Source organism: Thamnophis elegans, chromosome 6, assembly GCF_009769535.1.
Source record: "Thamnophis elegans isolate rThaEle1 chromosome 6, rThaEle1.pri, whole genome shotgun sequence".
NCBI lineage: Eukaryota > Metazoa > Chordata > Lepidosauria > Squamata > Colubridae > Thamnophis > Thamnophis elegans.
The window spans coordinates 77,216,036-77,288,124 of NC_045546.1; the positions used below are offsets into that span (position 1 = coordinate 77,216,036).

At 43.6% G+C, this 72,089-nt stretch overlaps 1 protein-coding gene across 1 annotated transcript; it reads left to right on the forward strand.

The window, feature by feature from the left end:
* Positions 1-16,789: 16,789 nt before the first annotated feature.
* IRX4 (iroquois homeobox 4) lies at positions 16,790-27,158 on the forward strand. Its single transcript, XM_032220288.1, has 5 exons — positions 16,790-16,834; positions 18,545-18,796; positions 21,284-21,390; positions 24,924-25,249; positions 26,425-27,158. The coding sequence occupies exons 1-5, from the start codon at positions 16,790-16,792 to the stop codon at positions 27,156-27,158; spliced, it is 1,464 nt and encodes a 487-aa protein (XP_032076179.1).
* The last annotated feature ends 44,931 nt before the right edge of the window (positions 27,159-72,089 follow it).

A 72,089-nucleotide genomic window follows, 5' to 3' on the forward strand; every position in this document is an offset into this window, starting at 1 on the left:
AGTCTATGTAAAGCCATCAGGCAATCAAAAAACACACAAAAAAGCTTACAGTCCAGCATCAACTCATTGGGGGGATAGTTTGTCTGAAGATCTCACCATACTTTATTGTTCTGTCCCCCCTCCTTCGCTCTTTCAAAGACGACAGGCAGACAAACTTAAAAGGAAAGAACTTTATCAGTCCTTGGCTCAGACTGGCTGCGAGCCCAAAAATAAACATAAATAAAGTCTCTGGCAAGAAGATAACAGAATGCAAAACAAAACTCTTACAAAACAATTCACTTTTCCAAGTGTCTCCTTGAATCAGGGTTACAGAAAGCCAATCATTTCTCCAAGTGTCTCTCACAAACAAACCACGGCCGATGACTGATGAACATTGACTCCTGCAATCAGGGCATGGCACCATCCATCCTTTTATCACCAGAAGACGACACTAACGAGCCTCAGCTGCATTGTTAATTTTGCATCCCGACTCAACTCACAGCAAACTTCTGCTGAGTCACAACACTTTATTATATACAATACATCAGGGATGTCAAACTCATGTTGTCACGGCAGCATCATGTGACATATCAGGACTTTTTTTCCCCTTCACTAAACCGGTGGGGGGGTTGGGGAGCAGGGACAACATGTGATGCATCTGGGCCACGGGCCACAAATTTGACCCCCCTGAAATACATAGTATTTTCTGTTCACTGTATTTTATATAAATTTATTCTCCAATGGCCTGTCCTGCTCTGGCTTCAGAGTTCTCTTATAATATACTTTACAATGTTTAGTAGATTGAAAGTTTGAGTCCAGTTGCTCCCATACAGTTGCTGCCCTTTAGATACCATGACACTCTTCATTCTAGTTGACCTACCTATTTTTCCTAACTGTTTAACTGTTTAATAAATTTATAGGCCACCCAATCCCGAAGGACTCCGGGCGGCTTACAGAAATACATTTCAAAAATAAAAATTTAAAATAGAGAGAATAAAAACAGATTAAAAGATCACTTCATACACTCAATCTAGGCGGGGCTGGACCTCGTACATGAGGTCAACAGCCCCAGGCCTGCCGGAATAGCCAGGTTTTAGTAGCCTTTCGGAAGGCCGTGAGAGTGGGAAGGGTGCGGATCTCCGGGGGTAGATCGTTCCATAGGGTCGGAGCGGCTACAGAGAAGGCCCTCCCCCGGGGGGTCGCCAGATGACATTGTCTGGTCGATGGTACCCGGAGAAGGCCCACCCTGTGTGATCTTATTGGCCGTTGGGAGGTATGTGGCAGAAGACAGTCTCCTAAGCAGTAAATATACTTCTCCACACAATAGTAGACTGTACCCTTGTCTCAACTTCCTTTTCTAAGAATATATAATGTATTGGGATTAGAAAAAAAATAACTGGAAGTTAAATTTGCTTTATATGTGTCATCTCCCTGCATTGGATAATTTGGACAATATTGTTAATATTATAAGTAATCTTTAAAAAAAAATAAACTGGTTGGGCAGAAAGCTTGATAATGCCGAAGAAAGTTTCCATACCATATCGATCACCACAAAGATCACACAAGTTAAATATAATACATTAATAATTAATTAATAATTAATTATAATACAACATAAATTAATTAACATGACAATTCCATAGAGTCCTATATTTCTTGATAACAGAATATGGTAGAACTAAATGAAAATGATTAAATCAAAGTTTTTGCACTAACATTTTACATCCAAGAGAGAATGCATATTGTAACTCCACACCAGCAGAGAAACCAACTTCCTGCAGACTTGTAAATATTTCTCCATTCACCCATATTTTCTAAACCAGTGGTAGTCAACCTGGTCCCTACCGCCCACTAGTGGGCGTTCCAGCTTTCATGGTGGGCGGTGGGGGTTTGCTGTAACTCTGCTTTATAAATTTTATAAAGTAAAGTTATTTCCCTACTTTATAAATCACCATTATTGTGGAACTGGTGGGCGGTTAGAAAATTTTACTACTAACAGAAATACAAAAGTGGGCGGTAGGTATAAAAAGGTTGACTACCCCTGTTCTAAACTATAACTATGTCACACTATGTTTAAGTGTGTGAGATCAAATAAAATATGCGAACTGGGCTAGCAACTTGATTTTCCCACAGTCAGTGAAAACTGAATAAATAATGCAAAATAATAAGAAATGGACAATGCAGTCTTCAAAAAGAACTGTGCTAACTTATTTCACCTTGTGGAAGCAAAAGTTAATCATTGTACTACAACATGTTAATTTGCTGGCATCAAATATGAATAACTCTGAACCGAGATTAACATGTCAATGCTCTGTACCAAAAATCTGAATTTAGAACAATGGGGCCACAGCAAAACATGAATGACAGCACACATATGATGACATAATCCTGCAAATGCCATAATTGCTTACCCCCCCCCTCCAGACTGTCTGAAATATGAAATCTGCATTTCCCATCATGCACGTCATCACTTTCCAAAGCCCATGAATCTTGATGAGAGCTGTTCTAATGTTTTCATTCTTAGCATTCACTTTAGGCTTACTGGTGGAGTGTATTTTGGGGCACTGAAGAAGAGAGAAAATTATGATCCTTCATAATCTATTACATTATTGCATTGCTTTTAGATATGGAAGTAAAAACATAATTTGTGGACTATCAGAAGGTATAGTTTTCTAATTAAAATTAACTGAATCTGAAAGGAAGCATGTGAAATAAATAATGCTACAGCACTCAGCTGAGAAGAGGAACTACAAGACTTTGTTACAAATCAGGAGGGGAGATCATATAAACACATATTGGCAGACACCTCCCAAAGGCTCCAGGGGGGGAGTGGAGGGGTATTATAATAAGCTTCCAGCAATCAGGCTACACCTTGTAGGCTGAACCTTAGTCTGTTCAAGAAATTCTTCCTTCAACTACTTTTGAAGTACCCCTGAAACACAAAGAGCAGCTGTGTAACTCTGCAGTCTTCCATGTGAAGAAGAAGAGGAATTCTTTTATTAAACCAATAAACTGAAAGGAATGTATTGCAGAAAAGGGAATACAGAAAAAAAAATGTATTCTATAGTTTGATTTCATGTAAAACATACAACTTAAAATAGTAAGAATCAGTTCTCTTATTGTTCTTCTTCTGTATATACTGTATATATTCATAGATTTTCACGGATACATGTACGCAGGTCTTGGCGTATTCGGGTCTTTTCCCATGTAAGATTGAGAGTATCTTAGTGATGTTTTGATGAGGTCCCACTCATCATCTTCAGGCTGGTGCCTTTGGCTTTGTGCTTGTGCGAGCAAAGCGTGATCGGAGCTGCCGTCTTTCTATAAATATTGGTGGGGGTGGGGGTGCTGGCTTTGTTGCTGTAGGCGGATTGGTTGGCTGTGTTGTAACTTCTTGATTAGTTGATGGAGTTGATGTTTGCAGATTAGTGTAACATCCTGTGTGGCTGAGGTACTGGCTGTGTGCCTATTGTTCTTTTGTGATGTAACGACCTGGGTAATGGGCTGTGTGATGACATCTTGAGCTCTATTGTAGTGACAACTTAGGTTACAACGCAAAGGCTCAGGATGTTACAATGCACCCAACCCCCAGGAGGTTGCAGCACAGGACTCGGGATATCAGTTAATGTGTTTGAATAAATGCAAGTCAATACCAGATAAATCATTAATTTTTAAATATACGTTCTGCCATCATAGTTCAAATTAATAATGTTCCTTTCACTCTGAAAGCCCTAAAGGGCTTCCTAATATGTTTCAGTCCTTTGAACATCACATCATGGTGTGAAAAGAAAAAAAAATGTTCCACTTTATGGATCCTTGTACATTAGAATCATTAATGCTCTCTGGGCATCTCCAAAAATGAGCAACTAACAGTGCCCCAAGGAAGTAGTAGATTCAAAGCACTACAACAACTAAGACCAGATCTCTCATTCATTCAGTCCTCCTGACATATTTACTGTATAAAATAGCTTTCTAGTTTTGCAAAATACAAACAAATTTAAATTTAAACAAAATTATACAGGCTACTAATTTTATACTTGGGGTGGCTTTTTTAAAGATTCCAGTTTTGGTATTTCCAATGTGTGTTGTTTCCAAATGTCAGAATGAACTTCCTGGATTTTATTCAACCCAGCCTTTGAGATTGGCCTCAGATAATGCAAAGGTTCATCGCTGCTATTCAGGCTCAGTGAAAATTCAACTTTCAAGTGGACATTTGAAAGGGAAGGAAAACCTCATCCCACACCAAATCACAATACAGGAATAATACTGTCCTTTCTTCCTTAGTTGTTGCCCAGAGATTAGGACTGTGAAGCTCTTTGAACATTTGCTAACTAAATCCATGTTGTTGTTGTTGTTGTTGTTCTTGTTGTTGTTAGTATTAGTAGTGAGTATTGTGATCTATTCCATCCATAATTTTCATGTTTATTTTTTCATATACTACACCAATGAAAGCACAACGTGTAATTCTTACATAAATGTTCTAACCCACTTATTAACATAATGTGTAAAATAGGCATCTCAACATACAGTAGGTAATGCAAGCTATTTTTGTATTTTGCAGAAATAACTTCAGTAAGGTCAAGAATGTCGTGGCACGACATAACCGCGAACGTCAAAAGCGCGCCGACAACACCGCGGCGCTAAAACCGCGATGTCAAAACCGCGCCGACAACAGCGCGCCGACAACAGCGCGCCGACAGAAGCGCGATTTAACTTAAGGTAAGGTTTAGGGTTAGGTTTAGGGTTAGGTTTAGGGTTAGGTTTAGGGTTAGGTTTAGGGTAGGTTTAGGGTAGGTTTAGCGTTAGGTTTAGGGTTAGGTTTAGGGTTATTTTTAGGGTTATGTTACAGCGCGCTTCTGTCAGCGCGCTGTTGTCGGCGCGCTGTTGTCGCACGGTTTTGACGGTGCAGTTTTGTCACCGCGCTTTAGTCACACGCGCTTTAGTCTACCGCGGTTTTGTGGTGGAACCAAGAATGTACACCCAGGAAGGTATATACAACAGCAATTCGAACACCTGCATACCACTCGTCACATTCACCTCCCTTCTTTTTTAATCTTCCACGTTTGAAAATACCAATTGCAAGGAAACGTCTCAGCTTTTGAACTAAATGATGTTGAAGAACATAGGAGTTAGCTCCAAGGAAATATCTTTAAAACTAGTAGGTAACTTTTTAAAGGTCAATGCAGCATTATGCATATCTTAGTGAAAAAGATTAGCCCGCTTCAAGGATAAGGTACATGGATGCTCTAATTTCAATACCAGCTAGCATCCTAAAATGGCCTTCTTCAAAAAAAAAATATGGAGTTCACACAAGGTTCCTCTTCCAAGTAATTATGTGCAGGATTCTTAGGGAGGTCTTTAATTCACTCATGCTCATTTATGTGATTTGCAAGGTTTTCCACTGAATCCCTTCCAATTAAGGTTTTTCATGATCAAAATATAACAATACGAAGCCTTGTTTAAATTAGTGTGTTGTGTTGTGTTTTGTTTGTAAGAGCATATATCTTCCATGCACATACTCAGGTGGCGCAGTGGTTAAATGCAGCACTGCAGGCTACTTCAGCTGACTGCAGTTCTGCAGTTCGGCTGTTCAAATCTCAAGGTTGACTCAGCCTTCCATCCTTCCGAGGTGGGTAAAATGAGGACCCGGATTGTTGTTGGGGGCAATATGCTGACTCTGTAAACCGCTTAGAGAGGGCTGAAAGTCCTATGAAGCGGTATATAAGTCTAATTGCTATTGCTATGTGTGATTCAAAACTTCTATGGACTATGCAACATCAGGGTACAAGTACAGGGTACAGGTTAATGAAATTCACAATACATAGAAAACTATCACATAATGATCTTGTGTGTGGCATCCTCTTCTGGAATGTGGATGGATGGTTCTTTTTTATTCTTTTCAAATAATTCCTAAGGCAGAAAACTCAAAGATGCAGTTTTTCTTTGCATGCAGCCTGTTGCCTGTTCATTGCAGTCATAAACTGATCAATTTCTACCTAGACCTGAAGTGATCCAGTTCAGGGGGGGGGGGGGAATTTGATCCACTTGAATGTTTCAATTGGTCTATCAGAGGTTTCAAATTGAGGCAAGCTTTCAGTTTTTCTAAATATAGAAAATAGAGGGAGGGAAGAAGGGGAGGGGGAGAGGGGAGTGGGGGAGGGGAAAAGGGAGAGGGAGAGATTTAAAGAAGTTTGAATCCATTTAGCATGGACTGAGATGTTCCAGATCAAGATGTAAATGTTACATCTAAATTGAGTGAGATTCCCTCCTGCTTTTAAGACATGCTTTTAAGCTTGCCTCGAGTCTCTGGATGCCAGAAAGAAGTTTTTCTTGTTCTTGGTGGGCCTTCGGCTGGCTGCTTTTGAAACTGAAGGACTTTTAGTAAAAAGTTGGCTCTTTTGCTATTAAACTCCCTCCTGAGACTGGGAAATGTAGATTCTACATCCAGCTAGTAAGAGTCTGTTTTAACAATAATATTTTAGCAAAATTGTTCAGGAAGTGGGATGGATTGTTTATGGATTCCTAAAAGCTTATTCTGAATAAGAAGAGGTCAGTTCAGAACAAGGCCAACTATAGGTATTGAGGGCATCTCAGAAATAAGCCTTGATAAGATCACTTAGGATCTGCTCCCAATCGAACTCAAGAGAATCCTGTATGAAGAAACTGAAAAAACAGCAGAAATCCGTGCCGAAGGTAAACTCCACAGCCACTTGTACTTCTATGCAAACAGGCCTCGGCCCGTGCTGCAATTCCTTGGGCTTTGTCTAGGAACAACTTCCACTGAATTCTGGGGGTCTCCCTTCAAAGAAAAGCTTCTTGGAGGGTATTGATCGTGGACCACCCTTCTGCTTCATTTAGCCTCCTGAGAGGCAAGACTGGCCGTTAGCATCTCTCACCACCGGTGGTGGGATTCAAATAATTTAACAACCGGTTCTCTGCCCTAATGACCATCTGGGTAGGTGGGGCTCGGTGGTCATGTGTCTGTGTGGGCGTGGCCAACTCAAGGTCACTCAGGTTGATGGGCGCTTCGCCTTAGCTGTTACAATGTAATAAGGGTTAACTGGAGAGGCAGTTTCTGTAAGCAGGGCAATAAAGATGAGGCTAGAAACAACACCAGAATGTTTCCCTCCTGCCTTCCTTACAGGATTAGCCCTGTAAAGTGGGGAAAAAAACAAAAGGAGATTTCTTCCAACAACCGGTTCTCTGAACTGCTTAGAAAGTTACCAACCGGTTCTCCCGGATTAGGTGCGAACTGGCTGAATCCCACCACTGCTCACCACCCAGGCTCCCGTGACACCCATCGATCACGGGCTCAGCGAAAAATCCCTTTGGACCTTTGAATGCGCTGTAGCCCCTTAGGGATCGAGCCGCGAAGTGTCTCCGGAACCAAGGCAAGCTCCCTCGATTCGGGACAAGCTTGCTGGCGATCACCGCCGCCCATTCACCCCCAAGGGTTCCTGAGCCGAAGAACTACCGCCCCGCCAGTGCAATAGGCGCGTCTGTCCCTCTCCTAAGCCCCGTGTGTGTGTGTGTGTGTGCGTGTGCGTTGGTGCGTGGGGGTGTTTGCCCCGGCTTTCTTTAGCAAACAGCCGCCCACCAAAGTTAGGAGCCGCGGTGAGGGCGGCGGCAGGAGCAGCAGCAGCAGCAAAGCGAGGCGAGGCGGCGGCGGGGGCAGCAGCAGAGCCGCCAGCGAGGGAAAGTGTTAATCAGGAGGTGCGGAGGTGGGGAGAGAGGCGCGCGCCGTAGCGCAGCTATTCACTCGAACGTCACTCCGGTTACAGCGGGTTAGTGAAGTGACTGGGGCGCCTGGGGACTCGAGCCACTCACCAGCCCGGCTGACTCCAAGTCAGGTATTTCTATAGACCCGGAGCGATGTCTCCATTAGCGCGCGGCTGCTACCGCTGCCGCTCCCTCCTCCAAAGCGAACCGCGGCGGCTGAGGCGGAAAGAGGCGGCCCCCTTTGGCCATGGACAAGCCCTCGCCCGCCGAGCCTAGGCGCAGCCCGGCCTGATCGCAAGTCCGAGGGAAGGCACCACCCGACTTTCTCCGGCTCTGCCTTGTCGCCCCCCTTCCGCCTCCCCACCGACGCCACCACCGCCACAGCCTGTCTTTCTGCAGCCAAAGCCGCCTGGAATAAGAAGGGAACCGCGAGCTGGAGGTGAGAGCCACGGCCGGTGATCAATCATCCCAGCCTTGGCACCGCTGTTTACCGGGGGGGGAAACGGACGCGCGGGGCGGGAGCTGGGAGTGGGGGGAGCGAAAGAAGAGTGTATAACTTTCGTGGGTATCAGGGGAAAGTGGAAGGGGGGGGCGAGAGACAACGAACCGTGTTTGCTGATCTTTGTTATGAAAGTTTGTCGGTTTGAGAGAAGTCCTGGTTTGTCTTCAGCCTGTGGGATTGGGGGAAGTGTTGGTGTAAGGCTCGTGCGCCGGGCGGGGAGGGGGGGAGACTTTTCCAAGTGCCATCCTTTCCTTGCCACCGAGTGGGTTTAATACAGGTTTACTCCCCGTTGCGGGGAACGTAAGGGTTGCCAGCACATTCTTGTGTTGCGTTTTTTTCTAAAGGCAGAGTTACGCCCGGTTGAAATCTAACCCACGGATTCTAAATCTAACCCACTGGAGGGAAGGGGTCCTGTTTTGCTCGGCGGGGACGGTGCGGCGCTCTGCACATGCTCGGGAAGACCCTTCCAGTCTGATTTGGCAGCTCTGGGCTAAGTCTGCCTAGAGAGCGGGACGGAGAAGGAGATCCCAGCTGGCTTTTCGTCGTAAAGGAGATCACCGGGCTGGAGTGGGCTGACGTTATTCAGGGGTTTGCCCCCCGCCGAAGAGGAGCGCAGTCGAGCGGACGGTTTTGCCGCAATGTAAAGCCGCGAAAGAAAGGTAACCGGAGTCCAGGTTGTTAGCCACAACGGTAACGGAACCGCACCTGGTTTTGAGCTAACAGGAATCTTGTTTTGCTTGCAACTCCTCTGTGACATTACAGCCCATTACGCCGCCCTTATGTAAAACATGCAAAAGGCGGACGCCTCAAAACTTCCGCGTGGAGCTGAAGCCGGGGCGGCGGGGGGGGGAAGGGAGGGAGGGAGGGAGGGAGGGAGGGGAGAGAGGTCCAAGAGTCCTGGTGGCCGGGCAGATCTTTAAAAGCAATCGGTGCAATTGGGACGGTTCGCGTCCGAGACACCACCGGCTACTTCAGCATCCTAAGCGAAAGATGCCTCTTCGGGTTTGCGCGCGGGGGGGGGGGTTACATTTAGCCGGACAATACTTCAGAAGTTCCCTCCGGCCTGAAATAAAAACAGTGGGGGAAGGAAGGCAACTTCTCCAAGATTTTATCTTAGTCCTCTTACTCAGCTGGCTTCGTTTGGAGTTATCTACCGTACGTAAATTCAAGATCGCCGCTCTCCTTTGCCCCCCTACCCACCCACCGCCCCCTCCGGCCGCGTCATCTGGAGGCCCCCGAGATGAGAAATGGACAAGAATACCCTATTTCGTAATTTTAATGCCCGCGGTGGACTAATTGCGGAGCGCGATCCGGATTGAAGCCTTTTACATTGAGAACTCGAGGTGGTAAATTTCAGTTAGGGCGAACGGCGGCTGGAATACTCCGGTGCACCTGGCCTTATAAAACAGGCGTTTCTCTTACTATTCTGCGTCTGCCAGCCAGATCGACTCCCCCCCCACCCCCCCACCCCCACCCTCTGACATCTTGCAGAGCAACTGTCTAAACCGCTGGGCCTGTTCCCGTACTGCCTCCAGGTTTCAACTATTCGGGAGTGGGGCAAAAAAAAAAGACACTTAGGGACATCTGGTTTTATGGGGAAAGGGAGTAAATAGAAACATGCGCGCGCAGCGAGATCCTGCAGGCGTACCCACTTTCCCCTGCCTCTTCCTAAGGTAGAGTTGGTTGGATATTTGGAGAATTTTCGCCTTTCTTTAATATCACTTATTCCTTTTGGAATTTATTTATTTTTATATTGTTGTCGCACTGCAGATAGGCGACCTCTTGTGCTGGTGGGGGGGGGGGCTTCATTGGTCTCTCTAGAACTCTTGTGCCTTGCATTAGTTGAGATTTGGTATTTAAGCGAACGCTACCCGCGAAAACGTGCCGCCACACTTTCCCCAGGTAAGATATATTTTTTTTCCCGGAGCTTTGTCTTAACGGGGTGCCATCGCTTGTCGCTATTCCTGCCTCCTCTAAAGGTTGGAGTGAAGGCGAGATGGGCTACGACTCAGGGTAAAAAGCCTAATAGCTGTGGAGGTGATTTTTTTATTTATTTTTTTAATGGAAGCTGGCTGGAGAAAGTAAGGGAGCGCTTCAAAAGCATCAGACTACAGTGCCCATCGTCCCCAGCGGCAGTGTTGAGTATAATGATGAGACTAGAAGTCCTCACATCTGAAAGACTAGACTGGAGAAGGTGACAAATTGTGTGTGGGGGGGAGAGAGACGCTTTACAAGGACTGGTATTCTTAACCCCACAGTAGGACTCGTTCCTGAATTCTTAGCGTTCTTTTAACTTCCTCTGGATAAGACGCGGGTAATTTCCCAGCAGTAGACACCGAAATGTGTCCCTGCCCTCTAAAACTTCAAAAATCGGGCTCCAGCGACTTGACACCCAAGTCAATCTGGTTCAGAAGAAGGTCGCTGCGCTGTAGGCAGAAGCGGGATCGATTTTTAAATCAGCCTCAGAGCCAATTTGGCAGCCAGCGCTTAAGCCACGGGGGTAGAAGAAAGTCACATTCGGCCGCCACTTCGGAGTGAACGACCTCCTTCGGAAATCGGCGGCCAAGATTCCCCTCCGGGACTCTGGAGCAGCGCCTAAAAGAAAGAACTCTTTCGGGACTGGGGAGGGAGGGAGGGCGGCCTTCCTTTAAGCAAACAGAGATATCCAGGAGAGGAAGGCGGTGAGACGCGTCGAGTACCTAAATCGGGGGTTGAAAATCCTCGTTTAAGGTCTCATGGCACCTCCCAGGTCTCTTGTCCGCCCTTCCTCCCTCCTTCCCCTAATTGCAGCGTCAAAGGTTGGGCTACTTTGGCGACCGGAGAAGCTAGGGTGGCCCCTAGCGAACGCAGCGCCTGCGTTCCCACCTAAGACTGGGCTTGGTTTAAGAAGCCTTCCGCGATCGGGGTGAGGGTTGGGGGGTTTCCTCCTCGTCGCAACTGGGCTTCGTGGATTCAAAGCAGCGGTTGAAGTTGAGGCTGCTTTGAATCCACGAAGCCCAGTTGCGACGAGGAGGAAACCCCCCAACCCTCACCCCGAGCGCGGAAGGCTTCTTAAACCAAGCCCAGTCTTAGGTGGGAACGCAGGCGCTGCGTTCGCTAGGGGCCACCCTAGCTTCTCCGGTCGCCAAAGTTGGAAGGATCGCTTCAGGAGCCTCGCGAGGCCTCCCCTGCTGTTTCCCAGGGTAGCCAAATTGGTCCCTCGAACTCCAGTTTCCTTCAGTCGAGCTCATAGAAAAGAACCGGGACGGTTGCGCTTCGCTTTAAGGAAAGTTACCGTCCGTTTGGGGCGCACAGAGTTGGTTTTGGGGAAGTGGGGACCTTTGAGCACCCGGCGAAAGGGAATCCAAAAGAACCCCTTCCATTGGCATCTAGATTCCCTTACTTACTGAGAAGCAAGCCTCTGGCAACCCTTACCCCCCAAATCAAATAATATATACTTCTCGCTGGCTGGCTAGATAGGATGATCTCATGAAACCGACCGGGGTTGAGCTGTTGCGGGCCAAGAGCCCCGGAAAACCGCTTGAAATGATTCAGGAATCGCCAGTGCCTTAAAAAAAAGTGAAAAGTTTCCCTGGAGGAAACGCGGCTTGTCTCCTCTCCCAGAGGAATGCTTCTCTGTGTGCCAACGCCAGTGCCAACCCACTTAACCCTAGCTCTCTGCGGATCTGGTCGTGCTTCGGGTTCCCGCCCCTCCCGCGCCCTCCCTCTCTTCCCTCGAGTTTCTTGTCCGGCACAATCTGGAAAGTTGCCCCCCTGCGCCTTGCAAAGGACGCAGGCTCCTTCCTTCCTTTTTCGGACTGTAGTGTTTTGGAAAGGCCTCCACTTTTGCTACCGCGTAAGATATGAAAATGAAGTGCATCGAGGCCGGCTCATTTGTGGAAGGGAAAGTAAGACCGTCCAGGGACCGAAACCTTATTCTTTAAGGTCCTAAATTCCCCCCCCCTCACCTCCTTTACGCATTCTGGGGAAATCTGTTCAGCTACTCATTGGGTGTATTTATTCTCTCGTAAAAGCAGCCGGGGAAGAAACGGGGAGGGGGTACATAGAAGAAATGGATCCGACACAGCTTCGTTTCCCCTCCGTTTGAAACTCACCTTCAGTCGTTCTTTGCCTCCCCTTCCCCTCGAATGAAGTTGGACTTTGGAATAACGCGGAGAACATGGTGGCTACTTTGGAAGTCAGCCTTTTCAGCGACTTCCTCAATTACGGAGATTTGAAAAAAAAATGTACTGGCTAATGGACGAAATTAAGAGTGCCGGCTCTCCTCCAGGTAAAGGTCACTGCTGGCACGGGGATCCTGCAAGGATCTCTTTTCCAGAGGCGCGCTTGGGATCGGGCCCGTCTTGTTTTTGAAGGGGCCGTTATTGCGAAAACTCGACCTTCCTAGAGCCAAGCTTTTGCCTCGGTAAATTACAGCAATTACGCAGCAGATAGGATTATATGAGGTGTACTGCGGTCTCCAGATAGTCATCCATCACCCTCAATCGAGCTGTCAGAGCGGGCAGATTCGTCCCTGGGAGGCACCAAGTCTTCCAGCTGGGGAGAAGAAGGGAACATCGTCATTAATTAGAGTGTGACCCTGGGGCTATTCACATGTCTGAACCCAGGCAAGCTCTCTGAGCAAGTCTGCACTTCTGCCCTCCCCTCCCTCCACCCCAGCTGCCCTCCCCACTACAAATACACCAGGAGGCTTGCAAAACTCCCCAGGAGCTGATTAGTTGCCCACTGCAAGATCTCCAAGCCCAAGAAATAAATTTTGAAAGGATGATTTCTTTCTCCTGCCCTTCCTCTCCCAAAGCACACACACCATAACCTGGAGGAGAGGTGGGGTGCCTGGATCTTACCGTGGAGGCCTAAGCAAGAGGGAGAAGAGTGGGGAGGGGGGGTAAAGGAGAAGGAGTGTGTGCTTCCAAGATTCCTTTTATCCTTGCAAGAATTTCTCACTCTCACCTCTGAAACTAGAACTTGCTCTACCAATTTGCAGAATGGAGCGGTTGACCTTGAGTTTCAAGAAAAAGGACAGCCACATAGTATTTAGTTATTTTTCATTTCTGTCAAAAAGAAGGGAATGTGTTTGTGGGATAAATGCATCTCCTTTTTTTGCAGCAATCCCCTAGGTTTGGGATGAGGAAGGTGTGTGTTTGACACCAAAGTGTCTTAAACTGGGCCTCGCCTAAAAGGTTCAGACAAATTATCTTGGATTTAGAATCCCTGTGCCACTGTTAAATGACTTTAGGCTCAATAAAAAAATGGCATTTAACCCTGCTAAGGTTCCTTAATAGGCTTCCTGAACGGACCATTTTATATTCAGCCCTTAAGTTACATTCATCCAAGTGTAAGGAAGTGGTGATGATTTAAGGGCATCTTTGTATATCTGCTCACTTGGAAATAAATGGTCATTTAAATAAAGGATTACTTTAGGATTAATAATAAACAGGATGGGAATAAATGTTGGGGTAGGGAAAGGCAAGTAATGTCTTGCATATATCTCTCTCTCTACTCACCTCCAGTTGCTGAGATGCCATTCCCTCCCCCCCCCCCCGCCACACACACACACACACACTTTTATCTTGAACACTCTTCCAAAACTTCATGGGTTGACCCAAAATGACTCTCAAACTTTTTTTAAAAAATCTGGGATGTAAATCCAGGCAAGCATCAGTTCCTAAGCATCCATGCTCAGTAATACAAACAAAATCCCCAAATGTTCATTGTGTAGGACTCCAGTCTAAGAATCACCAAATGCTTTAAAAAATCTAGGGATGGTCTTTTGAACTCCTGCCTCCTGGGTTCTCCTATTGAAGTATTCAGCAATAGAAAAAAATTCCAACTCTATTAAAATTAATTAGGCATTTGGCTGTTGACATCAGTGAAGCTTTTCTGTAGCAATGGTGTTAATGATTTAACCTTACAGGGAAATCCAGAGGGCTTGGACAATTATTCTCATTAAATGTGAAAATACTGTACAAACAATTAAACACTTAAATGTTTTTAATATTCAGATTAAAAAGGCCTAGCAAGAGGCTTGAGAACAATTGCCAGTGTTGGATTTTGCTAAATATTTAGCATTCAAACCAATTAAACTTGGACACAGATTACATACATTAGGCATGTTTTGAGTTTATAGTAGGGTGATTTTTCTCTTTTAGCATTCTTTGTGTGGCTGTAACATCTGATCTAATGCTTCCACCTTTTCCTGCTTCTCACTCCCCAGTTCCACTTTGGGTATGTTACAAGTCTTAGCCAGATCAGACAGAAGCATTGCAGGTGCCTCTGTGCAGTATAAGTTTGAAAAATTGGGTTCAGTTTCCCATCACTATCATGGATTAAGCATCTGGTTGGTTCTAATATAAGCATTGCCAAATTGTTAATTTGGGGGGCTCACCAACCCGCCACCACCACCCTATGGTTCTGTGTTTGAAGAGTTTTCCATGCTTACTAATATAAAATTCTGAAAGCTTAAATCACAGGGCTTTGTTTGGAAGGGAGAATAATGCTACTTTTTGTTTATTAATATATTCTGGTTTTTTGGAATGGTCAGGTGGAATTCTAGAGCTGTGGTGAATGTCACCTAGATTTAGGTGGCGCAGAACTGGACTTTGCAAAACAGAATAGATGGTGAGCCTTCACTCTATCAGAGAGACAGAGGAAAACATCCTTATTTTTTTGATTGCTTCTCAACATCATTCCAAGCATCATTCCAAGCATCATGTCAAGGATGTGAAAGATTATAGAAAGATATGAAGAATCCCAAAACAAGAGTAATAAAGTGATTTCCATCAACCCAGCTGATAATTTATGCTTGTGATAAATAAATCAAAGAAGGACTTATCAATATAAGGAGCAGGCACAATAGCCTAGAAAACCAGTTCTAAAAGACCCACTTGCAGCTCTTGGATATGCGTGTCTTGCAATAAGAACTGAACACTTACTAGTGGCAGTAAGTATTTCATCAGAGCCTCACTTACACATGGACCAGCACTTACTTACACTGGACCAGTGCAAAGATACTGGTCAGAGCGAGTGGCACTAAAGAAATCACTGTATCAACTCCCAAGTCTCTTTCTCCATCTGGCATCTACCCACAAGCATCGCCTTTTGCTTACGGGGTCTGGATGATAACACTGTCCTACCTTGCGGGGGTCAATGTTTGTACACCAAATGCTTTTGACTACTGGGCAAAAATGCCACCAGTACTTCGAAGAATTGGCTAAAAGCTGCGGATCAGTATATCAGACTTGAGCAAAGGTAGTAGTTCCGTCCTTCCATAAACAGAACACAGAATTCCTTACCACCTGACGTCTTTTAGATCAGGGGTCCCCAACCTTGTCAACTTTAAGACTTGTGGGCTTCAACTCTCAGAATTCCTCAGCCAGCAAAGCAAAGCTTTGGGGGGCCAGCAAAACAAAGCTTTCTGGGAGTTGAAGTCCCCAAGTCTTAAAGTTGAAAAGCTTGGAGAGTCCTATTTTAGATAACCCCCTCCACCCGCCCACCCCCACCCCAAAAGTGCCTTTTTAAACAATTCCCTCTCTCCTAAAACAGCGAGAAGAGAGGAAAGGCTGCTCTGAACAGGGGCGGCGAGAGCTGTGGCTAATGGGCTCATAGGATCGGAGGCGAGGGCGCGCTGGGAGAGCAGTGGGGGTCTCCTCTCGGTGCGCTCGGCTGTCAGCGTCGGGGCTGCTTTCAACTGTTGATTTAAAGACGTTGCTGGCTCGCGTCCCTCGTCGGCCTCGTTTGTAAGCGGGACTGATGACTACAGGGCGGGGAGGGAGAAGCGGCAGGCAGCTGCTCATTAATTAATTTCTAATTAAAAGTGCTTACCACCCTTCAGTGATCCCACGCACGCGGGGAGGGGGGGGAGGGCTGGGGAGTCCGAGCGTAACGTAAATTCCTCTTGCTCCGAAGTCTTTTTTTGGGGAGGGGGGAGCTTCGCCCTAGTGCGGCTCCCTCGGGACGCCCACAGACTTCGGCCCCGTCGAATTTGGGCCTCGTTGCAGTGACCCACGGGCGAGACGGTCGCCCCTCCAAGAAAGCGAACTTTTGAGCTGTTCTGCGCTGCCTTGGAGTAAATCGCAGTTACCCCAAAGGGGGGAACCAAAACACAAACGAAACAGACGAACCGGGGGAAGGTCCTGCGCGGTCTTTCCTGGCGTCAGGTGTTACTGGGACTGGACCTGCGGATGGAGAGACGGGTCATTTTCGCCACCACCGCCGCTCCCCGCCTTCCGGAGCCTGTGGGTGGGCAAAATATGTAGTGCGGGTAAGTAAGGCAGGCATGGTGTTTATATCAGGGCGCCATTTGCCCGGCTTCTTAGGCAGTTCTTCTTTACAACTGTGATTTGCATTTGTGTGCCGGCGGGAGGGGAGGGGGGGAAATACATCCATGCCACTTTTTTTTTAATTTAAAAAAAATTGCAACGTCAGTAGAAAAATTCAGCGCATTTCTTTTGTACTTGGTACTCTTAAGGCCCCTGGAAGCCCGAGTTATTCACACATCTGGACCAGAAGTTACAGTAAGCCTGCCTCCCACTCTCCCAGACCCAACACTTCCGCTGCTGCTTCCAGAACCTCGAGAGCCCTCCAGTTGCCATGTCCTACCCGCAGTTTGGATACCCTTATTCATCTGCACCCCAGGTAAGACCAGCCTTACAGAGAGCATAGCCAAATATTGCGCAGGAATTCCCCTCCCCCCCTCCAAAATTCCCCACTAAAGGTAAACATGGAAAAGTTGATTTTTTTTTCCTTTCTACAAAGCAATATAATATATGAAAGTAAGTTTCACTGAAATTTAAAAAAAAACAACCACTTAAATCCAGGACTGCAGGATAAAAATGTGGAAGCTGAAAACAAAAATCATTTCCACCTTGATAATTATATTTTATGAATGGAATGCCTTTGAAGTCAGTGAGTCTTACTTCTGAGTAAGATCGCCCATCAATCCAAAATAAAGTTCAGTTGGAAACAATCTATGGGTGGTGGGTGGAGAGGACTGTGAACGTTAAGAGACAAGAGGTAAACTTTTTGGGAGGGAAACTGCACTGTAACAGCCCAATCCCATTTATCTACTCAGTGTTAAGTCCTGCTTAGTCCTCAGTGAAGTCGAATCCTAAGTAAATGTGTAAGAAGTTTGATTCTCACAGTATTCAGCGCCAACAGGAAAACAGACCAGTTGGGCTTCCAGCTGAATTCCATTCATTTCTCCTTGCAGATGGGCAGAAAGGAAGGCTCGGTCAATCCATATGATTGAGCACCTGGGAAAGAAAGGGTTGGGTGGATTAAGCAGACCCACAAAAAACCCACTGGGCAGGCAATTCTGCTTCAGATCCACCAAAATCAGTCTCCGGTGGAAAGGCTTTCTGCATCTTTAGATTAAGCAATCTATTGCTCCAGGCAAGCAGGTGGCTTCAATGGTCCTTGAATCCTGGAATGGCTGTTATAACAATTATTAAATGATTTTCACCAAGGGCCTGGAAGCGTATTTCCCAGAAGAACTCAGGAGCTTTTATTTAAGGTGAACATGATATGAAGAAGGCCCAAGAGTCAGCCCAGAGTCTCTAGGGAGTGGGCGGCATACAAATGCTAATAAACCTTGAAACCTTGAAGAGTAATATTCGGCCAGTATCCGTATAAACAGTTTTCTCCTTGATATATAAACTGATATATAAAATACTTATTCCAGCCAGATCAATTCTTTCACTGGTTTCTTCTAAGGGTTGTAGAGAGCAGCTATATACTCCATGCACACTTTTCTTCATAGCCAGATTAGATTTTGCCCCTAAGAACAATCATCTGATAATTAACCCACTGAGCTGAGTAGGACATATTGCTGTATCTGAGCAGCTATGCACAGTGATCTTTGAGAGTTCAAACTATTGCTGGGATTGGATTCTGTAGATCAGTGTTTCTCAACCTTGGCAACTTGAAGATGTCCAGACTTCAACTCCCAGAATTCCCCAGCCAGCATTCACTGGCTGGGGAATTCTGGGAGTTGAAGTCCGGACATCTTCAAGTAGCCAAGGTTGAGAAACACTGCTGTAGATGACCACTTTCCTATTTCTTTCATTTGAGTGGAAGAACATTCTTTTACCCTAGATGAGATGATGTTAACTCTAAAACCCCAGGATTGGACATGTATACATGCCTATCCTGAGGGCAGAAAAGGGAGAAGAACAAGTTTATTCCAGGTGTATTAACTTTGAGAAACTGCAAAATAATTTTATCTTGAAATCTTGAAATCAGTGGCAATGTTTGCTCCAGAACTAAGTTCTGTGATTCGGCATAACCAGCCTCATTGACTAACCAGGTCTCTCTCCTTTTCACTATCCCGTTCTTTCTTCCTTCTAGTTCCTGATGACCACCAACTCCTTATCCACTTGCTGTGAGACCAGTGGTAGGTCCTTGGCAGACTCAGGAGCAGCCCCCTCCACTCAGACCCCTGTCTACTGTCCAGTATATGAGAGCAGGCTTCTGGCCACAGCGAGGCATGAACTCAATTCAGCAGCTGCTCTGGGAGTCTACGGGAATCCCTACACAAACACTCAAGGCTATGGCAATTATGTCACTTATGGGACAGAGGCATCTGCTTTCTATTCCTTGGTAAGTCTCTGGCGCTGCTATGCCCTGAATTTTCTCAAGGCAAGTAACAACTCCTACCTGCTATTCTTAAGAGACTTAGTAAACCATTTCAGGAAACCTAGATTGGACATCAGTCTAGCTTACCTAGATCTCAAGATCAGCCTCTAGGGCTGGGATGGAAGCTCGATCTTAGAAAGTAAACCTCCAGCTCAAAAGTGAACTGAGTTAGCATTAAAAAAAGATAGAAATTTGGGGTAACAGAACAGTTTACCCCCTCTACAGCCAGTGGTTCAGATATTTTTCCTCGACCTGGGGAACACTTGGAGAAAACTGATGTCCATCACACTTGGAGGACACCTGATGGGGGAAGGTTAATGGGGTTGGGCAATCTTCCCCAATCCAATTACATGCAGGTATGGATGGAAACCCACAGTCAGCTACAGACATTCTTTTTTATTTATTTATTTGTTTATTTATTTATTTATTTATTTATTTATTTATTTATTTATTTATTTATTTATTTATTTATTTTGTTACATAGACAATACATACCTACAACAATGAAAAAAACAAAAACAAAAAACAAAACAGAAAGAAAAACCCATCATCACATATAGCATGTCATTTGGTTACCAGTGTTTTAACATTTATCATTCTTATACATTTATTATTTCATTTAATAGGCTATAATATACAGTTTGGGTTGCTTTGTTTACCATCCCTTCCTCCTGTTATAACACCGTCTTATTTTCCCTTTCTTTTCTCCCTTCCTCCCTTCTCTACTTTCTTCCTTCCTGCTCTCCCTTCCCTTCCTTCTTCCTGTACCTTTCTTCTACTCCTGCTCTTCCTCATCCCCTTCCTACCCTCTCTCCTCCTCTTTCTCTCCTTTCCATGCTCCTCTCCTTACCTCTTTCTTTTCACCCTCTCTCCCTTCTCTACTTTCTTCCTTTCTCCTTTCTTTCTCCTTCCTTCTTCCCTTACCTCTCCTTTGCTCCTACTCTTCATCTTTCCCTTCCTACCCTCTCTCCTTCCTTTTCTCTCCCTTCCATCTTCCTTTCCTTTCCCTTTCCTTTCTCCCTCCCTCCCTTCTCTACTTTCCTCCTTCCTCCTCTCCTTCCCCTTCCTTCTTCCCGTGCCTTTCTCCTACTCCTACTTTTCCTCTTCCCCTTTCTACCCTCTCTCCTCCTCTTTCTCTCCTTTCCATCCCACCTCTTTCTTCTTTCCCCCATCTTCCTTTCATTCTCTCCTCCTTTCTTTTTCTACTATTATTGGTGTGTCTATTTTAAATCTCAGTTTATGTTTCCTTGGGATGGTACTTCCGCCAACCCAAATATAATTTAGTATCATTTCTTATTCCCTTACCTTTGCTAATCTATCCTAACTATATTTCCCCCCCCCCCCCACAGACACACTTCATCAGCTACAGACATTCTAATATAATCAGTGGCTGGTAACCACAGATGAATGCATGTGAAAACATACGATCCTCCTTACACCCCACACTACACTGCATTGCACTGCACACATTTATACAGCAATTTCTATCCTGCAGTCCTGATGCATATTCATCACAATCTTCTATATCACATGCTGAACTCCTTCCACTGAGCTGGCAAAAGAATCTAGTCTGCTGAAAATTAATTTTAATTTTAGAACAAAGTTGGAGCCTGATACCTCCACTGCTGTTGGAAGTTTCATTTGCTTAACCTTCAGCTTCAACCTGGTTCAGAACTGCGATTTAGAATTTCAGGTTCCAAAGAAGAGTAAATCTGGGGATTCGTGGCTTGATAGAGAGCTAGAATTTCCTGGGAAAACTGGAAATTGTGTTAATCTCTTAATTCGTGGAAGGAAATTGCAAGTCAGTGTGAATAGTACTGTGCTCAGTGAAGGGCAAGCAGGGTGTGTGTGTGAGAGAGAGAGAGGGGGGAGGGAGAGAGGGAGAGGGAGAGGGAGGGAGGGAGGGGGAGGGAGGGGGAGAGAGAGAGAGAGAGAGAGAGAGAGAGAGAGAGAGAGAGAGAGAGAGAGAGAGAGAGAGAGAGAGAGAGAGAGAGAGATCCTTCTTCATACCCAAACAAATACACTTAGAACGATCCAACCTTCTAGATCTATTTCTAAAATGGTCTACTATGATGTTTTCAATTTCAAGATCATTTGCCTATGCTTAATGATTTACTGCATTGATAGCAATCTGTTTTGAACCCCTGAATGATATAATGCATACAATTAATTCTTAAGTACAAGGGTGTGGGTTTGATTTGGAAAAATACCCATTACATACCTGTTTTTTTTTTTAATAAACAGGCATGAGTTTGGGCTGGTAATCAGTATGGAATTTTCTAGCTAGGGGGGGGAAAAATACTCTTATTTTTTGCTGTCTTGTTCTCATCTATGTCTTCCTTGTGAGGAAGAAGATATTCCTCCCTGCTTTGCTTTGCTTTGCTTTGCTTTCCCATTCCTGGCAGGGAAAGGGGTGAGCTAATGGGGCCATCCTTGGTTTTCCTGTTCTAGAATAGCTTTGATTCGAAGGATGGGAGTGGATCTGCGCATGCGGGCATTACCCAGGCGGCTGCTTACTATCCCTACGATCACACACTCAGTCAGTATCAATATGACAGGTAAGAAACAAACAGCTATTAATTGCCAGGCAAGACAAGGGGGCGGGGGGGGGGGTGTTGATGGAGGACGCTGGCTGTTTGCTCCCCCATTGGGTTTAAAGACAACTCTTAACTGTATGTCTTTGTGGGAGTGGATATCACCGTTTATAAACGTGGAGCAGTTATGCTAAATCTCTGAATGCTTGAATGTTGACCTGGATGAGTAATATCCGGAGTAGCAGGAGCCCGAGGTGGCGAAGTGGTTAGGGTGCAGTACTGCAGGCCACTTCAGCTGACTGTTATCTGCAGTTCAGCGGTTCTAATCTCACCGGCTCAAGGTTGACTCAGCCTTCCATCCTTCCGAGGTGGGTGAAATGAGGACCCAGACTGTGGGGGGCGATATGCTGACTCTGTAAACCGCTTAGAGAGGGCTGAAAGCCCTATGAAGCGGTATATAAGTCTAACTGCTAACTGCTGCTGCTACTGGTGCATGCAAAATATATTAAGCTAAAATACAGGCTATTATTCTGAGATGAGGAAACATTTCGCTGACTTCTGCTTTCTCAGGTCTTCTTGTATTCTAGCCTACAGCTGAGAGGTCATTTGTGCAGATGGGATTACTCATCCCCTGATAGGTGTAGCCCCCCCCCCCCCATTAAGTGTTACGAATGGATTTCCCACCCTGTGAAAAGCCCAGGCTTTCAGCTATGGGAATGTTTGCCCTAGCGGTGATGGAGAGTAATGGCTGAAAACTGTATTAGTAGCAGTAGTAGTAGTAGCAGTTAGACTTATATACCGCTTCATAGGGCTTTCAGCTCTCTCTAAGCGGTTTACAGAGTCAGCATATTGCCCCCACAGTCTGGGTCCTCATTTCACCCACCTCGGAAGGATGGAAGGCTGAGTCAACCTTGAGCCGGTGAGATTTGAACCGCTGAACTGCTGCTAACAGTCAGCTGAAATGGCTGCAGTACTGCACTCTAACCACTGCGCCACCTCGGCTCATCATTTGATCACATCCCCCCCCCCTCCACTATGGACATTTAGAAAATCCATTATCATAATTGCATCTACAGATGTAGGGGTCATAATGGACCTGCCTTAAAAGGTTTGATAAGGGTTTGAAATGCTGTCAATCAAAAGGGGCAGTATCCCATTGCTCAGCATAGGATATACAAAAAAGTTATATATGCACTGATGTAGCCAAGTAATGTTTGTTGCCTATGTGAACGTATGTGCATATGACTTTAAAGTGACCCTATTTACTTAATTAAAAAAAAAAAATCTCAGTCCTGTGTATGACAGATGAAAAGACCTGGAGGATTCCATTCAGTTCACCCACACATCCACTTCCAATGGCTACAGGAATATCATCTTCAAAAAGTCCCACTGCATTTATTTACCACGATCATTGTTCACACACTTCCCAGGGAATTGAGGTTTACTTCTGAACATGCATGCATTGGTTTTTGCTACACGCAGTCCAAGAAGGAAGCCAGAGAAAGCAAATCCTTAATGGAAACTACTTGCAGAATTCCAGAGAGTTACTTGTGTATCTTCCCAGTCTTCATTTCCATATAGACATTTTTATTGTCTGTAGTCACAAACCCACAACTTTCTCCTAATCTCTTTATCCCTCTGGCCTTACAACTCTTGTTTTTAAATTAGCAATAGCAGTTAGACTTATATACCGCTTCATAGGGCTTTCAGCCCTCTCTAAGCGGTTTACAGAGTCAGCATATCGCCCCCAACAACAATCCGGGTCCTCATTTTACCCACCTCGGAAGGATGGAAGGCTGAGTCAACCCTGAGCCGGTGAGATTTGAACAGCCGAACTGCAGAACTGCAGTCAGCTGAAGTAGCCTGCAGTGCTGCATTTAACCACTGCACCACCTCGGCTCTAAATTCCTATTTATATTTTTTTTTTTGAGGTGAATACCTCACTGATCACACAAAGATCAATCTCTCACTGATCAAGAGCCAGATCTACCTTGGGTAATGAGTTGACCATGTTGAGTCTATATCCATGGAAGATTTAAGGATCTGCACAGGCGCTATGAAATAACAGCTTCTGCGGGGTATCTCTGAGTCCAGCACAAAATAATATTTTGAAGTTCACGCCTGAAAGTTTTAGAGCACCTGAGCTTTCCACAGATTAGACAGGGAACCTGTGAACATGGTAGTCATCCAATGACAATAGAAGTAGGCTTTGATTATGGAAGAAAGCCTTGGTTCCACCACCCCCATCCCCCCAGTGATTGAATCCCTGTCTAGTTGTTCCCCCCTTCAGAATTTTGCAGTCTTTAAAGTCTATGAACAAACAAATATTTTAAAGAGATTGTAAGGTGGTATTAGCTTTAAATCTAGGTATGTCCCTCATTTTGGTCAATCAGCATTGATTTAATTATAGTTTTCTCTTCGTGATTTATGATCCTTTCCTTCCCTCGACTGCTTCCCATGCATAAATCGCATTTTTACACCCGAGCATTTCACGCTTCACAACTGGCACCTGAATGTGTGAACTTGCTCTAAGAATCAATCCTTAATTCATCCCTATGTATACTTCCCTCTTTCTTTCAGAGGCAGATTTCCAAATATTTCCCATGAATCCAGATAAAGTTGACACCGCCACCCCGCTTTTAACATCATGTTAAACAAACCTTTTTTTTTATCTTTGATCTCGTTATTGCTTGTTTTCTAAAAGAACAAGTGCCAAGAATCCCCGCTTCCACTGTTTCAACCTTTTAAGCCCAGTGGGTACAGGTGACCTTTCCTTAGATGATGTATATTAAATATTCAGGCATAGTTCCAATGCCTGTGTGTGTATGTGTGTCTGTGTGTGTACATGAGAATGAGAGTATTTTGCCACTAATAAAAGGAAATATTTTTATTACCATTGCATGCAGAGGTTACTCAGAGGTCTTTACTAGAGAGAAGGAGCACCCCAAAAGGGATATTTTTTCTGACGCATTCCTTTTACATTAACTGTATACTAATTCCTCCCAAAGGCCAAATTTCTTTGGCAAACCATCTAGCAATAGCAATAGTAGATTTTTATATACCGCTTCATAGGGCTTTCAGCCCTCTCTAAGCGGTTTACAGAGTCAGCATATTGCCCCCAACAACAATCCGGGTCCTCATTTTACCCACCTCGGAAGGATGGAAGGCTGAGTCAACCCTGAGCCGGTGAGATTTGAACCGCTGAACTGCTGATCCCTGCAGTGCTGCATTTAACCACTGCGCCACCTTGGCTCTTTAGTCTGCTGTAGTCTGATCCATCCTTCCCTGAGGAATCTGTACTGAATACAGTGATACTTTCAAATCGCCCTGCCCTTCATCCCCCAGCAAACTCCAGAGTTCAGGCACATGCCTCTACAGAGTGCAATAGTTTATTGGATAAATCTTGAGTACTTACAGGTCTTATCCTCTGAGTGAACGATTCGTGAGCTAGAAAAATCTAGATTCCATGAGCAGCAGTGGGAACATTCTCCCCAGTCAGAATAAAAGGTAGCTCTATTAAGCACCCGTCCTCTCTTTCTCACACTTTGCAACCACAGATATAGCACCATGGATGGAGGGACGCGGAGGAAAAACGCCACTCGGGAAACAACCAGCACCCTGAAGGCCTGGCTGCAGGAACACCGCAAGAACCCTTACCCAACGAAAGGCGAGAAGATCATGCTGGCCATCATCACCAAAATGACCCTGACACAGGTTTCCACCTGGTTTGCCAACGCCCGGAGGAGGCTCAAGAAGGAGAACAAAATGACATGGCCCCCAAGGAACAAATGTGCTGATGAGAAAAGACCCTATGAGGAGGAGGAGGAGGAGGACGAGGAGGGAGAAGGTCAAGGGGAGAACCTAAAGAATGAGAAAGTCGAGGGTATCTCCTAACCATTCTTTAGAATACTGCAAGCTTATACTTTTTTCTTCCTATATTAGCTTTGCTGACCCAGGGATCCACTGGATTAGAATGGCATGTTGACCTGGCATGGTGGCAACCATAGTCCTGTACATTTGGAGGCATCAGTTTGGGGAATGCTTCCTGACATCTTCTGCTCACCATAGCAAATTGGAATATGCAGTATATACGCAATATCTGTTCCTGGGATTGTGCACATAACTATTGGGGAACACTTGGACAGGGTATCCTAGAAAAAATATCTGTGAAGGGACACTCTAGATTATATTTGATAATAGAAGGATAAATTTCCCTCTTAACAGGCAATAGCCTCGCAGTTGCATTGCACAAACCAACACCCTTAACAACTCAGTGGCTGTATTCACACATGCTTTAAACCTAATTTCCGAGTTAATCCATGTTTCCCACAGCCCCACAAACTAACCTGATGTGCTGAGGCACTATACCAACACCACCAAAACAAATTAACCATGATTAACACTAAACAAATCTAAACTAAATCTTTTGCAATCAAGGTGTAAATCCATCCACTACCTCATAAGCAAATGCACTTTTTTTAAGAGCAGCAAATAGTTCTTGAATCCAATAATTCTTTAGAAGGCGTGATTTATAGCCAGTTCTGTATAGCATCCTTTGGGAAACTGGTATTCTCAGCTGTGCAACGATGGGAATGTACTTATCTGGGAATGAAAGTTGTGTGCCAAGCTTAATCTGGCAGGGGGAGAGATAGGTATCAAATAATTGTTTCAACTGTTACTCCTCCAAGCCTGGGAGCTGACTTGGAGATGTAAAATTACACACGCAAGAGGAAAAGCGTGGTAGATATAAATAGTTTTGAAGTATTTGTTACTTCCAACTAGAGTGAATACCTCAAATGCATGCCTCCATTTTAAACGTTGCCTAAAGCTTTGCGACTTTAGCAAGTGACTACTAGCTTACGTTCCCTAGTAACCAGTTCAAAATAGTGACTGACCATTCGCCAGTTAGACTCGGAGGAAAACCCCAAAGCGTTGAGACCAGGGGTTCTTGGGAATGATTTGTGCCAGGCTCTCTTAAACAAGAGGCACTGCGTTCAGCAAATACTAGATAACACGTGAATGAGTTAAGCAGCGTTTCCCCTCTTCTATTCTTCCCAGAGCCCTCCGGGAAGGAAGACAAAGAGCTGGGCCTAAGCGACCTCGACGACTACGACCCACTGGAGTCGGAAAGCTCGGAGGGCGAGCTGAAGACTCAACCCTTCGGCCACGCGGAAAGCAACGCGTGCGCCAACGAGCCAAGGAAGGAACCCATCCTGGTGACGGGCGCGGCCTCGCTGGAAAGCCCCCTCGACAGGGCCAAGAGCTGCCTCAAGGAGCCCGGCTCGGGGCCGGAAGGCTGCGAGGCGACGGAGCTGCTGGACGCCAGGCAGAGGAGCTGCGAGGCCAAGCCGTGTTACCAGCCCCAGCCGCCGCCCCTCGAAGGCGGCGGGAAGCCGAGGATCTGGTCCCTAGCGCACACGGCCACCTCGCTCAACCAGGCGGAGTACCCCTCGTGCATGCTGAAGCGCCAGCAGGGGGCGGCGAGCGGCGTCGGGGCGGCGCAGGCGGCCAGCGTCCTGGAGAGACCCCCGAAGGATTCTCCCGTGGCCAACCTCAGGAACTGGGTGGACGGCGTGTTCCACGACCCTCTCTTCAGACACAGTACTCTCAACCAGGCCTTGAACAGCACCACAGTGTCTTGGGCTACCACCAAAGGCTCCCTCTTGGAGACGGGGGCCTTGGGGCGCTCGCTGGGGGCCAAGGGGCAGCTGGCCGGCCTGGCTGGGCCTCAGGACTCCGGCAAAGACTTCTTGGCTTTTCCCAAAGCGGGCAGCAAAATGTTCTGCTCTTAACGACCGAGCCCCCGTCCCGTCCCGTCCCGTCCGCCTCCCTGGATGTCAAGGTTGGCGGGGTGGGTGGGTGGGTGGGTAGGCAAGGCGAGGAAAGACTCGGACCTGGCGGACCCAGCTCAGGCGGGGGGTGGGCCTGGTTGACTTGGCGGGGAACTCGAAAGACTTGGGGGAGAGTTTTGAGATTTGGGCAGGAAAGGTTTTTTTTACAAGGAGCGGAGCAGAACGGGCATTTTCCAAGTGGCGGCTGGAGATTTCAAGGAGAGAAGAAAGAGGCTCCATTCTCTGCCTTGTGGGGGAGTTTTTGATCACTTTTTAGCAATCGAAGTCTTCGTCCCCAGATCTTCCACTCGCGCCGGTGGAAGTTCAACAAGGCGCGAGATTCGAATTCAGCTTCTTGGAGGAGGAAAGGCGGGAGGAGGGGGGGCGTTTGTCTCGTTCTTTCCTTTCCTTTTAATTTTGTGGCATGCCGATCTTAGTTACCAAAAAAGACTTTCTGGGTCTTTCCCCTCCCTCCCCTCCTCCTCTTTTCATTGTTAACATCTCATCCACAACCACAAAACAGTCTCACTTCTTTCACCGAGTTTCAACCCCGTTGCGCTCACGCACACGAGCACATAATTTTTGAACTCGACAAATAGGCTATGTCGAAAAGGTATGTTTACCCCAAATAAATTGTCTGTCTCTCAGAGTTATGATTCGTGATCTCTTTGCCTTGCTTGTGAAACAACCCCCACACACACACCCACACACCCCCGGTGGGGTTTTGGAAAGGGGGATAGAAGTGAGTTCGCCGGATCTTTTCGCCTGCTTCAGACGAATGTGTATTTCGCTCTATGGAAATGAATCTCACTTTCAAGTTAAACAGGTATCGGGTTTTTTGAAAGTCAGATGCGTATAAATATGAGTATTTTCATTAAGACTGGAGTCCCATCCTTCGTAGAGCCACTTTACATGGCCTCCAGCGATAAAGCTCAAAGGACAAGCCAAAGGGAATTTAGCACAACTTTTAAATCAACAGAGAATCTGTTGCAGCGCGAATTTTCTTATCAAATGACTTTTAAGATCTACCGAGGATTCGGCTTATTCTAGTTGACGATGAAGCAGCGATAGCAAAGCAGCGGATGGTGGTGACCGCTTAAAGAAAAAATGAATCATTTCTCACCTGTCTCCCAAGCAAAATTATTTGCATCTTTCCTCTAAAATCCCCTTTAAAAACTCAAAAGGCGATGCGTGAAAGGTTTAGGTTTATTAGATTTATAGGTCGCCCTTCTCCCAAGGACTCAGGGCGGCGTACAACATTAAAAGAAACACATAATACAAAAGTTTAAAAAAGGGGGAGCTAATACAACCCATTGCTTTGGGAGTAGACTGGTTATGCAGTTTAACGTAGAAAGCGAAGGCCGAGTGCTGGTTTTAGGCTATTTTAAAAAATTAAGAACGTTTATACTTTAAGCTCTTCTGTTGAAATATTTATAATTGCACCTACTGACAAAATGGGCTACACCTTTTTCTATTTCTCTACAACGGGAGTTATAAACGGGCAAGGAAAGATTTGGACAGGATCTGGAATTTGGAGGAAGGAAGGGGTTACCCATTAGGAGAATCATATTTTTCAAGGACCCCAATAACGGTTCGGCTTCTCAAGCCAATTAGGAGGACAATATCGTGACCAACTGAGGCATGCTTTCCTTCTCTATCCCGAGATCTTAGGCAAGTTTGGTTAAAAAGGAAGCTGGAAGAAAAACTTGTTTCTGAGAAAATTTCCACAGAATCTAGTTGCATAAAGACATTTTTAATTCGGTTCCACACACAGAATTGATTATATAGACGTTTAGAATTCAGCTGAATTCTAAGCTGCTCATTTATTCGGTTTAGGAAGGAGATACGGTGGGATTCTCCCCAAAAGGGGGGGAAAAGGCTAGCAGGGGGATTTGGGGAAATGGAATTGCTGGGAATGTAAGATTGCCAAGGAAGTCCTGATACTGTATTCCAGACGCTGCCGGCACCTCTCTTCCTTCCACCCCATCCCCCCCCACCACCACCATTCATCCCCGCTCCGTTAATGTGAGCAAAGCAATTGATTCACATGGAAGATTTGATGTTTTAAAGCACCGTTTTAACTTGAAGCTTCTCCCCTGGTATGGAGAGCGAATCGTTGGATCCTCTATGAATATTTCAGCACTTCAGGATGGATGCTTTACCGTTTTGACATTAAATAGAAGCGCAGCCAAGAGGAAGAAGGAGCGTTCCCCCCACGGCGCGGGACTTTCTCGAGAAACGTCGGGCAATTTGCCACTTAAGCCTGCAGAAGAACAGAGCCGTCAAGATCCCCTTTCTCACGGCCGCCTGAGGATGGACTACGGGGAGTAGTCTGCGGGTTTCTAGGGAGAGCAGGGATTGCCTGAAGTCCGCCCTCAGATTGAGACGTTTTCAAAGGCGCCCCACGTCATTCCCACCGCCAAAATCATTTAAAATTTGTAAATTTCACAGAAGTAATTTTGAAAGGAAGATGGACCTTAAAGTTGTCCTGTTAAATTCGCGGGAGAGTGGGGCGTTAAATCTCGGGGATGGTTCCTTTAAAGCGAGTGGATTTCCGGGAGAGTGGTCTTAAGTGGGACCAGGTCTCTGCCTGGAAAAGACCCTCTGCCTCCCCCGCTCCCCCCACCCCCAGCTCGCCTCCAAAAGGCAGTATCTGTTGGGTCTTGCTGTCATCCGAACCACATACGCGCAGGATTAAATTGCTAATACACAAACACGCTGTTATAAGAGCTCCGAGGGATGCTTGTGTGTGTAATGGCTGCATTTGTCGTTAAGTCAAATAGGCCGAGTAATTTAAAAAAACGCCAGCCACTAACAATGCCCATCGGATTTATTCTGAACTGAGTTTGTGTGCTTGTGCATAAAGTTTTGCGGCCACGCTTCTTCAGGGCTCCACCACTTCAACCTTCCAGCCTCCCACCCTTGGCCTGGCTCATATTTTCTCAAGAACGTTGTGTTGTGTGAACCGCAACGCGGAGCACTGAAAAGCAGGACTAAAAGGAGCGATCGCCTGCGCTTCGAAGGAAAGGGAGCCAAGAATGGATCCCGAACTCCAGCGACTCTCTTTTGTAAAACAGCAACTTTAGACCTTCCAGGGGCTCGGTTTCAGCGACCGGCGTCACACAGGAGCTGCGAGGCGCTCCGGAGCCGGGTGCCGAAGGAAACAGCCGCCGCGCAGCCTTTCCCTCCGCTCTCCTCACCAGCGGCTCTAATTGGACTCTGAACTTCCCCCCCCCTCCCTTCTCCTCCTCCCCCCTGTCATTATATTGACTTTCGCTCTCTTGGATGATATTATCGGAACCTCTCTGCTGATGGGGGCTGTCAAAAGGCGGAGACGGGAGGCTCCCGGCCTGGGGAAAAGAAGGAGGAGGGGGGGGTGGAGAAAGAAGAGAAGAGCGGGGGGGGGGGGGACCCGTTGCATCAGCCAAGATAATTTGAAGTGAAAATTTCATTTTGACAGGAGAAGAGGGAGGGGGAGAAACCCACCCTCTTCAATTTCTAAAAGGCTCTGCATCCAGAGATCTCGGTGGCAGGGAGCGAAAGGGGGGGGGGGAGTTGGGGGGGAGGGAAGGAGGGAGGGGGAAGGAATAGGGTGGAGGGAACGAAAGGAGGGTTAGACCTTGCAGAAAGCCACGTCTGAGAGCTGAAAAGGGCAAAAGAACTCGAATTAGTTGTAATAGATAAAAAGGGCAAAAATAAAGAGTCAAGGGGTACTTGACAGTGAGAGCCGGAAAGTGGCGTCTCCGGGGAGACGGGTGAGCAGCAGCCAGAGGCTGGACCAGGAAGAATGTTAATGCCGCCTGGACAAGCGGGTGGCTTGCCGAGAAAGGCGCTGGCGGGAGAGACAAAGCAAATCCTCTTGGCAGCTCGAAGAAGGGCGGGGGGCCCGGGGGAGGGAGAGGGAGGGAGGGAGGAGTGACTGGACTGGGGGAAAGTCCACTCTCCGGCGAGGGCAACTGGAAATAAACCTCCCAATACATAGGGAGGTGGAGGGGGAGAGTCGTGTCTTCAAGGAAAGCTCTCGCTCCGTCATCTTTCCGCGGAGCCTCGTGGCTCTGTAAATAAATACACCCTGGGAGAATGGCTTGCTTTTGTTGTTCAAAGATTTGTCTTTCGCGCTTCGCGCTTCCTCCCTATTAAATCTCCACATTTTCCTAAGCCAATCAAATATTTGGTTTGACACCACCGAGCCAAGGAAAGGAGTTTGCAAACGTCCAAAAGACACAAGCCAGCCCCCACCCCGGTAGCCAAAGAATTCCTCGGAAAACGCCAGGCCGTTGATGCGTCTCTCTCTCCCAAGCTTCTCCCTTCCCCTTCGGGGTTTTCCCGCGGGAAATTGAGGTCCAGGGAGAGAAAACCCAACATTCCTTCGCCGGCTTTGAGTTGGGTTGAAGTGGAAAGCCAAACGCACGAGAGAGACAGAGAGAAAAACTCTCTTAACATCCCTCTCTCTTCAGGCGACAAGAGAAAGCGCGAATTAAGACTCTTGCCTGGAAGCCAACGCAACTTAAAAAGTACCGAACTACGCCGGTTATAAGAAGGAGCCTCTTTTGGGCAAGCGGAGTTTAAGTCGCGCTTAAATTTGGGAGGGTCGTAGCCGCTATCGGAAATGCTGCAGTTCCTATAATTCTTTTTTAATAATAATAATAATAATAATAATAATAATAATAATAATAATAATAATAATAATAATAATAATAATAATACAAACCGACAAAATACTGGCGCATAATACACCAGACATCACACTGGTTGAGAAAAATAAGGTCACAATCATAGACATCGCAATACCAGGTGATAGCAGGGTCGCCGAGAAGGAACATGAAAAGATCACAAGATACCAGGACTTAAAAATCGAAATTCAACGACTATGGCACAAACCAGCAGTGGTAACTCCAGTGGTAATTGGCACACTGGGTGCTATTCCAAAAGCACTGGAATTACATTTAAAACAGTTAAAAATTGACAAAATCACCATCAGTCAAATGCAAAAAGCCGCACTGCTTGGATCTGCACGCATATTACGAAAATACGTTACGACGTCCTAGGCCCCTGGGTGGGGCCCGACTAGTAACCAATGCCAAATCCGGCGAAACAACTGGCCGCTGTGATACAATTGTACAATAATAATAATAATAATAATAATAATAATAATAATAATAATAATAATAATAATAATAATAATAATAATAATCTGGCGAAACTGGCCGCTGTGATACAATTGTATAATAATAATAATAATAATAATAAGAAGAAGAAGAAGAATAAGAATAATAAAAATAATAAAAATAAATAAATGTAATAAATATAATAAAATAATAAAAATAAAAATAAATAATAAAAATAATAAAAATAATAAAAATAATAAAAATAATAAAAATAATAAAAATAATAAAAATAATAATAAAAATAATAAAAATAATAAAAATAATAAAAATAATAAAAATAATAAAAATAATAAAAATAATAAAAATAATAAAAATAATAAAAATAATAAAAATAATAAAAATAATAAAAATAATAATAAAAAGCTCAGATCTAGGCTGAGAATCGCACCGCAGAGCAGCAAGAAGCGGGAAGCTTTCTGGAAATAAGAAAACAATATCAACAGCAGTGGGGAAGAAAGCTGCGAACTTGGGAACTGACTCCCCAGCAGCGACAGGTCGGAGTGGCGAAACAAGTCGTTCTCCTAGGCCTCAGTTCCCTTGGGGGGGGGGGGGAAATCCCCACCCCCGCCCCGAAACAGGCTTTTCTCCAAGTAGCGCGGCAAGAACTTCATCTGGCCGGATTGGGGGGCGCCCGGGTGCTCAGATCAAGAGGGCCGAGATCTACCGGTTCCCAAGAATTAAGCTGAACGGTCGAAGGGGAAATTAATCCCCAGGAACTGCTGGGTCGATACTTCCACATCTCACAGGTGCAGCCGTAGTTGGGTTTTTTTTCAAAAAAAAAAAAAAGAAAGTTCTCCCATCTACCTGGAGGCGACAGTGGCGGTGGAAATTGAGGGCGGCGTGTTAAAAGTCTCTCTCTCTCTCTCCCTCCCTCCCTCCCTCCCTCCTCCCCCTCCCTCCCCCCTCCCCCCCTCCCTCTCCCTCTCCCTCTCCCTCTGTATGTGAGTGCGCTCTTTCTGGATGTGTGTGTGTGAGCGTGTGTGAAAGAAATTATCGAGCATGTAAGGGGGCGCCTCTATAAGTCATTTGGCCGTGGCAAATTCCAAGCCACCGCGGAGGAGACGGGAAATTAACAGCGCCTTTTTTTACATAGGACCCGCGTAAAACTGTAATCAGCGGCGCGTTACTTTTCATTAAGAGATGTTGACAGCGCGGCGGCGGCGGCGGCTGCGGCAGCAGCTTCAATCTCGACAAGGGAACAGGAGCAAGGGACGGGTGGGGGGGGGGAATCTATAAAGAGAGGTGGGGGAGAGGCGGGGTGGGGGGGGCTCTCCCGGCCGGAGTCATAAGATAATTCCTTAAGCTCCATTAACAACTCTTAGCCGCAGGAAATGGGCTCTCTGAAAACATCTTCAAATCTAAAAGCTTTATCGACCTCGCCAACCTCACTGATGGGCCTATTTCTTTATTTTCTTTCCTTTTTAAAAAAAAAAGATAAAATAAACCCCTCTGAAGAAGCCGGCCAGGCAGGAGACTTTGACATAACACTTCACAGGAAGGTGGGAGAAGAGGCAAGACGGGAGAGCAAGACCTTAAATGATATTTAAAAGGCAGCCAATTAAGATTTCAAATGATCGTCCCCTGGGATTATGCATACAATTTATGTCACTTGCTTTTTTCCTTCTTCTCCTAAGCCAGCAGGCACAATGGCCAGCCAGTAACTTGCTCTTCCATGCATCTGTTCAGCAGGGTGATTCAGAAGCTAGCAAACATAAGACTTCGCCTGGGCTAAAGGAAAGGTTCTTGGGGATCAATTAAGTAGTTAGATTTGCTTCTTTCAAGGAAGGAGAGAAGAAAGAGAAGAAAGAGAAGATAGGAAGGAGGGAGGGAAGAAGGTAGGGAAGCAAGGAGGGAAAAAGGGAGGGAAGGAAGGAGAGAAGGAGAGTAGATAGGAAGGAGGGAAGGAGGGAAGAAAGGAGGGAACGTAAGAGAAGAGAAAGGAGAGAAGGAAGGAAGAAAGGAGGGAGGGAAGGTATGAGAGAAGGAGGGGGGATGGAGAGAGGAAAGGGAAGGGGAAGGAAAAGAGGAAAGGAAAAGAAAGGAGGGAGGGAAGGAAGGAAGGAGAGAAGGAGGGAAGGAAGGAAGGGAAGTGGGAAAGAAGAAACAAGAGAAGGAAAGAGGGAGGGAGGGAAGAAGATACCTAACCTTTGATGTCTATAATGATTTTGATATCACGGGAATGTCTTGAAACGTAGTCAAATGTAAAGCAAAACAGTGGATGTTGTATTGTCTTTTACCAGCTATTGGTTGTTGTATTTTTCTTTTACTAATAAAAATAATTTAAAAAAAAAAAATTTGCTTCTTTCAAGGGAGGGAGGGAGGGAGGGAGGGAGGGAGGGAGGGAGGGAGGGAGGGAGGGAGGGAGAAGTTTATAGAGGGCATCAAGGTGTTTTCTGGAAACAGGCTATTGAGATTTTCCCTCTCTATAACATCTTCCCCCCTCCATTCCTTTCTCAAAAGTCCTATAGTCTGACTCCCTTAATTAATTGACCCTCCCAATGCACCGTGTATAATAACCTCTCCTCTGCCTAGGCCACCAGGGAATAGGCAGAGCGTTAGAAAATCAGAGAGCTTACCCAGGGAAGCTGAATGTTTAATTCAAAATAATATCAGTTCCGAGGAAAGTCTATGGTCTAATATAAAGCGATTTGCTAAAGAAACGCAACAATACAGCATTTCAACGGGATACGCGTGGACTAGGACTGAGGCTGTTCAGTGGGGCAAAGGCCAGATACCAGAGATACGGCTGTTTCTGTGGCTTGGATGCTTTCAAGTTCAGTTTTTAGAACAAAACTTCCATAAGGCTGAACACATCAAATTTGGCTTGGTTGTTAACTTGTTGCTTGAAAGCGTGGCACGACATAACAGCGAACGTCAAAAGCGCGCCAACAAAACTGCGGCGCTAAAACCACGATGTCAAAAGCGCGCCGACAGAAGTGCAATTTAAGTTAAGGTAAGGTTTAGGGTTAGGTTTAGAGTTAGGTTTAGGGTTAGGTTTAGGGTTAGGTTTAGGGTTAGGTTTAGGGTTAGGTTTAGGGTTATGTTACAGAGCGCTTCTGTCGGTGCGCTGTTGTCAGCGCGCTTCAGCGCTCATTCGTCTCCGCGGTTTTGACGGCGTGGTTTTGTCACCGCGGTTTAGTCACACACACCCTTTTTTTTTTTGAGACTCTAAGGTTTTATTTCTTTTAAAAAACACAAATGTTTCATCATTCGTCAATCATTAAAACATTGAAGTACAATTTTTTTTGTATGCCCCTCCCTCCCTCCACCCCCCCAACCCCCGAGTCACACGCGCATTTGTCATACGCGCATTTGTGGTGGAACCGCTTGAAAGAATCATTTTGCTGCATCAAGGAAAAAGCTGGTTTCATTTTCATCCAATGTTCCCAAGGAGAAAAACAGTTTCTTTTCTCTCCATCTGCCAGGAGGACTCAGGCTCACAGATAGTGGAGAGATCAGTTCACCTTCCAAGAATTGATTCATTCATTTTCATTCATTTATTGAATTTCTATGCCGCCCAATCTCGGAGGACTCCGGGCGGCTCACAGAAATGAAAAAAGAATTAAAAAGAATTATTAACAAGTTAAAAAGGAACACAACAGACATCCAATCAGACGGGGCTGGACCACCATCAAGGGGTCAATTAATGGTCCTTCCCTGCCCCTCCACCCCCCAATTCTGTCATGGCCATTAAAAAAAAGTTGGTGATAATCACACTATTTTAGGATAAGAAGCTCCAAAACCTTGTGATGAACTACAGATAGACCTCAACTTTCAACAGTTTAGTTGTAAGTGACTGTTTGAAGTTACAACGGTGCTGAAAAAAAGGTTCCACCACAAAATCGCGGAGGACAAAATCGCGCTCGACGAAAGCGCACATTTGACGTCATCACAGCGCGACGAAAACATCGCGCTGTGATCGAAAAATGTAAAAATAAAGCTAAAACCTTACCCTAACCCCCCCAAACCTAACCCTAAACCTAACCCTAAACCTAACCAGTAACGTAATGCTAAACCTAACGCTAACCCTTAACCTAATGCTAAACGTAACCCTAACGCTCTAAACCTAACCCTAACCCTAACCCTAACCCTAACCCTTACCTTTATGTGAATTGGCTTGCTTTAATTTTAATTTTATTTAAATTTTTAATTTTTTTCGTCGTGCTGTGATGACGTCACATGCGCGCTTTCGTCGAGCGCGATTTTGTCCTCCACGCTTTTGACGGGTCACGCAACATTGCAGCATCCCTGTACTCACATGATCAACATTCAAATGCCTGGTAACCAGTTCATATTTACGATGGTTGTTAAATGTCCTGGGGGTCATGTGATCCCTTTTTGTGACCTTCTCACCAGCAAAATCCAGAGGGAAACCAGGTTCACTTAACGACCACGTTACTAATTTAACAGCTGCAAAATGGCAAAACTTTGCAAAGAGTCTTTGCTGGTGAACTTACAACCTTTCTTGCCACAGTTGTTAAGTTTTGCCATTTTGCAGCTGTTAAATTAGTAATGTGGTTGTTAAGTGAACTGTGGCAAGAAAGGTTGTAAGTTGTGGGGAAATCATTTAACAAATGCTTCACTAAGCTACAGAAATTTTGGGCTCCAATTGTGGTCATAAGTCCAGGACCACATGTGCTTCCTTTAGCTTGACTTGTTGCAAAGCAGATTCTGCTATCATTCCCTCCCTTCACAGCTGAGGTCTTTCAATAAAAGGCACCTTAGTTCTCATTGGTATCAATGAGAACAACACAACACTATGTTGGGTTTCATTTCTCATCTTTCACAGCAGAGGGGGGTTCCTACCAGTTCGCACCTATTCGGTAGAACCGGTTCATCAAATCTACCGAACCGGTTAGAAGAGGTTCCACCAGTGGACCCGGAAAGCAGGCCACACCTACAGAAGAGGTTCCAAAAAATTTTTGAAACCCACCACTGGTCCTTGGATATGATTATTCTACACTATCATGCTCATATTTATAAAACTCAGTGGCTCTGTTAAAGGTGAGGATGACTACTGCATTTGTGGTGCAATCAGAACATTGCGTGTGTTGAAGTTGTTTTAACGCAAACCAAAGATGCCTTTTAAAAAACAAGTTTACATCATATTCTTATGCATGCCAGTGCTGTGTGTGAGGTAATTTAAGGTGGTTCTGACAAGTGTCGTCGGCATCTTCATATCAGGTCACATTGGCAGCAAGTCACTCCCATCCAGTCACATGGGCGGCAAGCCACTCCCACAAAGGAGGCCACACCCACAGAGTAGGTTCGAACAATTTTTGAAACCCACCACTGTTTCACAGCCAATCCAACTGCTTTGCTAGAGAGGAAAGTTGTAGTCCAACACTACAGGCTCCAAGTAAATGCTAAACTATACAATTCCACTGTGTGTGTTTGTGTGCATAAGTGTGCACAGGCACAATAATAACTTAGTTTTGGGCTATCTCAGATAGCAAAGGTTTCAGTAAAACGATATCTGCACTGTACAATATTGTATCGTTTCAAACTCAAAGGAGCTATAAAGAATCAAGGAGATTCGGTTTTTTTATATACTGTGCACAGAGCAAGACAGGAGTAATACAGAAAAACAAGCAGATGGAATCGAAGGTTAGGCTAAAGTCATTTCTTCCTTTTATTCAGATTCCAGGACAGACATTGTCCACAACTTTGTAATTGTAATTGTCCACCAAATCATAATTTTTAATACAGCTTGAAGGGAGGAAATGTTATACCTCAAGCACAACCAACAGTTCAGTTAATGCAATTTACCATACATTTAATGCAACATAAATGTAAGTTAAATAAAAACAAATCCAATTTTATCATAATTACAAAATATTGCTTGTCCAGAGCATTCCCTTCAGGGGCCAGAGTTAATCCCGGGCAATATTTAAACTATCCTATTTAGGATTTTAAAAAAAATGGAGTTAGAACCACATCTGCTTGTGTGAATCCTGCTTTATAGTATATATTATTTAAAGCAGACTTTCAGTTGTTCTGGTGCCTCAAGCAATCTTTTATTCACAGAGAAAGTTGCACTGATTCTGCTGCATCATTTGGTAGCTCAAAAATTCCTCCATCCTAATTCCTGTTTGATTTAACACGGGTAGATCTGAACAATGCAACCCATCAGGACAGTTTTTAAATATGTTGCACATAGATTAACCTCCAAGTGAGAATCCTGGGTGTTGGAATCACCTCTCCCCCCCACCCTCTCCTCCATGATACCACTTTATTTAATTTCCTTAAACTGCAAAATAATTATTGATTTCACTTCAGGGGTCAAAAGGTCTCCAGCTGAAATCAATTGGTGTTTTGCCAATTAATTTCTCTGAAGCAAAACCATGGAGTGTGTCCTTTCTATTTGTTTTCTCTTTGAAACATTGATACAAGCCATGCAGACTTCAAAGATAAAACCATACTACTATTGTAAAACCCCTAGGTATATCAAATGTGATGCCAGATTTGAATAAATATAAATTGTGTGAAATAACATTTTCCATAAGTGTTTGGTGCAAAGTGTTTATCTAATAAGTCCGCTATTACACTATTCTATGTAGAAAATATGAGTTTCTTTCAGAATTATTTTTGGAGACTACATTAGCAAAACAGATTGTTAGGCAGAAAAATATAGATGAGCAATTGCAAGTTAATAAAATTGCTATTGCTAGGTAAACTTGCATCGCGTTAAAACAAATGAGAGTGAATATTTGATAAGAATTATTGATAATATTGCATCATCCCCTCCCACCCAAGATTTTATTTGATTTTTTCCCCCTCCTTGTTCTTGGCAAGCTTGTAACATGTGCCAGGTCTATGAGGCAATCCAAGTAACTGAATGTAATCAGAAATTTGAAATTGGATTTGAAAGTAAATTCCAAAATATTTCTATTAATTGGATCTATTATTTAGCTCTTTGTAGATATTTAACTCCATAGAAGACTTAATGAAAAGACTACTAAACTGAAAACAACATGTTAGAGGTGTACTGATCCAGGAGATCTATGGTTCATGTTTTCTGAAATTGTCCCTAAGTAAGATTATTTCAAAAACACGGGAAACTGAAATGTGACTATCTATTATCACTGTACCTAGAATATGTTTAACTGTGTTAAAATGTAAACATATAGAGTATTGTCTAATGATGTCTATGTCTAATTATGTGAGTGTCTAGTTCAGAGGAGGGTTCCTACCAGTTCGCACCAGTTCGGTAGAACTGGTTCATCAAATCTACCGAACCGGTTAGAAGAGGTTCCACCAGTGGACCCAGAAAGCAGGCCATACCTACAGAAGAGGTTCCCAAAAATTTTGAAACCCACCACTGACACACACACATACACAGAGAGAGAGAGAGAGAGAGAGAGAGAGAGAGAGAGACTCACACAGAGAGAGAAAGAGAAAGAAAGGAAGAAATAAAGAAAGAAAAAAAGAAAGAAAGAAAAAGTGAGAGAGAGATGAAAGAAAAAAAGGAAAAAGGGACAGAGAGACAAAAGGAAGGAAGGAGAGAGAGAGAGAGAGGGAGAGAGAAAGAAAACACATGGCTGGCAAGCCACTCCCACCAGGTCACATGGCCGGCAAGCCACTCCCACAAAGGAGGCCACACCCACAGAGTAGGTTCGAAAATTTCTTGAAACCCACCACTGGTCTAGTTTGATGAAAAGAAGGATTGGGGTGACATGATAACAGTGTTCCAATATCTGAGGGAATGCCACAAAAAGAGGGGGGTCAAGCTATTCTCCAGAGCACCCGAGGGCAGGACAAAAAGCAACGGGTGGAAACTAATTAATGAGAGAAGCAACCTAGAATTTAGGAGAAATTTCCTGACAGTCAGAACAATTAACCAGTGGGATGCCTTGCCTCCAGAAGTTATGAGTGCTTTCTCAGTGGAGGTTTTAAAGAAGAGATTAGACAGTCATTTGTCTGAAATGGCATAGTTTCCTGCCTGAACAGAAGTTTGGACTAGAAGATCTCCAAAGTTCCTTCCAACTCTGTTATTCTGATATGCAGGGGGAAAAAATCCTAGTCCTTTAATGGGATAGTTTAATCCCTGGTTCTCTAGGCACTATCCAATACCCCAATTAAAGAACTATCACCTGGGTACTTGAGAGACCGCCTGCTGCCAAGTACCTCCCAAAGACCCATTAGATCACACAGGGTTGGCCTCCTCCGGGTTCCGTCTACCAGCCAATGCCATCTGGCTACGACCCAGGGGAGGGCCTTCTCTGTGGCAGCTCCGGCCCTTTGGAACGAACTCCCCACAGAGATTCAGACCCTCACCTCTCTCCAGGCCTTCCGAAAAGCCATTAAAACCTGGCTGTGTCGGCAGGCCTGGGGTTGATGAGCTCCCTTCCCCTCTTGACTTGTGTGGCTGTTGGCTATTTTAAATGCTTGTCTTGTACTTTTGTGTTCCCTTTCCCCTTTGAGTTGTTCGCCGCCCTGAATCCCTCTGGGAAAAGGGCGGCATATAAATAAAACAAATCTCAATCTCAAATTTAATGGATACTTAACTCTAAATGTAGATAACGAAGAGCATAGTGAATTTATTGATCCATGGGTGTTTCTGATAATCAACAAATAGTGACAGCATTCACACAGTGCTAATCTCAACTTTGAAACATGATTATTTGAAAAATGCATACCGTAATGATTAGGATACCACTTTACAATATATTAAAACAATAGAAAAGAATATATGTAGCTCAGGGTTTAACTGGGGTCCTTGTTCAGAGAGTATTCTCTGAGCTTAGATATTTGCTTGCAGACATTTCATTACCCAACTACTGGTAAGTACTATCATCAGTGCTGGTGAGTGTGAGGATTGCTCCCTGTTTATATACAGAGCTTGCCCTGACAGTATTGGTGGGGGTGTAATTTTCTGCTTGATAGTTCTTTAATTAGGGTATTATGATTGATTGTTTGTCTGGTGTTAATCCCTGCTTATCTGAGTGTTGATTGCTGAAGAGGATGTGTTCTGATCTTTTTAATTTCCTTCTCAGCTTTTTATTGTCTCCTGTGAATAGTGTGCAAAAGTGGTTTATCTCTACGTGTCTATTGATGGTGATCAGCACCACAGTGCACATCTTACTTTATTTATTATCTTTGAACAAAAGGAAATGGTGTTCAAGACAGCTAATAATAAATAAAGAAAAATCAGTGTTCCTTCTCAAATTGGTTTCTAGAAGAGAAACGAAAACATTTTTAAACACTTTAATTCTGGAGTTTCTAGCCATCAGCTGTTGGAATAAAATAAGTCCACCAGTACCATCATTTCACAAAATCCCCTTTGTACATTTTGTATATTGCAAATGATACTTGTCTGGTTGAAAGAGGCCTATTATCTATACATTAATGTAATCTACAGAAGCATTGATGAAACCCTGTTTGTTACCTGAGAAGAATAGAAAAACTTAAAACACTGATGAGTTCCAGTGATTTTAATGTATTTTAAAATAATAGATGATGGGAAATGATGACAATTGTAACCCAATACATCTGGAAGTTTCCAATCTGGGCAAGCTTGTTTTAGATGTATGTAGAAGCTTTAACAAGTAGCATTCTATTCAAAATGGTGCCCTGTGACCATTAGGCATTATCAGCATCCCTTCTTGTAATTGTGACTGATCTGCACTTCCTGACTTTGGACCTCATCTACTTCCTCCTCATTCTGCTGTTGAACAGCTTGTTTCATCTTACATAACTGCTTCAATGAAAGGCGAAACTCCCTAAACCCAAAGAAACTCATCTACCATTTCTTTTATTTTCATCCAATATGTTCTTCGGAAGCTACAACAGGGCTTCTAAACTGTTGCTCAATGCTGGAAACAAAATAATACCCCCCTCGGATGAATTAGTGATTAAAAAAACTTTGGATTGTGCAGAGATGGACAAATTAACACTGAAATTAAAAGATGAAGAAGAGTTGGAATATTATGAAATTTGGAACAATTGGTACAAATGGCTGCAAAACGAGAATAAAATTAGTTAAGCCCAAAAACTATATATAAATATATATAGAACTGTGTATAAAGGTGTGTAAATATAGAAGCGAAATATTATATACATGTACAGGCATGATGACATAACAATGTTGATGTAATGACTGTAAGGTGTTGTAGAAGGGAAACAAAATTTAAAAAATCTGCTAAAAAATAAATAAACTGTTGCTCCAATGGAATCTGTCAAAATTTGGAATGTCATGGACACTTCACTTCCTAAGATTGGTACTTTATGTCTTCTGCTATAAGAGCATCCATCATACAGGCTGGTCATTCCCACCCTAAAGTCATTCATTTTAGACACTTTGGCACTTAATCTCTTATTCTTGGTCAATTAATATAAACTATTATTGCCAAAGCAACAGAAGAATCACATTTTGATTCAACAACAATAACAACAACAAGAGCAAAAGCAGCTACTAGCTACCATCAATCAAAGCTGACACCAGCCAGAACATAGAAAAATGAAAAAGGAATAGTGCAGGTTCAGAAGATGTGGAGAGATGACCTAATGAATAAGATCATCATCAACTACCATCAATGGTGAATACAGAGATAACATATCAGAGGTGGGTTCCTACCAGTCCGCACCTATTCGGTAGAATTGAAACCCACCACTGGTCCTTGGATATGATTATTCTACACTATCATGCTCCTATTTATAAAACTCAGTGCCTCTGTGAAAGGTAAGGATGACTACTGCGTTTGTGGTGCAATCAGAACATTGCGTGTGTTCAAGTTGTTTTAACGCAAACCAAAGATGCCTTTTAAAAAACAAGTTTCCATCATATTCTTATGCATGCCAGTGCTGTGTGTGAGGTAATTTAAGGTGGTTCTGACAAGTGTCGTCGGCATCTTCATATCCGGTCACATGGGCAGCAAGCCACTCCCATCCGGTCACATGGGTGGCAAGGGCCAGTGGTGGGTTTCAAAAATTTTGGAACCTCTTCTGTAGGTGTGGCCTGCTTTCCGGGTCCACTGGTGGAACCTCTTCTAACTGGTTTGGTAGATTTGATGAACCGATTCTACCGAATAGGTGCAAACTGGTAGGAACCCACCTCTGTTGCCAGTGTTTAAAAAAACCCGCTATTCTAAAGATTTACCGTAATCTAAAGATGGTAGTTTTAGAAGAATAATGGATCTGATTCCATGCCATGCTCAAATTTTCTGGCTAGTTACCATGCAGTACCATAGGCTCCTATTGGCTGGCAGCTTTGACTTGTAACTGCCATGCCTTAAGACAGCCTTCCTCAACTAGTGCTTTTCAAATACATTAAATTACAACATCTGCAATATCCAGAGGACTGAGAGTGCTGGATGAGAAAGATGGTTTTTGTAATCCAGTACATCTTGGTATGTACCAGGCTGGGTAAAAGTACTCCATGGTTTTCAAAGTATTCTACATCCCCTTCTATTAATAATGCCTATTCTGTAATTAGAACAATGACTCATGTCCAACCGGTGTTTTTTTTAAAAAAAACTCTTGGTCTTAAAAACCTTTGCCTTTAGCACAAATAAAAGACAGTGAAATTGCATCTTATCTGCCCTGCCAGCTCTCTTCTGCATCTAAGCCATTACAAAGGCACTTGTATTTATTTTCAGGGAAGTAAATCCTTGTCTCTTTCTTGCCACAAACCAAACTGAAGAGATAAGCAGAAGCAAATATTACATATATTATGCAAGTTAAAAAAATGTAGATGTTCAAAATTGAGGCTTTTTCCACTTGCACCTAATCATGACACAATTGTGCCCTCGTCACACCTTTTTCTGCCCTGACCCCAGAGGTGGGTTCCTACCAGTTCGCACCTATTCGGTAGAACCGGTTCGTCAAATCTACCAAACCGGTTAGAAGAGGTTCCACCAGTGGACCCGGAAAGCAGGCCACACCTACAGAAGAGGTTCCAAAATTTTTTGAAACCCACCACTGGTCCTTGGATATGATTATTCTACACTATCATGCTCATATTTATAAAACTCAGTGCCTCTGTGAAAGGTAAGGATGACTACTGCGTTTGTGGTGCAACCAGAACATTGCGTGTGTTGAAGTTGTTTTAACGCAAACCAAAGATGCCTTTTAAAAAACAAGTTTACATCATATTCTTATGCAGGCCAGTGCTGTGTGGGAGGTAATTTAAGGTGGTTCTGACAAGTGTCGTCGGCATCTTCATATCCAGTCACATGGGCGGCAAGCCACTCCCATCCGGTCACATGGGCGGCAAGCCACTCCCACAAAGGAGGCCACACCCACAGAGTAGGTTTGAACAATTTTTGAAACCCACCACTGCCTGACCCCCATGAAGTTGCCTTGTTTTCTTTTCCAGTCCTTTTGGTCCAAGGATGTATAAAATCTGTGATATCTGTTATATCACCAATTGCTTGTATCAGGTGACTGGCAACTAATTGGGAAGAGGGGCGATAGAAGCCATAAAGGATTCATCACTGAGGGTATCAAATTTGAGGCAGGTATAGTATTCTGCCCATTTGCAGATGGACAGAAGACATTCAGACTAAGCAAAGGGGAAGATTCTAGAATAGTCCAAAGCACTGATGAAAAAAATGTCCTTCTGGGTTCAGCTCCAAGTGGGGAAAAAGACACTGGAGACATGGAGGCTGCTTGGAAAGATGGTTTATTAGTGGACAGGACCACATGGCTTGAGCCCTGAACAGAAAAGGTGATCACATCCTTCAATGTTGGTGGAGAAGAAGAGAAGGGCCGGGGGGGGGGGCTTGCTAAGCTTTTTATAACCTATTCAGTCCCACCTCTCTGTTTCCTGTTCCTGTGTAAGAAATATATTCTGATTGGTTGTCAGACTCCCATGGGGCCATGCAGGGACAACTCTCTAGGATGTGTTTTGAATCCAGGTTTGGTTGCATTCTCAGATGCCATGTGGTCAGTTGGGGCCAATATTATCATGCTTTAATCCCACCCCCCCCTGGAGCTGAAGTGGAGAAGTCTTTATTATGTAAAGTGGACTAGCTTGGCCTTCTTAGTGGCCCATTGACAAAGTGGGGATGGGCAGGAAGCTGCAGGCAGCTATTCTGTCTTTTAAAACATGTTTCTTTCTTTTCACATCCAGAGAAATATTCTGCCTTTTCAATATTTCCTAGGATATTTCATTTTTCTGGGAGAGGGCTGGGTGATAACTTCCTACAGCACATATTCCAGTAGAGAGAAATTCCCTCAGGATGGGCTCTGGCTTGAGTCTGAAAGATCAGAAGAATAAATCTCTGTTCCCAGTGACCTATCCAGATTGGGTTCTGCAACATTATCCTGGGACATGTATATTTGCCTTCATTTGGGAATATTCTAGCACAATTAGGACCAAACTAAATTCAGAAACATCTGACATTCTTTGCATGCAAAGAGCATCCAGGAGGCCAGCAACACCATGGGCAGCTGCTTGATGGCCAGCAGGGCACCCACCGTGGCTGAGAAGTGTCCCAGCAGCAGCTGGGCCAGCGGGCAGGGCGGGCGGAGGCCGGGGTAAACCAAGAGCTTGGGCAAGCAGACAGTGGGACAGAGAGGGCAGAGCCAGTGGTAGCTGCGCTCCCACTCCCATCAGCCCACCTCCTCTGTACTTAAAAAAAAATAAGACCTCCCCAAAAATAAGTCAGAGGGTTTTTATTTTCAAGCCCCAAAGAAAATACGACCAAGTCTTATTTTCAGGGAAACATGGTTGCTCCTTGTTGGCATTTATGGTGAAGCGATCTCACAATAATGCCTTGCCCACAATGTCCTTCACCAGGGTTCCACCACAAAACTGTGTTCGACTAAACCGCGCTCGACGAAACCGCGTAGCTGACGTCATCAACAGCGCGACAACAGCGCGGAGACAGAAGCACGCTGTAAACACTAAACCTAAAATTAACCCCTAAACCTAACCCCCCTAAACCTAATCCTAAACCTAACCCTAATCCTAACCCTAAACCTAACCCTTAACCTAACCCTAAACCTAACCCTAACCCTTAACCTAACCCTAAACCTAAACCTAAAGCTAACCCTAAAGCTAACCCTTACCTTAAGTTGAATCGGCTTGCTTTCAAAGCGCTATTTAAAGCGCCCTTCTTTCTCCGCGCTGACTGTTGTCGTCCTGTTGATGACATCAGCAACGCGGTTTAATCGGGCGCGGCTTAGTCGAGCGCGGTTTTGTCGTGCCACGCTTCACCAGATGGGGAGAGCATTCCTATGAGTTTTGCCAAACTCTCCCTGGAAGAATGACAAACTTTAAGGAGAACTTAACTTAAGCACGGGGCTGTACATTTTTATTACTCTTTGGGATGCTATAATAGAGCCTTAGACTTACTTATCATGAACCATCCAGCCTTTTCCCCCCCCCACTAAGCCAAAGGACATAAAAAGGCATAAATACATGGCAGGTCAGCCACCTTCTTATAAGCATGAAAGCAACTTCTAAAATTCTGACTGGCAGGACATTTTTAACATGGACCACACCTTTGATTCTATTGGTGTCAAGAGGGCCACCAACCCTTGGATTGTTCCCCTGCAAGCAAAAAAAAAACACCAGCCAAGGCCCCTTTCAGCCTCTCAGCTGCAGAGCGAAAAGCAAAGGAAGCCTTGTCAGAGACCCTTCCCAGCTCACTCATCTGGAAGCCAGCAGCTATCATTTTTTTTGTGGAAGGGGTTAATAGCCCAACGCTGGGTTCTATCAGTGGTGCTCAGAAATCTCTGACTTTGCCAGATCTTCCCCTTCTTTATTTTATTTTTTTCCCCTCCTTCCAACATTTTATGCATGTATTTCAGTGCTAGAAGGGGTGGGGGGGGGGAAACAGCAGCTGATAAGGAAGTATCTGGGAGACTCACCAAGTTATCTGCTCTGACCTTTGGAGAGCAAAAAGGGAAGTGTTGTCACTCTGAGGAGATGTAGAGGTCACGCTAAGCACGAGGCCGGCCAGGAACTTTTTTTAGAGTGTGTCAGAACCAGGGCAAAGTGAAGACAGACCAGCCTTAATCCTTTAACCTAACCTGTCAAGAAAGCATCAAGCTAGCCTGCCAACTGTGCAACCACCTCATAACTCAAAAAGGTATGCATGAGTGCATTTATGCATTTACGATTGGTAAAGGTATTTTACGATTTGATATTCAAGGCATCACAAAACCTTTGCGCAGAGAGTCTCAACAAACAAAGGAAAATTGGGATGCCTCGATAACAACCAGTTATCACATCAGCAGCCCAGATAAGATAGATTATTTAATGTTACACGCACGCAATATTTCAGTCAATAAAACAAATAGGAATTTATTTTATGCTATAAAGAAAATCAAAAGATACAAATTTGGTACTATTAATTTTACGTGCACAACGATGATGAACTAAAATCTGAAATATTTATTCAACAGACGCATAGGAAGATTAGAAATAATGCAGCTAATGATAATATGTGTTTATTTCAATGAGAAGTATGTCCATGTATATCACAACTGTGTACTAATTTAGTAATCTAGCACTGATCATTTTTTTCATACGGCACTTATTGGTTTTAACTTACAAACTACCTTTTCAGCTGATTTCACAAGATCAATATCTGGCTCATTCTGTTGAATGAATCATTTTCAATAATTGGCTTGAAGACTTGAGTGTTTCCACTTGCACCCAGTTAGAAATTCTCTTATACATATTTGGGTTACAAACAATAATAAGAATGCAGCTTGAATAAAGGAGTAGAGAAGGAAAAAAAGAAATCAAAATGAAAAAAACAACAACTGAAATGGTAGAGAAAAGAGCGTGGAATATCAAGAATTGTCAGCACCATATGAAGATGAGTTGCATGGTTTTTGGTTGAAACATCTGACTGGTCTACACCAGAGGTGGGTTCCTACCAGTTTGCATCTATTCGGTAGAACCGGTTCGTCAAATTTACCGAACCGGTTGGAAGAGGTTCCACCAGTGGACCCGGAAAGCAGGCCACACCTACAGAAGAGGTTCCAAAATTTTTTGAAACCCACCACTGGTCCTTGGATATGATTATTCTACACTATCATGCTCATATTTATAAAACTCAGTGCCTCTGTGAAAGGTAAGGATGACTACTGCGTTTGTGGTGCAATCAGAACATTGCGTGTATTGAAGTTGTTTTAACGCAAACCAAAGATGCCTTTTAAAAAACAAGTTTACATCCTATTCTTATGCATGCCAGTGCTGTGTGTGAGGTAATTTAAGGTGGTTCTGACAAGTGTCGTCGGCATCTTCATATCCGGTCACATGGGCGGCAAGCCACTCCCATCTGGTCACATGGGCGGCAAGCCACTCCCACAAAGCAGGCCACACCCACAGAGTAGGTTCGAACAATTTTTGAAACCCACCACTGGTCTACACCCACTCATTGCCAAGCAGTTTAGCAAAATATTTCAAGGAGGTAAAATTCAGGATTGGTTAACATCTGGCAGAATTTGCCTGATAAGGAAAGATCCAAAAGTGGCAGCACCAGGCAAATTACTGGCCAGTTACCTGCTTACCAATAATGTTCAAATTACTACCTGCTGTGGTAGCTAATGCAGTCCAACAACATTTGGAAATAAGCTCTTTCCATCGGAGCAGAAAGGAAGCTGCCGAAAACGAAAGAGGAACAAAGAACAACTCCTAATTGATAACTAAGAATGATTTTAATCTGCCTCAGGTAAGGATTGGGGGTGTGATGAAGGGAAAATCATGAGGACATGACCTATCCATCTGTGAAAGTGGAGTCATAGGAACATCGTGAAAGGTTACAGGAGATGGCAGGAAACAATTCGCCCTCTGGTAAATAGCTACTGTATATCATGATAAGCGGTATCTGACATGAGACATTTTGTGAAGGTATCCATCATTTCTTTTCAAAACTTCCAGATATGTCCACTATCCTCCAAAGTGTTGGGTACCCGTGATGCAATTAATGTTTCAACTGATCTTTAGTATTGGAGCTATATTTCTGAGACGTGTAATTGGTAACATTTAATCCATGTCTCTTTCTACTTATATTCAATTAAAGAATGATTTAATCAATGAAATGCATACTAATTAATTACTCAAATGCATTAGTTCAACCAAGAAGCCTTTTTTTTTTCCTTTTTGACCTGCGGCAACAGGGAAGGAAAAATCACAGCATCTCCCTTTCGTCTGCCTCTTTTTTCCTTTATTAATGTCCCAATGAAAGAAACAAAGAAAATGCATGAATAAAGAAATGGAAAGTGGATAGAACTAGATGGGGTAGTGAATTACAAACTACAAGGCTTCCCAGCGAGAGTTAATAAATACTCAAATTTCAGCGAACATCTATCATTAAGATTTTTAATGCTGCTTTTCAAGAGAAAATGTCTTTATAAAACTGTTCATAGCTTAGAAGGAGGCACAATAATTCTCTCAAGTAGCACCACCAAATTACAGCATTTTTTCCCCAAAGACAAAAATAATTATCAGTCATTTTTTCCATAATTCCAATTGCAACTGTCTCGCCTAGAGAGATTGTGGAAGCATTTTTTTTTAAAATCAATTTTTTTTAAATCCACCTATTTCCCAAGTCTTTTCCAGTTCTGTGACTTAGGGCAATTTCACACAGCCACTATTGTCATGGCTCATAAATTCCCCAAGTTCTGTAAGGCGAGCTCAACCGAGGGCAGCAATTATCCCCACTACATCCACCGAAAACTCCAAATAGGATAATCAGCTTCCAGCTCTCCAATGGGGACTGCAAAAACTGGAATCCAACGATGTCCCTGCCTTTTCCTTGCTGAATTTGTTTTCAAGGGGTGGGGTGGGGGGGGGAGAAGAATTTGCTTTGGGAGAAGTGCAAAATTGTCCCTCTTCTCTATTTAAGAAACCCAATGCAAAGAATCTATGGCGCAAAAACAACAGGGAAACAGGGAATCAAGGAGACTGAGGTTAGAATTTCCCGTGACCCGTCAAAACCGCAGTCGACAAAACCGCGCTCGACGAAAGTGCATACCTGACGTCATCAGCAGCGCGACGAAAAAAATTAAAAAATAAATAAAATTAAAATTAAAATAAAATTAAAGCAAGCCGATTCACATAAAGGTAAGGGTTAGGGTTAGGGTTAGGGTTAGGGTTAGGGTTAGGGTTAGGGTTAGGGTTAGGGTTAGGGTTAGGGTTAGGGTTAGGGTTAGGGTTAGGGTTAGGGTTAGGGTTAGGGTTAGGGTTAGGGTTACATTAAGCGTTAGGGTTAGTTTTAGCGTTAGGTTAAGGGTTACCGTTAGGTTTAGCGTTAGGTTAAGGGTTAGGTTTAGGGTTAGGGTTAGGTTTAGGGTTAGGTTTAGGTTTAGGTTTAGGGTTAGGTTTAGGGTTAGGTTTAGGGTTAGGTTTAGGGTTAGGTTTAGGGTTAGGTTTAGGGTTAGGTTTAGGGTTAGGTTTGGGGGGGTTAGGGTAAGGTTTTCGCTTTAATTTTAAATTTACCGCTCACAGCACGATGTTTTCGTCGCACTGTGATGACGTCACGTACGCGCTTTTGTCGAGCGCACAATTGTCTACCGCGGTTTTGTGGTGGAACCAGAATTTCCACCAGTAGGAAAATAGCATGCTCCAGTTCAATGGGTCTCTAGCATTTCCAGTTTAAAAAAAATAAACATAGCAAAGCAATTAGACATATACCGCTTCATAGGGCTTTCAGCCCTCTCTAAGCGGTTTACAGAGTCAGCATATTGCCCCCAACCACAATCCGGGTCCTCATTTTACCCACCTCAGAAGGATGGAAGGCTGAGTCAACCTTGAGCCAGTGAGATTTGAACAGCCGAACTGCAGAACTGCAGTCAGCTGAAGTAGCCTGCAGTGCTGCATTTAACCACTGCGCCACCTCGGCTCTGTTTTGCCCTTGCTCCTAATCTACTGCTTTTTAAACTACAGGAAGAAAATAGTTTAAGTTCATTATATTAGTAGCAACAATGGAGTAAAACACAGTGCTAATCTGGAACTGGTGTCCAAATCTCATGCAGAAGTGCCCTAAGCTTCCAGTTCATGATGGAATATATAAATGAAATGTTGATATGCTTGGGAGGGGGAGATATAAGATTAGGTTTTGGAGCAAACTTCTTTCCTCGTCATCTTCCCCATCATCAATTCTTGAAAGAGTTTTTTATGAAATAGCCTAGGGACAGAATTGAGAATATTAAATTAGTAGCTTCTCCTCAGTAGATGTTTTCTTGCACATGAGGATTCTACAGAAGTTTACTTAACAAGCCACTGAAATTGTCTTTGTAAGATTTCATAAAGTATAGTCCAGAGTATATGATCCAGCTTTATGTCCTAGTTTATGAATTTAGGTTCATAGTAAATGCTAAGGGGAAAACAATTTCCATTGGAAATATCTTAGAGGACAGAGATCTAAGAAAACATTAGCAATGCTATAAATATCATAGGGTCAACATTAATGTTTAAATACAATGAGCTTAAATTATGGTTTACTATTATGGGAATAAAGGTGCAGAAACCTCAGCTGGTATTCATATTGCTTCTAGTGGGCAAAGCAAAAATTCCAGAATTAAGGTTCAGATTAAAGATTTTTCAACTATATTGTGTTGTTTTCTTTAGCTGTCTCTTATTTAGATGATTTGGTCTATTGTCTAGAATAATCCCTAAGGGTTTGATGGTGTAGGAGAATATCAGCAGATGAACCCCATTTATGCTGTTCTGAATTTATCCATTATTATCCCCATTTACCTGTTAGATGTATAGGAGGAATAATTATCCTTTTCTTTGCTCTCATCGAGGTCATGAGTGGTCTATCTCCTGCTTATAAGGGAGTCTCACAAAGATTCATAATGTACCTAGTTAGTGTTTAAATGAATTTAGTCCAATCTGGGATCATTTCAGGAAGACATCATTCAGAGTTTATTGTGTGAGCAAAGACTATTCAACATAAGCAGATAGGAAAAGTAGTAATACCTTATTTAGAGATATTCAGAATTGGAAAGGTACAACAGATGAAAATGTGTATGTGTGTGTATCAGTGGTGGGTCTCAAAAATTGTTTGAACCTACTCTGTGGGTATGGCCTCCCTTGTGGGAGTGGCTTGCCATTCATGTGACTGGATGGGAGTGGCTTGCCGCCCATGTGACCGGATATGAAGATGCCGATGACACTTGTCAGAACCACCTTAAATTACTTCACACACAGCACTGGCCTGCATAAGAATATGATGCAAAGTTGTTTTTTAAAAGGCATCTTTGGTTTGCGTTAAAACAACTTCAACACACCCAATGTTCTGATTGCACCACAAACGCAGTAGTCATCCTTACCTTTCACAGAGGCACTGAGTTTTATAAATATGAGCACGATAGTGTAGAATAATCATATCCAAGGACCAGTGGTGGGTTTCAAAATTTTTTGGGACCTCTTCTGTAGGTGTGGCCTGCTTTCCGGGTCCACTGGTGGGACCTCTTCTAACCAGTTCGGTAGATTTGACAAACCGGTTCTACCGAATAGGTGCGAACTGGTAGGAACCCACCTCTGGTGTGTATCACCTATTGGGTTAATTAATTATATATTGAAAATTCAGCATTCTGAATTTTTTTTTGGGTAATCCCTGAAGCATAAACATTTGTTCATAACTATTATGATTTGAAACAGAGCAGAGATGGACAACAGTTCAACAAGGAAATAAAAGCTGATTTCTTGTTTTAACATTAGAGCTGGTGAAGAAGATCATGTGTTAATTAAATAAAAGACTAAATGGGACAAACCTTTGAAACAACAGACATAACATTTAAGAATCAAACCAACAACACAGGGTAAAGGTCAGAGAAGATCAAGTTAAAAGCTAATAGTTGTGCTTTTCCCATTTTATTATTGATCAATATAATGTTTTTTTTCCCTTTCCCGTGTAAATGCAACAGCAGAGTTATTGCTGACCTTTTCATCACCCTTCCATTGTGTATAAAATCACTGCAAAAACAACAACTTTATAAACCACACAGTTTTTCTAACGGAAAGAAGGAGCATGTCCAAAAAATAATGTAAGATGTTTATATCTTTGGAAAATAGGTCTTTTTGACAAACCCCGCTTCCCTTTTAATTATAGATGGGGAAGCACCTTTGGTTCAAAGAAGCTTCTACTTAGAATCACAAATTGTGATTCGTGGAAAATGCAGCTATCTCTGCCGTTGGCATTTAAATGAGTAATTTGACAGCTCAATCCTGAACTAGAAAATGAATACAAAATGAAATATCCCCCTTCATAATGGGAATAGATTTCTTTATAGGCACGAAGACATTCTCTTTATGGTACGGCTGATTCCGTACTTTTCTGCTGATCTTGATCAGCTTGATTTGTCAGTTTTACTCAGAGGTTTAATGGAAGAAAATTGTGCATTTCAGAGTGAATACTAGAAGCTTGGTTTTTTTCAGTCAACACTTTCAGTCAATAGTAATAGCAACACTGCAGTGGTGGGTTTCAAAAAAATTTCAAACATATTCTGTGGGTGTGGCCTCCTTTGTGGGAGTGGCTTGCTGGCCATGTGACCTGGAGGGAGAGGCTTGCTGGCCATGTGTTTTCTTTCTTTCTTTCTTTCTTTCTTTCTTTCTTTCTTTCTTTCTTTCTTTCTTTTTTTCTTTCTTTATTTCTCTCTCTCTCTTTCCTTCCTTTTGTCTCTCTGTCCCTTTTTCCTTTTTTTCTTTCATCTCTCTCTCACTTTTTCTTTCTTTTTTCTTTATTCCGTTCTTTCTTTCTCTTTCTCTTTCTCTCTCTGTGTGAGTCTGTGTGTGTTTGTGTGTGTGTGTGTTTGTGTGTGTGTGTGTGTGTGTGTGTGTGTGTCAGTGGTGGGTTTCAAAAAATTTTGGAACCTCTTCTGTAGGTGTGGCCTGATTTCCGGGTCCACTGGTGGAACCTCTTCTAACCGGTTCGGTAGATTTGACGAACCGGTTCTACTGAACAGGTGCGAACTGGTAGGAACCCACCTCTGCAACACTGACTAGAAATTGTGGGTTTTGCAGTTCAGACTACCTAAGGGCTACTACATTGGAAGAGAAATATTTAGCTTCTTCTAGATAATAAAATTTAACATGATACATAGTAAACATGAATATAAGAGCCAGTCTGGTTTAGAATTAAGGCACCCGCCTAGAAACTAGGAGGCTGTGAGTTCTAGCCCCACTTTAGATACAAAGTGTTGTGACTCAGCAGAAGTCTTCTGTGAGTTTTTTCAGGATTCAAGATTAATTATGCAGCTGGGGCTCGTTAGGGATATTTTCTGGCGATAAAAGGAAGGATGGTGCCATGCCCTAGTTGCAGGAGTCAATGTTCCTTGGTTTGTTCAACATTGATGGATCATCAGTCGTGGTTTATGTAAGATACACTTGGAAAAGTGCTTGTTTTTCTGTAACCCTGATTCAAGGATACACTTGGAGAAGTGCATTGCCGTAAGAGAGATTTGTTTTGTATTCTGTTATCTTGTTAGAGACTGTATTTATGTTATTTTTGGGCTCGAAGCCAGTCTGAGCCAAGAACTGATAAAGAAAGTTCCTTTTAAGTTGTTTGCCTGTCGTCTGTTAACGAGCAGAGAAGGGGGAGCAGAACACAAAGCCAACAAAGTGACTTTGGGCCATTCAGCCTTAGAAAGAAGCAATCACAAACCACTTCCAAAATCTTTCTAAGAAAACTGCAGGGGTGAGTCTAGGTGGTCAGCAGAAATCAGAAACTGAGTTGGAGGCGTGAAGAGGAAAGAGAGGGAGAGGGAGGGAGGGAGAGAGAGAAAGAGAGAGAGAGAGACCATGAACACCTTCTTTCACTTGGACTTCTACTCTGTAAATCCATAGGCTTAAAACAATGTTTTTTCAACATTAGAGCTAATTGGCATGAATGCCTTTGTGGCAGTTTTCAAAGCAATACAATCTAAAGTCATAGAGATGCTGCCACTCTCTTGCTGATAATCCAAGTAACTACGCTAGAAGACACCAACACAGGAGATGAAGGGGAAGGATAAAACGTGGTGAGTTGGCAGTGAGGTTTGGAGAGGAAAAAAATGTTATTTCTGAAGCTAGAAGACACATCCCCATCTTCCCAAGCCTGGCCAACATAATTAGCACAGTTGCACCACTACGGCATGCAGGAGGCATGTTAAACGAGCATGACCAAATCTGTGTGATTTTTTTTTCCTCCAGCAGGTACCAGAGGCAAAATAGAGAAGCAACATGGCTGGTTTTAGCACTTAGTGTTTCCTCCTAACCCCAGGGAAAAAGGAAAGCTCTCGTTAGATTTCTGTTCCTATATTCCAAAGAGACCCAGTGCTGAGGAACAGAAAGTGTAGGAAGATCGAAGTCAATGCCCTTCCTTTTCATTCATTACATACTATTCTATTGATTGGATGAAATTGGATGTAACTTGCATATCTTTTACTCTGCATTGCCATCTGAAGCAACACCATGAATTTTCGACCCAGATCTTAGACCACAAAACTTTATTAATTTTTCAAAGGGATAGCTGGCTTTGCATTTAAAGAGTTGAAGTGCAAACCACATATCATCATCATGAAGTGAAGTCTTTTTTCCTACTTTCCCTGCCTAATTTCTCATCATAAGTGCGCTTTCAAAAACATGTTCTGCTGTTGAAGCAGTGAAAGTGGACTCTGAGAAACCTCCCTCTGCGAGGGAAATAGAGGGCTATCAACAAGAAATGTTGTGCCTATAGCAATAGCAATAGCAGTAGACTTATATACCGCTTCATAGGGCTTTCAGCCCTCTCTAAGCGGTTTACAAAGAGTCAGCATATTGCCCCCAACAATCTGGGTCCTCATTTTACCCACCTCAGAAGGATGGAAGGCTGAGTCAACCCTGTGCCTATGCCTGTGTATGTTGGAAAATATAACATTCAAACATACCCTCAAGATTACCTTTTGCAGGAGCCAGAAGCTAAGGCTTAAAGACAGCCAGTCCACTTTTCTTCAGTCTCGCTGCTTAGCTGAATTGGGCTCCAATTCCTATATTTCCTAGCCACAACTCACAAAATCTAAACCATTGCAAGTTGGAAAAGTCTTTGGAGATCTTCTTGTCTATTTTCTCGGCTGGTGCAGGAATGGAGTGTAGGTAGTCCATGTTTAGCAATTGCCTCCTGCAGTGACTGCAATTATAAGAGTGATGAAAAAGTAAGGAAAGCTAAAGTAAGATTCAGCCTCTATTGAAATATCTTCAGCAAACTAGAGGGCAGCATCTCCTGTGTGACCTGCTAACAGCTGTTACGGTTGGATTTTGTTTCCTCACAGCCAATCAAAAGTAATTTTGTTCATTTTTTGCAAATTGAGTAGCCATGTAAATCAGATAGATGATAGATAGATAAATAGATAGATAGATAGATAGATAGATAGATAGATAGATATTAGATGATAGATAGATAGATAGATATTAGATGATAGATAGATAGATAGATGATAGATAGATAGATAGATAGATAGATAGATAGATAGATGATAGATAGATAGATAGATAGATAGATAGATATTAGATGATAGATAGATAGATGATAGATAGATGATAGATAAATGATAGATAAATGATAGATAGATAGAGATAGATGATAGATAGATAGATAATTGAATTGAATTGAATTGAATTTATTATATTTCTATGCCGCCCCTTTCCCAGAAGGGACTCAGGGTGGCTCACAACCCAAGTCGGGGGGGGGGGGGAATAGGGGATACAAATAGGGGAAAAAAGACATAGACAAACAATACCACAATTTTAAAACAACTCAACAGACACACCATTCGAGGGGGGACAGAAACTCATCAGCCCCAGGCCTGTCGGAACAGCCAGGTTTTAAGGGCTTTGCTGAAATCCTGGAGGGTGGTGAGGGTCCGAATCTCCACGGGGAGCTCGTTCCAGAGGGCTGGAGCAGCCACAGAGAAGGCCCTCCTCCGGGTGGTCGCCAGTCGGCATTGGCCAGTGGATGGAATTCGGAGGAGGCCTAATCTGTGGGATCTAATTGGTCTATTGGAGGTGGCAGGCGGTCTCTCAAGTACCCAGGTCCAATACCATGAAGGGATAGATAGATAGATAGATAGATAGATAGATAGATAGATAGATAGATAGATAGATAGATAGATATTGGATGATGATAGATAGATAGATAGATAGATAGATAGATAGATAGATAGATAGATAGATAGATAGATAGATAGATAGATAGATATTGGATGATAGATAGATAGATAGATAGATAGATAGATAGATAGATAGATAGATGATAGATAGATGATAGATAGATAGATAGATAGATAGATAGATAGATAGATAGATAGATAGATAGATAGATAGATAGATAGATGGATGATATGGATGGATGGATAGCTAGATCTGCCCTTATTTTTTCTTTTTCCAGATGTCCTTCCAACCACTCTTTGTAAGTTCTTTATCATCTTAATTGTTCTCCTTTGGATCACCATTTTTTCAATGTCTTTTCTAAATGTAGTACTCAAAACTGGATGCAATATTCTAAGTATGGCAGAATAGACATGAGCAATGTACTAGAAACTATGGAGCTAAAACTTCAGTTCATCTTGGGTGGGGAGTACCAGACAGGGAAGGATGATCACACTAAATGTCCCGTGGTGAGATCTCTCCCAGCCTTGTTAGAAGAATAATTACTAAAGATTTAACTTCAGAATCCTTTGCAGTATAAGGCAGGTGTTCTGTTACTTCATTGAAAAGCTACGCAATACCTAGAACATCTGGATAGATTTGAAATTTTACAGAACAAGCAGTCCTTCCTTTCTACTATTTTTCTTCGTGTTTTCAGTGCTCTTCATGATAGCATGGTGTTCTGACCCCCCCCCCCTTCTCTGTCCAGGAATGAAAGCCAAAAGCCACGTAACTAAAAAGGTTTTTTTTAATCAGTCCAAGCTCTTGTTGGCTGCAAGCCCAAATAAACAAAGATAATAGCTCCGGCAGAAAGTCCTATAACTCACAAAACACTGCAAGCCACTTATCCAAGTTAGCTTCACTCGATGTGTGAACGCGAACAAGAACAATCACTAGAACAGGAACAGAACGTTGACTTCTGCAACCAGAGCGTGGCACCAGCAGTCTCTTTATACTCAGGAGAGGATCCCAACGAGCAACAGCTGCTCGCAATCATCTCCTGTAAGTACTCGGTTGTTCCTTCTGTCGAGTAACCCTTCGACGGGGTGCATCCTGCAACCACTCCCAAGTGTTATCCTGAACACTCCCTCTGATCCAATGCTCTGCTGCCACCTGGTGGTCAACAACTCCTGCCAGGCCACAACAGCATGGCAACCATTCTTCCCTTTGGTTCCTTCATCTAAGCATGCCAGCACATCAAATAAGGTTACCAGAAGTTCTCTCCACTGGGAATCCAGAACATTTATTAGGATTATTAGGATTTATAGGCCGCCCTTTTCCCTGAGGGGACTCAGGGCGGCTTACAATCACAGGGAGGGGGGTGCAATACCAAAAGACAAACAATATGTGAACAGAATAAAATAATAAAACACAACTTGCATTCAACAGTCAACACTCGGGCGGGTAAATTGAGAACCTATCCCCAGGCCTGATGGGAGAGCCAGGTCTTAAGGGCTGTGCGGAAGGTCTGGATGGTGGTGAGGGTACGGATCTCGACGGGGAGGTCGTTCCACAGGGTCGGAGCTGCAACAGAAAAGGCTCTCCTCCGTGTAGTCGCCAGTCGACATTGACTGGCAGATGGGATTCGGAGGAGGCCCAGTCTGTGCGATCTAATCGGTCGGAGGGAGGTAATCGGCAGAAGGCGAAGAACACAGCTTCAGCTCAAAGGAAGTGATAACTGCCCATTGTGAAGCAGCAATCACTCCAAGCGATGGGTGTACTGTTCAGCAAGGTACAGGTAGTCCTCGACTTATGACCACAACCGAGCCCCAAATTTCTGGTATTAAGTGAAACTGTTGTTAAGTGAGTTCTGCCCCTATTTTATTATTTTTCTTGCCATAGTTCTCAAGTGAATCACTGCAGTTAAGTTAGTAACATCGTTGTTAATTGAATCTGGCTTCTCTATTGACTCCACTTGTCGGAAGGGAGCAAAAATTTCATCGTCATAAATATGAGCCAATTGCCAAGCGTCCATTTGATTCCGCAAAGAATAGTTTTATTGGATATTGGCATGAGCTGGTGAAAACTGAATCTAAATATTCTCACGGTTTTCACCTAAATTAAAAGTAGAAGTATTTCACTTTCTCAAAACAATCAGTCACAGATTCCAATCAGGATGCAATCCAGTTGCTAAGTCACTCCAGTCCCCTCCTTCCTAGCACCTGCTGGAATGTCCTTGATTCCCAAGAAAAAGTATTTTGTTTGGGCTACAAACCCCAGATATCTCCAATCCCCCCTTCCCTACCCCTTAGCTCCATCTGTGGCAGCACTGAAGCCTCAAAATGGCCCCAGTCAGGTCAGCTTCTGGATTATCACAATAGTTGTGAGCAGTTGTGGGATTCAGCCAGTTCGCACCTATTCGGGAAAACCGATTGGTAACTTTCTAAGTAGTTCAGAGAACTGATTGTTGGAAGAAATCTTTTGTTTTTTCCCACATTACAGGGCTAATCCTGTAAGGAAGGCAGGAAGGAAACATTCTGGTGTTGTTTCTAGCCTAATCTTTATTGCCCTGCTTACAGAAACTGCCTCTCTGGTTAACCCTTATTACATTGTAATAGCTAAGGCGAAGTGTCCATCGACCTGAGTAACATTGACTTGGCCACACCCACATGATCACATGACCACCGAGCCCCGCCTACCCAGCTGGTCATTAGGGCAGAGAACCAGTTGGTAAATTATTTGAATCCTTCCACTGGTTGTGAGTATGAAAAATAATCCTGTCACTTTTTTTCACTGCCACAGTAAATTTGAACAATCACTACATGAATGATTGTAAGCCAAGAATTATATCACAATTGCAGACCCGCCAAATAATGTGGGGGGATTATTTCGTGTCAAAACCAGGATCTGGGATTTTGTCTTTCAAATAACAGAAAACTGGATTAGTTCCTTAATTCTTTAGGATAGCATCAGTGGTGGGATTCAGCCAGTTCACACCACTTCGGGAGAATAGGTTGTTAACTTTCTGAGCAGTTTGGTTGTTGGAAGACATCATTAGGGCAGAGAACTGGTTGTTAAGTTACTTGAATCCCATCATTGGATAGCATGATTACAGATTGTAAACTTGAGGATAGGTTTAGGCTCGCTTTTTTATATAGTATAGTGTTGTGGCCCAGCAGGAGCCGTTGCAGCTGCCACCAGACTCCGACAGCGAGGGGCCTATGAGTCAGCTCTGGAGGATGTGGAGGACCCTGGACAGAGTGCCGACTCCGAGCAGGGCGCAGAGAGGCTGGTTGGCCACCAGGAGGCACCTGAGCATTGGACCAGTGGGGAGGAGACAAGGGAGTGTGATCCTGACATCATGCATTGGAGCAGTGAGGAGGAGACAAGGGAGTTGTTCCTGGATGCCCGGCAACGAAGAGCTAATAGGCGTAAGGAGCAGTTGCGCAGTTACAGGAGACAATTGCACTCAGCTGGTTGTAATTAGGCTGCTCTCAAGACTATAAAAGGAATTATTGTGCACAGGCCCCTTTGCAGGAATCAACGTATTCACTAAAGTTGGAGAACTTTCGTGGCTAGCTTGGCAGGCTGAATTGCTGCCAAGACTTGTCTGTGCTGGATTGCTGCCAAGGTCCCGTCTGTCTGTTAATAAATTCCTTGAAGTATCTTTATCTCGGCGTGCTTTGGTGTAGGACGAGGGGGTCAGAACAGTATAGTGTAATACCTAGTGGATTGATAAAATAATAACATATATTTGACATTGGAACTAAAAGAAACAGGGCCTTGGAAAATGATTCTAAAATTAGAGTTCTTGGTAGAGATTGCTAGACTAGTGATTCAAATTATAGGCTCCACCTCCATGGTAACCAACATATGTGAATGTGTAGATAGAAGATAAGAGAGAAGGAGACAAACATTTTCAGTAATTTTCTCTTCAAGTGAGTAAACTGTGGCAAAATCAAGACCAAAATCTGCAGTCTAGTGAACACATGCCAACTCTCCCCACGTTCATAACAGTTCCCTGTCAACCAGTGGTGGGTTTCAATTTTTTTTTAGAACCTAGTCTGTGGGTGTGGCCTATTTTGTGGGCATGGCTTCGCAGTCATGTGACCAGGCGGGTATGGCCAACTTGACATCACTCGTGCACACTCAGTCACATGAGCCGAGGTGGTGCAGTGGTTGGGGTGCAGTACTGCAGGCCACTTCAGCTGACTGTTATCTGCAGTTCAGCGGTTCGAATCTCACCAGGCTCAAGGTTGACTCAGCCTTCCATCCTTCCGAGGTGGGTGAAATGAGGACCCAGACTGTTGGGGGCGATATGCTGACTCTGTAAACTGCTTAGAGAGGGCTGAAAGCCCTATGAAGCGGTATATAAGTCTAACTGCTATTGCTATTGCTATGACCACCACCACCACCCCCAAGCCATGTGGCAAAAAATTTTGGGACTCCTATGAAGGGGTGGGGGGAAGAGAGGGGAAAACCTCCCAAAAATAGATAACTGGAGGATGAAGAGCCCAAATTATGGAGATAGGAGAAGGCAGGACAGAGAGGAATCCAGTAGAAAGCTATCACACGCTAGGGAAAGAACTTTGGGAGATTGGAGGAGGCAGGACAGAGAGGAATCCAGTAGAAAGCTATCACACGCTAGGGAAAGATCTTTGGGAGATCGGAGGAGGCAGGACAGAGAGGAATCCAGGAGAAAACTCCTGAGCTTGTCGCTGTTGTCTGGTGGATTGTGCCGCTGGACCTCTCCATGCTTCGCCGTTCACCACCTCCACTCCCAGGTATGGGACTTGACGCCGGATTGGGCTAGGATAGTGCGGACGGGCAGGGGGGAGCGAGCAATGGAGCAGCTTCCGGATGGGCGGAGCAACAGGGCCGGGGCAGGCATCCTGGAAGTTACTTCCGGGTCCACCAGTGGAACCTCTTCTCACCAGATCGGTAAATTTCACCATCCGGTTCTCCCGAGCCGGTGCGAACTGGCAGATACCCACCACTGCTGTCAACCCATAGTCAGCCGCAGTGAATGAACAATGCTTTGTATAGGATAACAGGAAAAAAAACATACATTCTAGGAGAGACAGAGAAACTATTTCTGCCTTCCCAGTTGTAGTCCCTCCTCTTGCCTCATTGAGGTCATTGAAGCAATGATATTGCAGGAATCGGCATTAGATAAAAGGAAAGGGTTTCGCTGTGGCATCTCAGGAAGGTGGGGATGTTCTACTTAGCACATTACTGAAGAAATGAATTGGGCCTGCCTGACATACAGAAGGTGTAGTGGTGAAGGGAACTTTTCTATGCTTGCAGTCTGAAAAAAGTACAGATCCAAAAAAAGGCTTCACTATTTGAGTTACGGTGCTTGTATAAATAATCCCTTAAATATATAGCTTCATCTAAAAGATTTTAGACTGTGTTTGTTAAAAATCTATACCGTGTACGGGTTCTGGGAAGTCGAGGGGGAGCGAAGGAGGAGGGGGGTCAGGGGGAGGGGGGAGGGAGGGAGGGATATACATTAGGCTAGACACGATGTGTTAGATCTCAATGCAATGTGACTTCACATGTATACTGTTTTTCTCTAATTTTTCTTTAAAAATAGGATAAGCCAAATACATTAACATATAGTAGAAATACACCGAGGGGAGGAGGAGTAGGAAAGAAGAAAGATGGGTAGAGAGGGATGGGAGAGAGGGTGGGGGGGAGGCGAAAGGGATGTGGGGGGAGCGGATCTGGAGAGAGGAGTGGTAGAGGGCGAGGGGAAGTAGGGTAGAGGGGGATGATGGAGGGAAGATAGAAAGTTGGAGGGTGGTGGAAGAAAGAGGTGTATGGAGAATGGAAGAGGTATATTGGGCTTTTATTTTCTGGGGCATTGTCGACAAGAGGAATTGATGCAATTATTGTTTAATACTGTATGGTGTATACATGTGAGTGTATGAAAATGAAAATGAAAATGAAAATAAAATATACATATACATATACATATACATATACATATACATATACATATACATATACATATACATATACATATACATATACATATACATATACATTACATATACATATACATATACATATACATACATATAGAGTCGCAACCCCTGGTAAGCCCCAACTATGGGAGGAAGCTAACTGCTTCCATCATCTGTCAATCGGCTGGTCACAAGAGTCCATCACGACAGAAACCCAATATTTTTACTGTTGCCTTTGTTATATTTGTGTTTTTTATTTGTGCTGATAAATAAATAAAGGGAGACTAGTATAGATCTATTTCAAGCTATTTAGCTCTCATCAGCTAGCCATATCCTTACTGGGATTCGAACCTGTGCTGTATTGCATCTTAGGCGAACGTCTTAGCCATTAAGCCAGAGGTCTCCTCCTTATCAGCTGAAGCCAGGGAAGAAGGTATATATTTAGAGTCACAACCCCTGGTAATACAGCACAGGTTCGAATCCCAGTAAGGGTATGGCTAGCTGATGAGAGCTAAATAGCTTGAAATAGATCTATACTAGTCTCCCTTTATTTATTTATCAGCACAAATAAAAAACATTATCTATCTATCTATCTATCTATCTATCTATCTATCTATCTATCTATCTATCATATATATATATATATATATATATATATATATATATATATATATATATATATATATATATATATATATATTCATCCTAAATTTTCCTACAGCCCTGAATGGATGCTCTAGGCCATGCTAATAGCTTCGCCGGCATACCATCAAACAACAGGATGTTCCAGGCACATTGCAACCACGTATGTAAGTGTAAATTTTTCGGAATAAGGTGTAGAACCTTGATTCGCCAGTGTAAAATGAAAAGAGAAAGACACAATATTCTATGTGTGGATAATTGTTTATACGGAAGAAAACGAATCTGGGAACAATGTTCCTATCAATCAGTGTCCGTGGTGAACCGATTTGTTAAAGTTAATAGAGCAATCTATAATGTAAGACAAATTAGTGTTATTACTCTAGTTTTTATGGTCCAGTGCAAGTAATAATATGCAGTAAAGCAATAGGAATAATTAGATATGATGATAAAGTGTATTTTTAATCTGAATATATATATGTATATCTTCAGTTTATTTGTTGTTCTTGATTTTCTAATATCTTTAATTCCTTCTGTAGCTGCCTCGGGGCAAATAATAACATCCTACAAAAGTAGGATGAAAGACTAAAATAAAAAAGCTTTTGTAATAAACATACCATCTCTCTCTCCTCCATGATGTAAAGTAAAAAGCAATTTTAATAGCAATAACAATAGCACTTAGATGTATACACCACTTCACTATGCTTTACAATAGCAATAGCAATAGCAGTTAGACTTATATACCGCTTCATAGGGCTTTCAGCCCTCTCTAAGCGGTTTACAGAGTCAGCATATTGCCCACAACAATCCGGGTCCTCATTTTACCCACCTCGGAAGGATGGAAGGCTGAGTCAACCCTGAGCCGGTGAGATTTGAACAGCTGAACTGCAGAACTGCAGTCAGCTGAAGTAGCCTGCAGTGCTGCATTTAACCACTGCGCCACATCGGCTCTTTCTAAGCCCTTTCTAAGCGGTTTATAGAGTTAGCATATTGCCCCCAACAAACTGGATCCTCATATTACCGACTTCTGAAGGATGGAAGGCTGAGTCAACCTTGAGCCGGTCAGGATTGAACTGCCAAATTGCTGGCAGTCAGCAGTCAGCAGAATTAGCCTGCAATACTGCTTTCTAACCACTATGCCCCCACAGCTCTTAAAGTGATATTAAAGTCTATTTTGGGTCATAAAGCATGCAAAGCAATTTGTATTAGCCTAGATTTTAACTAATTCCAGCCAATTAAGTGAGGGCTTGGTATATTACCTACTTGGGGCATGTAAAGAGGGCATAAAGTATCAGCAGAGAGAAAGTGCAGGTGGTTCACCGCATGATAACAATCCTAGCGTACATATTTTGGTATTCTAAAAAAAGTTCCTTGTAGGAGTTTGTGTTTTTAGGGTACAACGTCTCAAATTCTTTCCCATACATGAAAACTCCTTTAAAAGTTGGCACCTGGCCTTTCCTGACTAGAATCCATCCCTGAGTTGGCACAGAAAAACTCTGCTTACAATTTGCTGCCAATTTGCCCATCCCTCGCCTCCCTCTGCTGCCTCTGAGTCACTGCTGATGGGTGTCCTGATTAGTGAGTGTGCCGCTCATTCTAGGCAAGGTGATTCATTTCCCCTTTGCCATTTACTCCCCCCCCCCCACATCCAGCAGGCAGGTAAAATCTCCATCAATCAGAACTCTACAGCAGGAACTGGGAAGGTCTGATATTAGGGCATTGGATTTCTCTAGGCTGGTTTGTTTACACCTCTTCTCCTATGACACAATTTGGATACCTCCCAGATTAAAATAATGCGAAATTTAAAAAGACACCAACACAGGCATAGGCATAGAAGAAGAAGGCGGGTCCTGCCCTGTTATAATTGTAAAACCCACTCGGTCCTGTAGAATGAAAGAACTAACACTAACCAGGTACTGGATTGGCACCTCCCTTACTTCGTGACCCGACAAATAGGTGCCCGACAACAGCGCATCGACAAAACCGTGGCAATAAAACCGCGACGTCGACAGCGCATCCACAAAGGCGTGCCGACAAAAGAGCGCCGACAGAAATGCGATTATGGTTAAGATAAGGGTTAGGGTAAGGGTTAGGGTAATGGTAAGGGTTAGGGTTAGGGTTAGGGTTAGGGTTAGGGTTAGGGTTAGGGTTAGGGTTAGGGTTAGGGTTAGGGTTAGGGTTAGGGTTAGGGTTAGGGTCAGGGTCAGGGTCAGGGTCAGGGTCAGGGTCAGGGTTAGGGTCAGGGTCAGGGTCAGGGTCAGGGTTAGGGTTAGGGTCAGGGTCACGGTCAGGGTCAGGGTCAGGGTCACGGTCAGGTTAGGGTTAGGTTCAGGGTTAGGGTTAGGGTTAGGGTTAGGGTTAGGGTTAGGGTTAGGGTTAGGGTTAGGGTTAGGTTCAGGGTTAGGGTTAGGTTCAGGGTTAGGGTTAGGGTTAGGGTTAGGGTTAGGGTTACCTTTAGGATTAGGCTTAGAGCGCGCTTCTGTCGGCGCGCTGTTGTCGCTGCGCTTCTGCACTCATTCGTTGCCACGATTTCGAACTCGCGGTTTTCTCCCCACGGTTTCGTCGGTGCCCTTTTGTCGAGCGCGCATTTGTCAGTGAACCCCCTTACTTCTGGGAGGGGCAGAGAAAAGCAGATACTGACAAATATAGGCAAACTTTGGGATAAGTACCCAAATCCCTGTTCATTGTCCCTTATTCTTGCTGAAAAAACTGAGCAGTTGAAATCGAAAGATCTCTTCCCTGTCCCGTCTTCTCCAAACAGGATAGCGGAGGTCTGTTCCTTTTGAAATATCATTAAAACCAATAACATGCTTTTTATCTTCCCCAGATAAAACATGGTACCTCTGCTTTTTTCTCCTCTTTTCTCCGGAGTTGGGAGCTCGGAGAGGGGTGGGTGTTAAATATAGGGCGGGGGGGGGGGGGGGAGAAGGTGGCAGGTATGAAAAGAATGCAAGAGACGAAGTGCTAATGGAGAGAACAAACCCTTGGAGAGCAAAGCGGCTCGTTATCGGAAGGGAAGGGACATGCCTATACCTCTCCGCATTCTCAAAATATACCTCTAGTCAACAGAAGTGGTTTATGCGGAAGGCAAAACAAAAAAAAGGCATATAAATAAAACATGGCGCCTGACACACACACACACACACACACACACACACACACCAAAGTAATCGAAACAGTACAAAAGATTGACAGGTGAAATCCCTGAGATGGAAGACCACTAATGCACTCCTTGATGACAGCCCAGTTATACTTGGCAGATTCTTTCCCAGTGTAAATCAGCTTTCCGTGCAGATGACTGGGATCAGGGCTATTCTGCAATCCGAGGCAAAAGACCTTGATGGGTGGTTCCAGGCATCACAAATGGCCTGCCCCTAATAGCTCAAAGTACTTACTATGAGTTTTGTCCCTGATTATATCATCCATCACATTATCAATTATCACATTATCATTATCACCATCTAAAATGTGTCCATAGCCAAAAAAATCGCTTCTGGAGAAAGGAAAAACTCTACCCCTAAAACTGGAAAGCTAACGATGACTTTAAGCAGCCTCGGCTGTGGGCTGGGGATAAGATGAATATGTTTATGTTGATTATGGCATATAACAATTGTTATCGGAGCATGTTCATGCCACAGTGCATCAGAGGTGGGTTCCTACCAGTTCGCACCTATTCGGTAGAACCGGTTCGTCAAATCTTCCGAACCGGTTAGAAGAGGTTCCACCAGTGGACCCGGAAAGCAGGCCACACCTACAGAAGAGGTTCCAAAATTTTTGGAAACCCACCACTGGTCCTTGGATATGATTATTCTACACTATCATGCTCCTATTTATAAAACTCAGTGCCTCTGTGAAAGGTAAGGATGACTACTGCGGTTGTGGTGCAATCAGAACATTGCGTGTGTTGAAGTTGTTTTAACGCAAACCAAAGATGCCTTTTAAAAAACAAGTTTACATCATATTCTTATGCAGGCCAGTGCTGTGTGTTAGGTAGTTTAAGGTGGTTCTGACAAGTGTCATCAGCATCTTCATATCCAGTCACATGGGTGGCAAGCCACTCGCATCTGGTCACATGGGTGGCAAGCCACTCCCACAAAGGAGGCCACACCCACAGAGTAGGTTCGAACAATTTTTGAAACCCACCACTGGTGTGCATGTGTGTCATTCAGAGTAAATTTCATCAGCAGGACGCTTAGCAAATAAGTCACAGCAGTATGATGGAAGATCCTGTCTCTTCTCTAACAGGATGTGGACCATTTTAAGCAGTGCTACCAGGTGACATTCTGCCCATGTAATAATGGTAGAGAAGTGTTTCCGCCTTACTTCCCTGATTGCAACTGTAAAACTAAGCCTGAGAGTATATCTAGATGGCACTTCTGCCACTTCAATCTCCTGGAGTACCTTGAAGAACCAAGGATCATCCTGATATGGATCAATACAGAGAAGATGAAAAAGGGCAGTTATGCAAAGAATTATACACTCGTGATATAATTTCAGAGATCAATCAGATGCACAGTAGAACTTTCCTCCGTAGCACTTAAAATTCCCAAGCATTCGCAGAAAACCTACCAGATTCATGAAACCTCCGAGACAGTTGAGTCTAATTAATCCCTCACCCTTGTAGAGATCAATTGTGCTAGAGATGCCAGAGAGCCATCTGGTGACCCAAAAGTAATGGCAAAGGACTCATCATGGCTAATGACTGATTCCAACATATTCCACATTCAGATGATAAACGAATTATTCTAAAGTAAGGATCCAACATATAGCAATAGCCATAGCACTTAAGACTTCTTTTTTTTAAATAAAGAATTTTATTAACAAACATGTAAAATACACACACACACAAAAGTTAGACGTACACCACATTTATACAATACAGTACGAACAGGAACTTCCTGTTTTTTATAATAGCAATCATCAATCGATACCACTCACCTTATATTATTACCCCTTCTATTGTATTTCATTTGGATTTCACCATTCTTAACCCTCTTATTTTACTCATAACTATTGTTTTTTGAGTTTTGTTATATTCTTTCATTGATTTTTGTTCCTTTCCTCCATCCACCTATACCATTTATCCCATATCTGGTAGAATTCTGATTCTTCCTTTCCCTGGATTTCTTTAGTTAGTTTATCCATTTCAGCACGGCCCATAATGTTTCTTATTATTTCATCTTCACTTGGAATTAATTTGTTTTTCCATTTCTGGGCAAAGGCAATCCTTGCCGCCATAATTATATGTAGTATTAAATACTGGATTTCTTTTTTTGTATTTCACAGACATAATTCCTAATAAAAAATACTTCTATACCATTTCACAGTGCTTTACATTCCGCTCTTATATGCTTTACAGAGTCAGCATATTTCCCCCAACAATCTGGGTTCTCATTTTACCAACCTCGGAAGGATAGAAGACTGAAACAACTTTGAACAGGTGAGACTCGAACTGCTGACAGAAGTAGCCTGCAGTACTCCATTCTAACCACTGCGCCACCATGGCTCTTATAAGCATGTGTCTATTACTATTGGTCCAGTGATCAATTAGGACAAGCTCATGGTTGTCATTTTGGCTATGAACACCTAAGCAAATCCTTTTCCTATCTAAGAACATAAAGACTGAAGTCCCTCAGTATCAGTAGTTAGGGGGAACTGATCATTCTGTGAATCAAATTTAAAAATTCAAATAGGCATTCTGGTGGTCAGCATGCATAACAGAGGTGGGTTCCTACCAGTTCGCACCTATTCGGTAGAACCGGTTCGTCAAATCTACCGAACCAGTTAGAAGAGGTTCCACCAGTGGACCCGGAAAGCAGGCCACACCTACAGAAGAGGTTCCAAAAATTTTTGAAACCCACCACTGGTCCTTGGATATGATTATTCTACACTATCATGCTCATATTTATAAAACTCAGTGCCTCTGTGAAAGGTAAGGATGACTACTGCGTTTGTGGTGCAATCAGAACATTGCGTGTGTTGAAGTTGTTTTAACGCAAACCAAAGATGCCTTTTAAAAAACAAGTTTACATCATATTCTTATGCATGCCAGTGCTGTGTGTGAGATAATTTAAGGTGGTTCTGACAAGTGTTGTTGGCATCTTCATATCCGGTCACATGGGCAGCAAGCCACTCCCACAAAAGAGGCCACACCCACAGAGTAGGTTCGAACAATTTTTGAAACCCACCACTGATCCATAACATCTCCTTTTAACTTATATGATGTGAAGCATATACATCCAATCACCTAAAATGTAATGCACTATCACTTCCATCATCCCTTCCTTGGGATTTTGGTTGCTAAAACATCCACATTTTATTTTCAAATATACTGCAGTTTTCACTGATTTATTGTATTTGACCAGAAGGACTATGGAAACCCAGGGAAATGGGTTAAATTTAGCCAATCAGGCTCTCAGCCCAACCAATCTTATAATTTTACTATCTAGGGCATAAAACGAAGAGAGAACTCTATTTAAGATGCACTGGCTTTTAGAAATCAAGATTAAATCTAACAAATAATGAATAAATAACTATCAAAGATGGGTAAAAAGAAGAGACAAAAATTAGGGCTACCATTCCAAGCTGCAATCATCAGGGTGACCACCAGAGGACAGCAAAGATTTTAATCTTGCTCTATCTCTTTGCTGCGGTAGCCAACTTGATTTCTGCAGGTTCAGATCTGCAGAAATCACTTTTGTTGATTATGCAATAGATAAATATTAAAATTAATCATCATAATCAGTCCACCAGAAAATTATCTTGCACACACTCCATTGAAATAAACAGGAGCTGGCAAATGGTGCTTGCACGGTATTTTATTCAGTGAATCACCTGGTATTTTGTTAATATCTGCCATCTCCTTTTGGAAGCCACCAGATTTTTTTTTTAAAAATAATAAAATTGAGGAATCCCTGCCATTAATTCCTTTGCTACCCTAAAGACCTCACACAGAACCCTCTATCTCAGAAACAATTCATGAAATTCACATTTAAAAAGTAGCCCTTAGTTAATTGGATTCAAATGTTTGGGGCTCTGTGCTTCTCTCTGATACACAAACGGGTGCTTATTTCAGCGTGCATCTTACGTCCGGTGAAAATTAAAAGAAAAAGCTACTGCAATAGTGTTCTCTTTGAAATTAGCATTTTACAGGGTTGCAAACATATCATTCCTTTACTTCGGAAAGCCCCGGTGGAATTTCACGTTAATTACCTGAACTACAACATTTCAAGCACATCAGATTTCCTTTCAAGGTATTAGCCTATTCCTTAACCAATTACCCACATTCTCCTTTACTTATTTCAAATGTGACCTTTCGTTCGGATTTGATTGCAAGTTTCCTGCTGAGAGTGTGTAACTATCTCTGGGTCTAAGTATGGCTATTGTCTTCACATGTGATGACTGCGGTTAATTTTAATACACTTTGATGGCTGGAGAACAAATAAGTGTCAGTGACAAAGTGCAGAGACATTTGAAGGAGGATAAGCTACCACTTTAATGAGTGGGGATCAGCAACCTGAGAGGCCTGCTAGTGACGACCCAAAAAACCTGCAATCCAGACGCAGAGGAATGTTTGAGTCTCTGCAGGTAATGAGGAACTTGTTACTGTGGCTTACCCTGAAGAAGCAAACTAAAAACCGAATAGCGGCCGAAGCCAAAAATAGCTGTAATTATTTTGAACATGTCTTGCTTCCCCAGCTTTGCCATAAGATAAAGAAGTTGACATAGAGCTGGAAATCAATGGTGGGGTTCGAAAAAATTTATTGCCGGTTCGGTGGGCATGGCTTGGTGGGCTTGGCTTGGTTTGGTGGGAAAAATCTCCATTCCCTCCACACTCCAGGGGAAGGTTACTGCGAAATCCCCATTTCCTGCCAAACAGCTGGGACTCGGGAGGCAGAGAATAGATGCGGGCAGGGCCAGTCAGAGGTTGTGCTTACCAGTTCTCCGAACAACTCAAAATTTCCGCTACTGGTTCTCCAGAACTAGTCAGAACTTGTTGCATACTATCTCTGCTGAAAATATTAGGCATCTCTGTTGGAACTGGGTGTTGGATGTGAGTCGCCATATTTGCAGAGTCTCTAACTAGAGGCAATAGCAATAGCAATAG

Excerpts from the sequence above, each read along its gene's own strand:
- IRX4 (XM_032220288.1), top strand. The coding sequence starts at position 16,790 with ATGTCCTACCCGCAGTTTGGATACCCTTATTCATCTGCACCCCAG. Across the intron at positions 16,835-18,544 it reads CTTATTCATCTGCACCCCAG|TTCCTGATGACCACCAACTC; the intron begins GTAAGACCAGCC and ends TCTTCCTTCTAG. Across the intron at positions 18,797-21,283 it reads CATCTGCTTTCTATTCCTTG|AATAGCTTTGATTCGAAGGA; the intron begins GTAAGTCTCTGG and ends TTCCTGTTCTAG.